This window comes from Piliocolobus tephrosceles, chromosome 9 (genome assembly GCF_002776525.5).
Source record: "Piliocolobus tephrosceles isolate RC106 chromosome 9, ASM277652v3, whole genome shotgun sequence".
Lineage (NCBI taxonomy): Eukaryota > Metazoa > Chordata > Mammalia > Primates > Cercopithecidae > Piliocolobus > Piliocolobus tephrosceles.
Window position 1 is genome coordinate 117,774,397 of NC_045442.1, and position 72,089 is coordinate 117,846,485.

Sequence of the window (72,089 nt, forward strand, 5' to 3'; positions counted from 1 at the left end):
CCTCTGTTTCTTTCTACGTGTCAATTATCTTTGGCCTCAGCTTTACTTTCCTAATTGTCCCCCAAAGACTGAAATCACAGCCACAGCCTCCAGATTGCTGCAGGCTCTGTGTTGCAACACCGAAAAATACTGCTCTGTCTTTGCAGTTGGCAATGACACTCCTAGGAAATGCACTATTTACTTCTGAGGGGAACTCAGTGTTTTATTAAATTTGAATTCAGAGACCTAACCCTTAATGGATAGGAGTTTGGGGAGGAAGAATGGGAGAAATTTATCTAAGGACTGTGATTGATTTTAAAAGGCATGTCTTTATTGTTTTACAAACAACTACAAACAGAAATATGTAGTATCTGCTGAGCCAAATTTTCACGATTTGGAAACTGCGGAAGGGCATTTTTCTACATATCCTCATGTTATTTGCAGTCATCTGAAGATCTTTAATTTCAGGGAAATGGAAAACTTCTCTGAGGGCATCTACATCTTTGAATGTGCTTCCCTCCATGGCAGCCCAAAATGGTCAGTCACAGCCCTGTGGAACACGTTCCTTTTTTCTCTAAACCATCTAACCACACTGACCAATTTTAGGAGGTACTGGTGTCACATGACAGTTTCTTCTTTATGTGGAACATTAACTAACTGCAAAACGGAAAACCACAAGAAATTAATGAACTACTCTACTATGTGACCTGATGGTGAATACAGAAAAAGTAACTTGGGGAGTACTTATTCAACAATATTTATAAATAGGTCCTATATAAGACCACAAGACGAAAATCTAGATTGCTGTCATATCTTATGAAAGTCTGTCTCTCACTTGTACTGGTAAGTTACACTAACTGATCTTTTTTTTGGCGGGGAGCGGGGACGCAGTCTCGCTCTGTTGCCCAGGCTGGAGTGCACTGGCGCAATCTCGGCTCACTGCCAGCTCTGCCTCCTGGGTCCACACCATTCTCCTGCCTCCTGAGTAGCTGGGACTACAGGTGCCCGCCACCACGCCTGGCTCATTTTTGGCATTTTTAGTAGAGACAGCGTTTCACAGTGTTAGCCAGGATGGTCTCAATCTCCTCACCTTGTGATCCGCCCGCTTCAGCCTCCCCAAGTGCTGGGATTACAGGCGTGAGCCACCACGTACGGCCAGCTCTAACTGATTTAACAACAAGAAAAGGTTTCCGAATGAGGGAGTGGGAGGCAGGGAACCCCAATTCAATTCCAGACAGTGGACCTCAGCCACCACCATGCATGTAACCAGCAGAAACGACCCTGTCTAGGCACAGCAGACCACAAGTGGCCAAACTGGCTTTTGAACCTTCCCAAGAGGGGCCAGAATAGACCGCTGTGAATCTACACCCACCTACTTGGCAGCATCTAGCCCCAGCACATCCCCGGCCCTTCTCAATGCAGAACTGGCTGAAAGCAGGAACAGCCACAGGGTTCAGACACAGTAAATGCTTAATCAACGTTTCCATGATTACTGCTGTTGCTGCTAACACTATCATTATTACTGTTACTGTTTTGTGAGTACACACTGCCCCTAAACACAAGGCTCCCGAAAGGGACTCTGGCTCCCCTCTAGTGACAACAGTGACACAACTAATATTTATGAACTCTTATTATTTGCCAGTGTGCTGAGCATTCTGCTTGAACAAAACAGTGATGCTACGAAGCATGAACCTATTATTACCAACTACCATCTAAGACGAGGAAGCTGACGCCTTAGAAAGATCTAGTTGCTTGCTAACGTCATAGAGCGAGCAGGTGCTGAGCTGAGACCTGAAACTGGAAGTTCTGACTTTGGAGCCCCCGCTGTTACTGCTATCCAGCACCACCACTCCACCTGCTCCGGGAGCATCCACTCACCCATGCTGTCACGTGAATGGAGGCCTCTCAGGTTCTAAAGCATAGTAACAGGTCACAGTGATATCTGAGTATGACATTGTACAACATTAGAACGAGCCCTTACTGTGGAAAGCCAAGGCCAGCACAGACTCTGGGGTGGGGACATCAGTACCAGCACCTTCCTCCTCTGACGGCGGGTGTGACTGGAAACATAGTCCACCCAGGTCTACCAGCATCATCACAATTTCCCCACTCTCCCTGGCATCACAAACCACTGTCCCACCTTAACCTTGATGCACTGGGGTTATTTCGTTTTGAACTTAGTTTGCTATGATACGCCATCTCTGTTTCTTCAAACTTCTACTTCCTATTAATTGCATCTGTCCTGAGAGATGACAAATACTAAAATTTATACTCTTAGAAGATAAAAGCAAGCTTTGAAATGTAGGAAAAATAACATTCGGATTTTACAGAATCCCAGATGGCCGAATAGGAACAGCTCCAGCCTCCAGCTCCCAGCGTGAGTGACACAGAAGACGGGTGATTTCTGCATTTTCAACTGAGGTACTGGGTTCATCTCACTGGGGTGTGTCGGACAGTTGGCGCTGGTCCGCGGGTGCAGTCCGACCACTGAGAGCTGAAGCAGGGCGAAGCACTGCCTCACCTGGGAAGCGCAAGGGGGAAGGGAATTCCTTTTCCTAGCCAAAGGAAATTGAGACACACAACACCTGGAAAATCGGGTAACTCCCACCCTAATACTGCTCTTTACCAAGGGTCTTAGCAAAGGGCACACCAGGAGATTATATCCCACACCTGGCCCAGAGGGTCCCACGCCCACGGAGCCTAACTCATTGCTAGCACAGCAGTCTGAGCTCTAACTGCAAGGCAGCAGCGAGGCTGGGGGAGGAGCGCCCGCCATTGCTGAGGCTTAAGTAGGTAAACAAAGCCACCCCGGAAGCTCGAATTGGGTGCAGCCCACCACAGCTCAAGGAGGCCGGCCTGCCTCTGTAGACTCCTCCTCTGGAGACAGGGCATAGCTAAACAGAAAGCAGCAGAAACCTTGGCAGAGGTAAATGCCCCAGTCTGACAGCTTTGAAGAGAGCAGTGGATCTTCCGGCACGGGGGCTGAGATCTGAGAACGGACAGACTGCCTGCTCAAGTGGGTCCCTGACCCCTGAGTAGCCTAACTGGGAGACATCCCCCACTAGGTGCAGACCAACACCTCACACCTCACACGGCAGGGCACATCCCTGAGACAAAGCTTCCGGAGCAAGAATCAGACAGCAACACTCACTGTTCAGCAATATTCTATCTTCTGCAGCCTCCGCTGCTGATACCCAGGCAAACAGGGTCTGGAGGGGACCTTAAGCAAACTCCAACAGACCTACAGCTGAGGGTCCTGACTGTTAGAAGGAAAACTAACAAACAGAAAGCACACCCACACCAAAACCCCATCAGTACGTCACCATCATCGAAGACCAAAGGCAGATAAAACCACAAAGATGAGGATAAAGCAGTGCAGAAAAGCTGGAAATTTAAAAAATCAGAGCACATCTCCCCCTCCAAAGGAACGCAGCTCATCGCCAGCAACGGAACAAAGTTGGACGGAGAATGACTTTGACCAGTTGAGAGAAGAAGGCTTCAGTCGATCAAACTTCTCAGAGCTAAAGGAGGAACTACATAACCAGCGCAAAGAAACTAAAAACTTTGACAAAAGAATGGATGAATGGATAACTAGAAAAATCAATGCAGAGAAAACCTTAAAAGAACTGATAGAGATGAAAACCATGACATGAGAACTACGTGACAAATGCACAAGCTTCAGGAACTGACTCAATCAACTGGAAGAAAGAGCATCAGTGACTGAAGATCAAATGAATGAAATGAAGCGAGAAGAGAAGTGTAGAGAAAAAAGAGTAAAAAGAAATGAACAAAGCCTCCAAGAAATGGGATTATGTGAAAAGACCAAAGCTACATCTGATTGGGGTGCCTGAAAGTGATGGGGAGAATGGAACCGAGTTGGAAAACACTCTGCACGATATCATCCAGGAGAACTTCCCCAACCTAGTAAGGCAGGCCAACATTCAAATTCAGGAAATACCAAGAATGCCACAAAGATACTCCTCCAGAAGAGCAACTCCAAGACACATAATTGTCAGATTCACCAAAGTTAAAATGAAGGAAAAACTGTTAAGGGCAGCCAGAGAGAAAGGTCGGGTTACCCACAAAGGGAAGCCCATCAGACTAACAGCAGATCTCTCAGCAGACACTCTCCAAGCCAGAAGAGAGTAGGGGCCAATATTCAACATTCTTAAAGAAAAGAATTTTCAACCCAGAATTTCATATCCAGCCAAACTAAGTTTCATAAGTGAAGGAGAAATAAAATCCTTTACAAACAAGCAAATGCTTAGAGATTTTGTCACCACCAGGCCTGCCCTACAAGAGATCCTGAAGGAAGCACTAAACATGGAAAGGAACAACAGGTACCAGCCATTGCAAAAACATGTCAAAATGTAAAGTCCATCGATGCTAGGAAGAAATTGCATCAACTAGTGAGCAAAATAACCAGCTAATATCATAATGACAGGATCAAGTTCACACATAACAATATTAACCTTAAATGTAAATGGACTAAATGGTCCAATTAAAAGACACAGACTGGCAAATTGGATAAAGAGTCAAGACCCATCAGTTTGCTATATTCAGAGACCCATCTCACATGCAGATACACACATAGGCTCAAAATAAAGGGATTGAGGAAGATCTACCAAGCAAATGGAAAACAAAAAAAAAGCAGGGGTTGCAATCCTAGTCTCTGATAAAACAGACTTTAAACCATCAAAGATCAAAAGAGACAAAGAAGGCCATTACATAATGGTAAAGGGATCAATTCATCAGGAAGAGCTAACTATCCTAACTATATATGCACCCAATACAGGAGCACCCAGATTCATAAAGCAAGTCCTTAGAGACTTACAAAGAGACTTAGACTCCCATACAATAATAATGGGAGACTTTAACACCCCTCTGTCAACATTAGACAGATCAATGAGACAGAAAGTTAACAAGGATATTCAGGAATTGAACTCAACTCTGCACCAAGCAGACCTAATAGACATCTACAAAACTCTCCACCCCAAATCAACAGAATATACATTCTTCTCAGCACCACATCACACTTATTCCAAAATTGACCACATAGTTGGGAGTAAAGCACTCCTCAGCAAATGTAAAAGAAGAGAAATTATAACAAACTGTCTCTCAGACTACAGTGCAATCAAACTAGAACTCAGGACTAAGAAACTCAATCAAAACCGCTCAACTACATGGAAACTGAACAACCTGCTCCTGAATGAATGACTACTGGGTACATAACAAAATGAAGGCAGAAATAAAGATGTTCTTTGAAACCAATGAGAACAAAGATACAACATACCAGAATCTCTGGGACACATTTAAAGCAGTGTGTAGAGGGAAATTTATAGCACTAAATGCCCACAAGAGAAAGCAGGAAAGATTTAAAATTGACACTCTAACATCACAATTAAAAGAACTAGAGAGGCAAGAGCAAACACATTCAAAAGCTAGCAGAAGGCAAGAAATAACTAAGATCAGAACAGAACTGAAGGAGATAGAGACACAAAAATCCCTCCAAAAAAATCAATGAATCCAGGAGCTGGTTATTTGAAAAGATCAACAAAATTGATAGACCGCTAGCAAGACCAATAAAGAAGAAAAGAGAGAAGAATCAAACAGACACAATAAAAAATGATAAAGGGGATATCACCACCGACCCCACAGAAATACAAACTACCATCAGAGAATACTATAAACACCTCTACACAAATAAACTACAAACTTAGAAGAAATGGAGAACTTCCTGGACACTTACACTCTCCCAAGACTAAACCAGGAAGAAGTTGAATCCCTGAATAGACCAATAGCAGGCTCTGAAATTGAGGCAACAATTAATAGCCTACCCACCAAAAAAAGTCCAGGACCAGACGGATTCACAGCCAAATTCTACCGGAGGCACAAGGAGGAGTTGGTACCATTCCTTCTGAAACTATTCCAATCAATAGAAAAAGAAGGAATCCTCCCTAACTCATTTTACAAGGCCAACATCATCCTGATACCAAAGCCTGGCAGAGACACAACAAAAAAAGAATTTTAGACCAATATTCCTGATGAACATTGATGCAAAAATCCTCAATAAAATACTGGCAAACCGAATCCAGCAGCACATCAAAAAGCTTATCCACCATGATCAAGTGGGCTTCATCCCTGGGATGCAAGGCTGGCTCAACATACGCAAATCAATAAACGTAATCCAGCATATAAACAGAACCAAAGACAAAAACCACATGATTATCTCAATAGATGCAGAAAAGGCCTTTGACAAAATTCAACAGCCCTTCATGCTAAAAACTCTCAATAAATTCAGTATTGATGGAAAGTATCTCAAAATAATAAGAGTTATTTATGACAAACCCACAGCCAATATCATACTGAATGGGCAAAAACTGGAAGCATTCCCTTTGAAAACTGGCACAAGACAGGGGTGCCCTCTCTCACCACTCCTATTCAACATAGTGTTGGAAGTTCTGACTAGGGCAATCAGGCAAGAGAAAGAAATAAAGTGTATTCAGTTAGGAAAAGAAGAAGTCAAATTGTCCCTGTTTGCAGATGACATGATTGTGTATTTAGAAAACCCCATCGTCTCAGCCCAAAATCTCCTTAAGCAGATAAGCAACTTTAGCAAAGTCTCAGGATACAAAATCGATGTGCAAAAATCACAAGCATTCTTATACACCAGTAACAGACAGAGAGTGAAATCATGAATGAACTCCCATTCACAATAGCTTCAAAGAGAATAAAATACCTAGGAATCCAACTTACAAGGGATGTGAAGGACCTCTTCAAGGAGAACTACAAACCACTGCTCAGTGAAATAAAATAGGACACAAACAAATGGAAGAACATACCATGCTCGTGGATAGGAAGAATCAATATTGTGAACAATGGCCATACTGTCCAAGGTAATTTATAGATTCAATGCCATCTTCATCAAGCTACCAATGACTTTCTTCACAGAATTGGAAAAAACTGCTTTAAAGTTCATACGGAACCAAAAAAGACCCTGCATTGCCAAGACAGTCCTAAGCCAAAAGAACAAGGCTGGAGGCATCACACTACCTGACTTCAAACTCTACTACAAGGCTACAGTAACCAAAACAGCATGGTACTGGTACCAAAACAGAGATATAGACCAATGGAACAGAACAGAGCCCTCAGAAATAATACCACACATCTACAGCCATCTGATCTTTGACAAACCTGACAAAAACAAGAAATGAGGAAAGGATTCCCTATTTAATAAATGGTGCTGGGAAAATTGGCTAGCCATAAGTAGAAAGCTGAAACTGGATCCTTACCTTACTCCTTATACAAAAATTAATTCAAGAGAGATTAGAGACTTAAATGTTAGACGTAAAACCATAAAAACCCTAGAAGAAAACCTAGGTAATGCCATTCAGGACATAGGCATGGGCAAGGACTTCATGTCTAAAACACCAAAAGCAATGGCAACAAAAGCCAAAATTGACAAATGGGATCTAATTAAACTAAAGAGCTTCTGCACAGCAAAAGAAACTACCATCAGAGTGAACAGGCAACCTACAGAATGGGGGAAAATTTTTTCAATCTACTCATCTGACAAAGGGCTAATATCCAGAACCTATAAAGAACTCAAACAAATTTACAAGAAAAAAACAAACATATCAAAAAGTGGGCAAAGGATATGAATAGACACTTCTCAAAAGAAGACATTCATACAGTCAACAGACACATGAAAAAATGCTCATCACCACTCGCCATCAGAGAAATGCAAATCAAAACCACAATGAGATACCATCTCACACCAGTTAGAATGGCAACCATTAAAAAATCAGGAAACAACAGGTGCTGGAGAGGATGTGGAGAAATAGGAACACTTTTACACTGTTGGTAGGACTGTAAACTCGTTCAATCATTGTGGAAGACAGTGTGGCAATTCCTCAAGGATGTAAAACTAGACATACCATTTGACCCAGCCATCCCACTACTGGGGATATACCCAAAGGATTATAAGTCATGCTCCTATAAAGACACATGCACACCTATGTTTATTGTGGCACTATTCACAATAGCAAAGACTTGGAATCAACCCAAATGTCCATCAGTGACAGACTGGATTAAGAAAATGCGGCACATATACACCATGGAATACTATGCAGCCATAAAAAAGGATGAGTTCTTGTAGGGACGATGGATGCAGGGACATGGATGCAGTCAGAAACCATCATTCTCAGCAAACTACTGCAAGAACAGAAAACCAAATACCACATGTTCTCACTCACAGGTGGGAATTGAACAATGAGATCACTTGGACACAGGAAGGGGATCATCACACACCAGGTCCTATTGTGGGAGGGGGAGGAGGGATAGCATTAGGAGATATACCTAATGTAAATGACGAGTTAATGGGTGCAGCACACCAACATGGCACATGTATACATATGTAACAAACTTGCACGTTGTGCACATGTACCCTAGAACGTAAAGTATTAAAAAAAAAAAAAATTCAAATTATACCAGTAATAATATTTACATTCAAATTCTATTGCAAGACAGCAAAAGTTCAGCAACATTTAAGGACTATAAAGTTTCATTCAATGGTCCCATGTTTTTGAAATATATAAAAATATTTTATATAAATATTACACAAAAGACAATATGCAAATTATTGTATTTTACTGAAATAATTAAGTCCATCCTCAAATGTTTCTTTTTAATCATCTAACCACAACTTTCAGGTCAACTGAAAAAAAGGTCATTTTAAACCCCCTTCTGTTGTCTACAGATTTAAATTGTGAGGAAAAGTCTTTAAAACGTAATTTTGGACTAATTAAAATGAAAGCAAGAAAGAAAAATCAGCTTGCAGTCAGATATGAAACGAAGGCCAACACAGTTCTTAAAACCAATCAAGAGTTACATCAAGTAGAACTCAGAGATTGGAAACTCCAGTTTTCTTCTTTCCTCATTCCTGTTGGTAATTCCAGAAGTCCACAGTCTGCTTCTGTACGTTTCTTACTGTTATTAACATACCATGCACAGATCTCACAGTGCATTGTACTCCACACATTTGGATGGGTCTGTAGGAAAGTGTTTCTGGCAAATGGTCATTAACCTCTTCAATCCCTAAGAAAATAAGGAAAACAAGTTGGTTATGACATGGTTAAATTATTCTTAACTGCCTTCCTCTGAACTCACATCAGTTTGTCAATGTCCCCATTAAAGCACAGCAGACCAAAGCAATTTCACTCAGATGTACGCCTAGAGAAATTTTTCCTGTGCACCTGCAGATCTGCACAAGAATGTTCATCAGAGAACTGTTCATAGTAACAAAACCGAAAAACTGGAAACTCAAATTTCCGTCCATAGAAGGGCATATGAAAAATACTTTAGTATGCTCACAAATGGGCTATCTTACAGCAGTAAAAACGAATTAACTCTAGCTACATGTAACAATTTGGCCAGTCTCAACCAGATTCCAATAGAGAATTAAGCTCTAACTGCCCAGCCTAAGGCATCCATTGTATGTAATGAGATAACTTCTCCCTTATGCATCTAAAATTTGAAAGACTATTTATGTATTATGTTTGGAGGACTCAGAAAATACACTCAAGTTATTTTCTGTGTTCTGTTGTCAAGATGAGGGGCTCTGGTTGGGAAAGGCCGATGCATATGAATCTTAGAAGCAATGTTGAAAGTAAAAAGCAAGGGGCATGAAGTGTTACTACCTTCAGTGACATCCTTTTCATAAAATTCAAAAACAAGTAAAAAATGTATTGCTTAGAAATACACACGTAACATGGTAGAACCGTTTTTCAACAAGAAAGGAAATGACAAACTTAAGTGCAAGGTAGCGGTTACTTCTGGAATATGGAAGGAAAATACTGTTTCAATGGTTTTCAGAATGTTCTAGTTCTTAAAAAGGGAATAAGGCTTTTAGACATTCATTTTATTACTTATTTCATAACTCGTGTTTTACATGTATTCTTTTGTATGCACCAAATATTACACAATAAAACCATTTTAATTATGTCAGTAAAAACTGAGTGCAACATTCCAAGTGTGACCTGGCCATTCTTGCAGGATTCACTAGAAGCAGTGACTGCACTACTTTTGTTGTGTATCTTGGCAACTGTAACCAAGACCCTTGGCTGTTTTTACAGACACACACCTAATTCCCACTGATCTCACAAAATTCAAGTACTTTCTGTCTCTACAGCAGTTTGGCCAGTTCTCCAGTGATTTTTTTAAGCTGATGACAACAACTGTCACTATTCAATTTCATCCTGTCTCTTTCAACTCATGCTTCGGTCTGTGATCTTTTAAAATCCTTGGTCAGTTAGCTTTAGTTATTCTTCTTGGCTTTCTCATCCACCACTCAGTAAACATGTCCTCTAAGTCATTATCCAAATATTCAATACCCTGTACAAACAGGCCAGGGCAAGGGCAGAGACCTGAGACACGCCGCGATCGAGCTCTCTCCAAAATGATCTTGGGAAGAGTCTGTAACCAGCAATGAATCCTATTCACTGTGCCATCCATTAACACACACATTTCCTTGCTTACAAGGAAAGACTTTGCCAAAGGTCTTACTCAATGTAACTTAACACCTGTTAAGCTCAGTAAAATCACCAAAACAAACAACAACACAAAAATCCCTGCAAAATCTCGTTGGTCCCATAGTAAGCAGACAACACAAATATTAATCATAGTCAGTATCCATGTGTTATGTGTCCACGGATTCAACCAACCCTGGCTAAAAAATATTCGGAAAAAAACGGCAACAAAAAAAGAATTAAAAATAATACAAATAAATATCATATAATAATATTTAAATAGCATTTACATTGTGTTAGGTATTGTAAGTAATCTAGAGATGATTTAAAGTATACAGGAGGATGTGCATAGATTATATGCAAATACTACGTCATTTTCTATCAGGGACTTGAGCACCCAGATTTTGGTATCTGCAGGGTCCTGGAACCAATCCCTGGGGATATTAAGGGACAACTGACATACTTCTATGAATGGAGCCATAATCTAACAGATTCCACATCAAAGAAACAGGACTGTGAAGTATTTAAAGTCCTTGGTGGATTCAAGGATTGCCCATATTATGAGATTTAGGAATTAGGGGTGTGGAGGGAGGTTATCTTTTAACTGATTCACAAGAAGGGCTGTTGCACACGTAATTCACTTTGCTCTTTTGTTGTTTGCTGTTGTTATTGTTGTTCCCTGTGTAATCAGGTATCCGCTTTGGGATAAAGACCATTCCGTCACATAGTCCAGCTTCTCCTGCTACGAATTCTAATCATGTGTCTGCAGAACTGTGATTGGTAGCCATGGAAATACAGGTGATAGCACTAATTTGGCATCTTAAGGTTCCTGAAGGCATAGGTGAGAAGAAGGGCAAAGTCAGGCAAGAGAACACCCTGATGAAATACAAATAGCTGCACTCAGCAGCAAAGCATGGCAAGGATTGTTATGAGCAAGCAGAAGGCAAACTGATGGTTTGCCTTGGAGGTGGTTTTCCCCATGTTAGAAGAATTAGAATCTTAGGTGTGTGCTCCTTACAGAAGACATGTGTGATGCCTATTTATACTCACTAAGCAGATTCTATGGTTTAAAAACATATACTAGTGTTCTCCTTGAAATCTTAGCTGCCAAAGGTTGTGAAAATCAATCGTTCTAGTCATAAGTAGTTACCACAGAGCACTATGATAAATTTCTGTAAACAAGTTCGAGAGTGCATGGCAGAGATAGGTGTGTAATCTCAGGACAGCATATGGTTATTTTCCAAATGGAAACAAATCTTTTCAATGAGACCCTCAAGATTTCAGTTTCAAACTGCTTATGGTTGCTTAAGCCAGTAAAACAATGAGCTGCTTAGCTTAGCTTATGGCAAATGGCTTAAAAACTCGTGGTATTTTTAACTGGCTTTTTATTTTTATAAAGGCAATACCCTTATCTAACAAATGTTTATTCAGTGCCTACTATTCTAGGCTGTTCTAGGCTCTGGAAATACAGCAGCGAAGAAGTCAGAAAAAATCCCACCCTCCTGCGATTGAACTGTGGTAAGGGGAGACAGGCGAGAAACAAAATTAATTCATAAAAAAAGAATTTCAACGATGCCAAGTGCTTTGGAGAACATAAAGCAGAGAAGTAGGGTATGTGGACGTGTGGGGCACCCTGAAGGACTTTGGCTTGGACTTGGTGAACTAGGAAGCCACTGCGGGGCTCTGAACAAGAGAGCAACACAATCTGACTATATGTGGACGGGATCAGTCTGGGGACTGCTGCTGAGAAACTGGAGAGGGGCAGTAAGAGAAGCTCAGGGACCAGAGAGAAGACACTAGAATAATCCAGATGAGAAGTGGTGGCTGGACCCAGTCGCAGCAGGGAAGGTGGTGAGAAGGGGTCAGGCTCCAGACATACTTTGAATCTAGAACCAACAAGCTTTGACATGGATCGGATATGGGTTGTGATAGGAAGAAAAAAGTCAAGGATAATTCCAGGTTTTGTGTGTATGTTGTTCGAGAAAAAATAAATAAATCACACAATTCTTGCATCGAATAATAGCAGTCCCCTACCTCACTCTTTCCAAATCCTAATTCCAGCTCTCTAGAGGCAACCCTTTTCAAACCTTTTAAGTGTTTCCTCTGGTATTTATTGCCATATTTCTAAATACTATACTGACAGTGCTTGGTTTTTCCATCTCAAATACTACTGATATCTCCTGACTTCATACTATGAAGCCGAGGATCTCACTATTACACCATTGTCCACTGGCCTCACATATGCACGCACACGCCTAAAAAGCACTTCCTCCCCCATCCTCCCCAAACCACAATTCTTAGTGAAATCAATATTCAGGTTTTTTGTTTTTAATAAAGGCTACACAAATATCGTTCAAAGCAAACCCACATAACATATGACGATGATGACCTCTCCTTCCATGTTTTTTTCCTCTTTTTGTTCTGCTTTTCTAATCCATTCTCCAACCCTCGCATGCCCAAACATCACTCGGTACCTGATCAGACACACCAGGGAATATAAGCTCTTCCATTTCCTCCTGGAGTCCTTCGTCCCTCTACTCTAACCTGGACCCACCTGTACTGCTACCATCCTGGAGCATGACATCCCCGCACCTCCAGCCTGGGGATTCCTCTCGCCTTGCTCTGTGCTTCATCTCAGCTCTTGGATCTTTTCGTTTGGGTGGAGGCCATCCTCAGGTAGAGTCAAGACTGCCCACATTCCAATCCCAATTCTACCACTGACTAGCCGTGTGACCTTGAGAACTCACTTCTCGACGCCTGCTTCCCCATTTACAAAACAGGGAAACGCTAGTGTCCATCTCATATTGTTGCTGTAAAGTGCTGAAGGGAAGCGGAGAGTAAGCACTACATAAGTGTCAGCTGTGACGATAATGACTGCAGAGAATGTGTGCATGGCAGATGTCATTAGCCTGTACTTACCCTTCACTTGATGGTTCAGAAAGGAAGAGAGCCAGGCGCGGTGGCTCACGCCTGTAATCCTAGCACTTTGGGAGGCCAAGGTGGACAGATCACAAGGTCAAGAGATCAAGACCATCCTGGCCAACATGGTGAAACCCCATCTCTACTAAAAATAACAAAAATTAGCTGGGCGTGGTGGTGAGCGCCTGTAATCCCAGCTACTTGGGAGGCTAAGGCAGGAGAATCTCTTGAACTTGGGAAGCAGAGGTTGCAGTGCGCCGAGATCATGCCACTGCACTCCAGCCCGGTGACAGAGTGAGACTCCATCTCAAAAAAAAAAAAAAAAGAGAGAGAGAGAATTCTGAGTTGGACATTATTTCCCTAGCTATTGCAAAGATACTGCTCTACTGTCTTCTAGCTTCCAGTGCTATTAGTGAGAAATATGATAGTATTTTAATTCCTGCACCTTTGTAAGTGACTTTTTCTCTGAAGTCTTTGAAGTCTTCACTTTAGCCTTGGCCTTCCAACACTGCATTCTTTTGTGCCTTGACGTGAACTCTTTCTATTCATTTGCTCTGTGTTAAGTGAATTCTTTTCATTCTACAAACTCATGTCCTTCAGATCTGGGACATTTTCTTGCATTAATTCTTTATTTCCTATCTTCCCATTTCTGTTGGAATGGCTACAAACCTTATAGATTGACTCTCATTTTCTTATCTTTTCTGCTTTTCATATTTCCTCAACTTTGTCTTCTAAGCCACTAATTATTAAATTTTTGCTGATAAAATTTTTTGCTAATTTTTAAGAGTTCGTTTTGATTCTCAGACTTTTTTTTGTAGCCTAAGCAATCCTCCTACCTCAGACTCCCGAATAGCTGAGACTAGAGGCACGCACCACCATGCCCCACTAACTTTTTTATTTTTTGTAGAGAAGTGATCTCACTATTTTGCCCAGGCTGGTCTAGAACTCCTGGTCTCAAGCACTCCTCCCACCTCAGCCTCCCAAAGTGGTGGGATTACAGGCATGAGCCACCACGCTTGGCCTCTAAGGATATTAATTATTCTCACTGAAGTTTTTTTTCTGTTCTCTATAATTCTGTTTCTCTGAAGGTCTTTTCTTCTGTGTGTGTGTTTTGTTCTCTGTTTTCATGTTGGGGAATTTCTCCAAATGTCTGATGGATCTTAGGTGAACATCCATGCTGATGAGTAACGCACTACAGAGCTGAATGGAAAAACTCTCTGAATGGGTGGGGCTTGCCCATAGGACTGCATTTTCAGATGACAGGGCAGCAAGCTGGTTTTTTCATTGAAGGAACACTTAAGTGTTAGTAACTTAGATCCTTTCTCTTGGGTCAGTTTCACAGAGCAGAATCCTCCAACTTACTGAGGGGTAAAAGCCTGGCTGCCCGCATCAGAGGAAACCAGGAATTAAAGGTGTCATTTGTCAATATTACATACTTCCACTTAATTTTCCTGTTTTCAGTATGGCATCTTACCCTTCCTGAGCAGTACCTATCCATCCAAAAGCAACCCAATTTTCTGCTAGAGTAGGAGGAGGGCTGGGAGCTCTACTTGGGCAGGGAACCTCTGGACTACTTATCCTAATTTAAAACCACTCCCTCTTTTCAGCCTTCTCCCATGGCCTGGCCTTTGAGAAGTGCCTAATATCCCCCATGTCCCGAGCTTTTCTAGTTTCTACAGTGGGAACTGATTGGTTCCTTAATGATTGCCTCCCACACAATATTTAGCTATATTCATTTTTCAAATATCATTATATTTATAGGAAAATGTTCTGCATTTAAAAGTCTAATTGGTGAGGCCAGGTGCAGTGGCTCACGCCTGTAATCCCAGCACTCTGGGAGGCCAAGGCAGGCGGATCACTTGAGGTCAGGAGTTCAATATCAGCCTGGCCAACATGGCAAAAACCTGTTCCTACAAAAATATAAAAAAATTAGCCAGGCATGGTGGCACATGCCCAGCTACTCAGGAGGCTGAGGCATGATAAGTGTTTGAACCTAGGGGATGGAAGTTGCAGTGAGCCAAGATCATGCCACTGCATTCCAGCCTGGGTGATAGAATAAGACCCTGTCTCAAATAAATAAATAAATAAATGTCTAATTGGTGAACTGTACATAAAAATGATTAAGCTGGTAAATTTTATGTATGTCACAATTTGTAAGTCTAAATGGAAGTAATATAGAATGTTCCAGATATGATATACAAATATCAGATACAGATACAGTTTGGTTAATCATAGCATGATATAAGATATATCCTGGATAATGAAAGTCCTTTATAGCCAGAGAAATCAATAAACCATTAAAACAATGAACCTGCATCCACTAAAAAGATGAGCAATTTTTGTTATTATTGCAGAAAACAAAAACTATTTAAACCAAACCAAACTAAAAATTACAATTATTTGCCTTGGTTTGCCTCTTTAATATATCATTAGAACTTGAGGAAGATATTTTGTTTACAAGTAATCTTTATATTTAAGTATAAAGACATTCTGTTAAATCAATTATTTCTGTACCTTTCGTTAGTCTGCACTATGAGACAAAGACTTAAAGAGGAAAGCACAGATCCATTTAGTGGTGCATCCTAAGAACGTGAGGAATATAAAAATAAGATGAGTGACATTTTCCACCCAGCTATTTAAAATTCTGTCATAAACTGCAAACGTTCTAATAGAGTAATAAATTAATATGCAATACTTAAGTTAAAAATTAATCCTAACTTCATACTACAGGAATGCTCTTTTGACCTGAAATATGATGTTCAAAAAATGTGTACTAAGTACATTTCTATCATTTCAACTAACATCTGTAGTAATGCATTAAAAGGTCAATACTTCAAATACTGTCTATGGGAACTCTTTTTTTTCTCCTTCTTTTTTTGGGACAGAGTCTTGCTCTGTCGCCCAGGCTGGAGTGCAGTGGCGCGATCTTGGCTCACTGCAACCTCCGCCTTCCAGGTTCACGCCATTCTCCTGCCTCAGCCTCCCAAGTAGCTGGGACTACAGGCGCCGCCACCATGCCCAGCTAATTTTTTTGTATTTTCTTTTTTTAGTAGAGACGAGGTTTCACCGTGTTAGCCAGGATGGTCTTGATCTCCTGATCTCGTGATCCACCCACCTCAGCCTCCCAAAGTGCTGGGATTACAGGTGTGAGCCACCGTACCTGGCCTATGGGAACTCTTTTCACACAAATATATTGTTAAAATTGAATTCATCCAAACAACTCATTCTAGACTTTTAAGTTACTGATCTGGGTCCAGCCACTTGGGATGATAGCAGATAAGGGCAACTGCGTGTTGGTTCTAATAAGAAGCCCACTGTAAGTATTAAATATACAAAAACTTCAGTATCTGGAGGACTTACCAAAAAACTAAAGCAAACAGATAGCTTGGGACTAACTCAAACTGCCCACATAGTTTACGGTAAGAAACAGACTCTGCTGCTCTTGTTTTTTACTTCTCTGTATTTTTGTTTTCTATACGAGAACAAGTTTCCAGTGCAGAGGTTCATTTCACAGAAAGTTAACACCAAATTACAAATAACAACTCAAAAATTAAGTAAAAATGTACTCCAAATGATTAATTTGAGGGAAGATTTCATTTATGTGCGTAACAGGCTTTCACAATAGAGACTGGTCTGGCTTTTCTTCCAACGATGTGGTTGAGAAATTTAAGATTTAATACCCTACAGTAACATGCCTCTTTACCATCAACTAAGCTGCTAGCTAGAAAGCAGCATGGCCCAGGTTAGATCAGCATTTCCCCAAATCTGTTTCCAAAACACACTAGTGTTCTGTAACATTAAAAGGTATTACTATGTAAAACATAAATACTAGCAGTATTCTTCTCGAAAAATGTACCCTTTTAACATGCCAGGAAGATTAAGGAGGTAGACGGCTGTCAACATGCAACAACTCGCCTTTAGGAAACAGCTTATCATAGCCCAGAATGCCAGGCTGTGGCATGAAGCCACTTGACCCACAAGTCTGTGGCATATATTAGAGCACTAAGGCATGGGAGCGTTTACCAACAGCTATGATACTGAGTGCAACATACAGATCAAGCTGTGATCGCTTATTGCAGTAATGAATGTTTCTGTTGTACCAGTTTTGGTAATACGTGAACACATTACAAACTCACAAACGTTCCATGGACAAATACATTTGGCAAATGCTAGTATAGATGAAATATGCCAAAACCTGAAATATGGATTGAAATAACTGACATAAAATATTGGAATGATGTCTTTACTAGGAACTGTATAAACTTAAGCTTACTGAAAACAACTTGCCAGGGAATAATATTATAGGATATTTACCTTTTGTAATAGCAAAAGCTTAACAGAAATTATTTAGAAGATTATTATTCCTTAATCTTCTAACCTCCAAAGGAACCTGTCACACAATGCACAGATCAATTCATCTACGCATGTTGAGGAGGATGCCAGCAGTAGACCTGGATAATGTGATGATAGTAGTTTCGAGGATGTTACAAAGGAGTGGGCTGGACTTAGGACCAACAAGACACAGTACAGCGTCCTAGAGCTGGCAATCCTGGGACGCTGTGGCTAGCCCGAGTTCTGAAAGCAAACGAGGAGAGTGGCCACTGGAACCTAGGGAGGGTAGCTGTATGGAGACAGCCACCCAAGAGAAGCGACAGCCTCGGGCAGAGGGATGCAGTCACCCTAGGGGCCCCTCCAGGGAGGATGTCGGGAAAATCAATACCCTAAACTCATTCTTCTCCAACCAACAAAATGCCTTCTAGTCCCTCTCATCGTCTGCTCCAGTCAGAAGCCCTAGGGCAAGGGTGCCTATCAGTGTCACTGGTAAAAGTCACGTTTGGTGGGAACACAGTGAGCAATGATAAGAGTGGCTCTGGTAGGGCAACAGCTCTTTGACATGCATTTCACCTCATCTTTTTCTCCTGTCTACCTTCCTTCCCTTATTTTTGACAAATAAAGAATGCCCAAGATGTGAACTTCTTCAAGAGCTATCTGGGAATGACTGAATTTTAAAGTCTCTAAATAATCAAGAGCTTCCGATAATCTATATAAAAGAAGCTTTACCCAAAGTCTGGGCCGGCGGTTACATCTCTATTTGGAAGAATGAACAAAGGGCTTAAAGCTACTACCACCAATTTCTATCTAACCCTAGACTTGAAGCAAGCTAATAAGCTATAGAACTTTCCTTTGATCTGCCTAGAGAGAACCCTCCCTGTGGTATATTTAATTTTTGTGACAAATAGAGTACTTTAAATAACTTTCATTGTTTAAGTTCCATAAAGGTTTGCATAACACCAAAAGATGAAATCTATGTTCCAGTGAAACAGCCCCTTGAATTATTTTCTATCATATTTCCTAAAACATATTTTTCACCAGTATTTCTAAATAAAAAAATTATCTCACACATTACAAGTTTCCATTTACATGATGTCCAAAAACAAGCAAAACTAACCAATAATAGTACATGTTAGAATAATGCTTACTTCTGATAAGAGGAGGAGGATTCAGGCTGGCAACAGGCATGAAGGAACCTGCTGGAAAAGCTCTAACTCCAGATCTTGTTTTATAGCTTGACATATATGACATGTTATCAAGAATTATTGGGCTATGCCATTAAGGTTAGTAGACTTCAAGCACTACAATGTTTGTTGAGGCATTTTATACCGCATTTTGAAAAGAAATAATATTAAATGATTTTCCTAATTGCCTCCTCAGCAAATATCTTAATGTAAAAAGGTTTAGGGTTCATACATTTACTAGGCAGCAAACTGTGGTTCTCAGTCCATTTGCCTCTTTTCTACATAGTTTTACTGGAACACAGCCATCGGCTGCTTTTGTGCCTTAGCTGCATGGGTGAGTAGTTAGAGATGGCAAGAAGTACAAAGCCCAAGATATTTACTATCTGATCCTTTAAGAAAAATTTTGCCAACCCTTGACTTAAATTTCACATAATAAATTGTCTTTTTTCTAGGAGAATTCAAATTAATCTCTTTCAGATACCAAAGTAACAAGAGGAAGATTCTTTAGACAGCTTAGTAAATCACTCAGTAAACTGCAACCAAGAATTGTACAAAACTCTAACATAGGGTGGCCACATTTTCTGCTTGAGTTACACTATGGGTTTAAGACACAGATCACAAACTGGCATTCTGTTTAGACTTACACAAAGTTAATTTTTTTTTTAGCTGATGCCAACATTTAAAAATAGGAGAGTGATTTTTTTTTTTCCAAAAACCAAGATTTTGCTTCTCATTAAAAAAATAAATGGAAGATCCAGCAACACTGGGACCATATTCCTACAAGGTAACAATGAGCTCAAGTGACTTCATCAACAGAGAGGCCAAGCATTACTGACACTCATTATCGCTTCGGCATCATTCATTTCTCTTACAGCACAGTTGAGAGGAAAATGAAATGCGGCTTCTAGTTGCACCTACATAAGGAGTAGGAAAGTGGAAGACAGACAGAGGCAGAGATTTCTTTAACTCTCAGCTCACTCATTATCTTAGCCACTCTTGGGCAAATGAGTTGAAACTTGAGGTTTAAGCAATGGCCTCTAGGGAAAATGGCAGAACAGAATGAGAGGAATCTGGCCCGAAGGCCCAAAAAGGGCAATGGTTTACGCCCCCAGACATCAAGAGGTGGGTGTCTTCCTCTATCTCCTACCTTGGGACAATTCTGCCTATTAAAAAGCTTTTTACTATTTTTTGCAACTTCTTGTGAGTCTATAATTATTTCAAAATAAAAATGTTTTCTGAAAAAGCTTTGTCTTACACTGACTAAAAATCTGTCCAGTTTCATAAAACAAGTTTAATCCTCTTCCATCAGAAAGTTCTGCCATTTTCTATAGCCAGAAGTCCCCAATCCCTGGGCCGCAGGCCGGCACTAGTCTGTGGCCAGTCAGGAAATGGGCCACACAGCAGCAGGCAAGAGAATTAGCACCTGAGCTCTGCCTCCTGTCAGATCCATGTGGCATCAGATTCTCACAGGAGCGCAAACCCTACTGTGAACAGCTCATGTGAGAGATCCAGGTTGCATGCTCCTAACTAACGCCTGATGATCTGAGATGGAACAGTTTCATCCTGAAACCATCCCCCTGACCTCCCCGATCCGTGGAAAAACTGTCTTCCATGAAACCAGTCCCTGGTGCCAAAGATGTCAGGGACCGCTTATCTAGAACTCCTGCCCAGATTCTCACCAAGAGTCTCCTTTCCCAAGGACTAGAAAAAGAACAATTATTATCACCACTCTTGCTGTATCATGAATTCATTCAATTAGCAAATATTTATTGAGCACCCACCATGAGTCAGATACTGTTCTAGATTCTAGGGGTACAACACTGAACTATGTTCTTGCCCTGGAGAACCTACACTAAGTTATTAGGTGGCCATATCATACTACCAATTTTATTACACTAAATTTAGTCCACTATATTCTCTCTTTTTTTTCTTTTTTGACAGGGTCTTGCTCTGCCACTGATGCTGAAGAGAAGTGATGCAATCACAACTCACTGCAACCTTGAACTCCCAGGCTGAAGAGATCCTCCTGCCTCAACCTCCCGAGTAGCAAGGACTACAGGCACACACAACCATGCCTGGCTAGTTTTTATTTTTTGTAGAAACGGGGTCTCACTATGTTGCCACGCTGGTCTTAAACTCCTGGCCTCAGGCAGTCTTTCCACCACAGCTTCTCGGAGTGCTGGGATTACAGGTGTGAGCCACCGTGTTCAGGCTCTAACTCTCCTTTATATCCACTGCCCAAATTATAAGCTTAAGCAAATGGGTATATGGATCCAATTTTCTTAATGCTAATCCTTCCTTCCTAAACACTGTATTTTTAGACTCTTCCCTTCTCTCTAGTCTGTCAAGAACTTCTGGAATAGCAGTTTCTTCTCCATCTTAACATATACTCTATCTCTTCTAGTTTCTTGTTGTCTGCAAACCTGATAAACCCATCCTTCGGTACAGTCATCCAAGCCAGTCATTAAAAGTTTCAACAGGACAGCACTGAGGTCCTAAGACCCCTGACATACATCTCTAGCATCTACCCTAAGAGACATGAGTCCATTATTTAATGCTCCTTGGCTTCCCTCTCTCAGTGAGCTATGAGTCCAACCATTTAATGCTCCTTGGCTTCCCTCTCTCAGTGAGCTATTTGCCCTATCCACAAGAATATCACTGGGTCTACATCAAACCCCTTGCTAAATTTCAGATACAGTATGCTCACCAATTTTCTCTAATCACCTAGTGGGCAAAAGAAGAATGTTCTTTTAATGGGAAGAGAACACATAAAAAGCAAGAAAAATGGAGTAAGGACAGGTCATTACATAGCTTCCAAAATAAACCAGAATTCTTGAATAAATGCTAGGTATACTTAAAAAAAAAAATTACTCTTTGGGGAGGTGAAAATCACATCACTGTTTATAAGAAATGTTCTCTTTCAGGCAAATGATTTAATCATATGAACTTTTATACACTATACCTTTGGCCACAGTATAGATGAACACAATTAGCAAATTGAATCTTTGGAACCTGTTTGCTATTGTTCAAGCTAAGCAACTTTTTTTTTTTTTTCAACTAAAAGCTTCTGCCTTTAATACACTCACTAGTGGTTATTAAAAAATGGAAATGTGTTTGAATTTCCAGAAGTATATTTGAACTCTGTAAAGTATACAGTTCTCATGAGGGAGTCTGATTGAAATCATACTTTCAAAAGCTATTATATGTGACTAAGGCATAAAGATGACACAAGTTAACATTCAGCACTTGGAAGTGAAATAAAAACAAAAAGATAATTCATGAATATGGTAATGACTGTTCTCTGGCACAAAATCTGAAAGCACTTTATGCATTTTAAGTGAACTTCAAATTTTAAGTAAACTTCCGGAGTATCATTGTCAAGTTTTAGAACTATCACCCAGCAAGTCATTTTACAGACACAATCTGGGATTTATGACAATTTGGCAAACACTACATTATAGTTGATTTTCTTCCCACTAAGGAGAAAAGTTTGCCCAACAACAGTACCAACAAGTTTATGTGAAGCATGTATAACTTGAAGAAAACAACCCATCAGCACTTCAGACCTATTCACATGACTAGAGAAGTGTCGTTATATGCTACAGGCATTAAAGCCAAGTCTTTACTCTCCATACATTTTGAACCCAGCAGATGTTAGATTTACCTTGAAAGCAACAAAGCAGGATTTACTGTAAAATACTCTAAGTTTGTTGCTCTTCAGTATACTCCCAAATTTCCCTGATGAGCTCAACTTTTACTTGCTAATACATGTCTTTTTTTTTTTTTTTTTTTTTTAAAAAGCAAACTGCAATAGTTTTATTTCAGTGCTAAGGTAATTAAAGCACAATACTTCACCATGTCTTCCAACATATATGAAAGTTGAAAGGTTTTTACTTTTTCAGTGAAGGTGGCTTCAACGTCACTGCTTATCAAGAGGGGACTTCCATCCTATCAAGCTGTGTTCTATTTGCTGTAATTCTCTGCCTGCTTTCTAGACTTAGAGTTTTGAGAATCAGAGAATATTCACTTCCAGGGCAATTCCCGACCCTCCACACTGCTTACCTGAATATATTTCCGCTGAGTTTCATCATTTAAAACATGTGCAACATGCTTGGAAAAAATCTTTTCTCTGCCAGTTCTAGCATGGATACCAACCATAGTGACGCCGATGGGCCAAGGCGCATTTCCAATGGCCATCTGAAGATAAGCATCATTTGCCTGAAAGGAAAGTGTAAGAAGGAATCAGAAAGGCAGAAATGCATTGGCTCAAATTCTTATTGAAAGTATTTCACAGCCCTTTATGATGTAATTTTCATCCACCTTTTGGGCACATCGAAAATATTACCATTACTGTTATTCTAACAAAACAGATTAAAATATAGGGTAACAGACTGCCCTGCCCCAGACCACCAATGTCCATGGAAAAACAGAAACCAAAGCTAGGTTGCGAGTAAAAAAAAAAGGCAAGCATTCCTTTGCAGCCTTTGTGTGCTGGAAATTAATACATCTCAGATCTGGAATTACCAAGTAGACACTTCGATGCACTGATGAAAATTCTAGTTTCGGTCTCCTTTAGACCCAGTCTTCTCCATAGGGGGTCACGTAGAAGACAGGGGCTAAGTAGTTTTTCATCATCCAACCCTATACAATATCCACTCCCTACACAGCATCGTGGCTCCCCGAAGGCAGTGGGGGCTCGGTATGTGGGGACCACCACACAGGGTCTATAACAGATGTGTAAACAGAGAGGAAACAGTGGCGCTCCAGTCGAATAGCTGAAGGATGAGATCGCTCCACTTTGCCCCCCACCTGCCAAGAACCTTTAAAGAAAAGCCCCAAAAAATGAAGATAGAAACCAATGAAGACAAATGGCTCTTTTTCCTAACCAAGCTGGCTAGCTGTGAGGAAGAACGAGAAAAACAGAAAGCAAATAAATTCTAAAAGACCTCCAGGTTTAAGAGAAGCTTATAAAGCCAGGCCTCAAGGAGATTTTAATTTAAAAAAATCAGACACCTATGAGATTGATAGGCAGAGTTGATATTTTTTTTAATCAGATACTACAGACAGGGTAGCTGGAAGATCATTTTCTACCCTAAAGATAAATTTGAACTTGCTCTGCTCAACAGATTTTATAAAGCTTAATTTTAAAAGGGCATATGTACATTTTAATCACTAATTTTCATGTGTATAAATTTTAACATTGGATCTTAACTGATAAAAATTTCAATATTTAGTTTCCCCCAAATTCCAAAGAAACTGTCTAAACAGGTTATTAAAGCTTCTTGGTTCTTTCTGTAGTTTGTATGAAATAAGCTTGCACTTGCACTCAGTTCTGATATGTGATCACAAGGAAAGGCAGTAAGAGGAGAGGCATCCATTCTAGCAGGCAGTGATGTGCATTCTTCCTGCAGTGACAGTGACCTTATCCATCCACGCCAGTGCAACCATCCTTAGTAAGAATCATGCAACTGACAGAAACTAAGAAGAAATTTATAACTGTAAGGCAAATATATTTTAAGAAAACTGGCTGTCTCTTAAAAAGAGTAAAATCACTGCAGGAACCTCAATAGACTAAGGCTCTAATCAAGTAAATCATCCGGTCACTCGGGAATGCCAGAAGTCCCTTGTTACGTGAGTATACAGATACAGCACTGAATAAGCAATGTCATTCCGAGTTCCCTACCGCTCCTGTCAGTGGGGTTGCTGCACTGAAATGCTCTACTCCTAGTGTCTTGGGAGGCACAGCCACAAGAAGCCTCCCTCAAACTCTGTCCTTTCCTCATCTCCACTACTGGTGCATTGGGCCCTTCTCTTCTTGTTCCCCTGTAGCAACTGATAGTCCTCCTCTCACCCCTTTCTAAACTCTACCTCAGGGAGCCCTGGACAACAGCACGCTTCCTCTCACCGCCACCTCCCAGAGCCCATTCTGGAGAATAGACACTGGGGCGAGGGAGGAGAGTCTTCCCCTGCACGGGTCTGCAGCACTGAAATGGGAGAGATGAGTCCTGGAAGCCTTGCTTGAACCATTTCCCCATAGAAACAATTACAAAGAGGGGTTAAATTCCACTGTACCATCAGTACAACACTTCAGCTATATTACAGATTCAAGGGGCTTTTATAACCATCCTGGGAAACTCATCTATACAACGTTGTTTTTACGGGAAAATCTGTTTCAAGACATAATCAGCCATTTACAAAACTTTGAAATTCAATCCCATTCATAAAATGAACACTGCCTATATACAGTTCATGCTCCGAAGAACCTTTAAGCCTACTTTAAAAATGACTAAGAGCATACAGATGAGGTCTGTATTTTCTTAGTCAGGTTTGTTATTCAATGCCTAACAGTAAAGCTGGCAAATACAATAGAAAATAAAATGCTTTTTACTACTAACTCATCACATATTTATTCTTAAATCTACTATGTAAAATCCTCCTGTCTCAAATGAACATTATATTATGTACATAACCTAGATATACTCTTAACAATTTCAAAGAACAGCATGGGAATGTACCTTCACATATTCTCTCTGCAACATGAATTTAATAATATCCGTTATTGATTCTTTAATATCAGCAGGAAGATTCTGAAACAAAAAATAAGAAGAAGAAATTTTGGAAGCTACTATGTATAGTGAAAAAACAGACTGCATTTATTCTAAATTTACACTGTATTTTTTAAGTCAGTTAAAGTATTTTCCAAGAAACCTCACCCTTTTCCGTAGCTTTCTGAAAAGTGGTCTGAGGTAGGACTCGGTCTGTTTCTGGGTCGCACTGTTCAGTTTACCCTGCACACTGCGTTTCACATAATCTTCTCTGCCATTCAATTCTTTAGCCCAAACGCCAAGAAGAAACTGTTGAAAGGACGGGTAAATTTAGACTACAATGCCACCCAGTGGTTCAGTAAATTTAAATGCTCTCTAGCACACAAAGACAGAATACAATCATCCTTAAAGTAAATGTCTTGACTAAAACGCCACCAAATAATATAGAATTAATAAGCTAGTTCTGCTTATTCGTCATGATAATGCTTTGAAGTAGTACCTTTGGCAAGTCACTAATTTCCCTAGTCTACATCTATTCCCAGCTCAAGGTAATATGCTTCCCTCAAAAAAGAACTATCAAGTTTCATAGTTAACTATTTGACAGGAAATAAACTTGTATTTGTATTTGTATTACATACATAAAATTCAACAAGTTACAAGTTACAAAAAAACTGGACTTTCTACATATGCTGTACAGACCACGATTAAGTTTAAAAACCACTCAAGCACCTGACTAAAGGAGAGGAAGGAGAAAGAGAAACAGAAATAAAGAAGCCAAGACCCAGCATTCCCACCCCTAGAGAACTACCTCATGCCCCTCGGGTTTAACTGTATAAAGGGCACCCTTTCTGGAAGTAGCAAGCAGAGAAGCCTGATGAGGATGTTTTCCTCTAGGCACATCATCTATGCATATCCTATAAAAGAAGAGGCCATCATTCAAAGAGGAAATTCTAGTTCATACTAGTTCCTACACCCTATCTAGTTCCATGCCATATCCTCAATATATTCAGAATCTTGATGACTAATATGTTGTATCTAAACTGTACATACAAGAAAAAGCATTCCTTGCATGCAAATCTCTTGGTCTGAACACAGTTTGTGAATAAACATTAAAATATCTGGGATTTGTTCACACTCTACCTAGACCACTGAAGAGAGAAATGTTGAGAAGAAAGTTGGAATCAGCAAGTCATAGCAAAAACAGGCAGTTATCTGTAGAAATGAACAAATGAACACTCTCTGAAAGGTTACAAAAAAAACTAAACAATTAGCTGGGCGTGGTGGTACATGCCCTACTACTCGGGAGGCTGATGAGCCCAGGATTTCAAGGTTACAGCGAGTTATGATGACACCACTGCACCCCAGCCTGGGCACCAGAGAAAGACCCTTTCGCAAAAAAAAAAAAAAAAAAAAAAAAAAGATAGAACCCTCTTCTTCCTTGGGTTATCTAAAAAAAATAAGAAAGTCAGCTGGACACTGTGGTTCACACCTGTAATCCCAGGACTTTGGGAGGCCAAGGCAGGGAGATCATTTGTGGTCAGGAGTTCAAGACCAGTCTGGCCAATAGGGTGAAACCCTGTCTCTACTGAAAAATTTATATATATATACATACAAAAATTAGTCAGGTGTGGTGGCATGCTATTCGGGAGGCTGAGGCAGGAGAATTGCTTGAATCCGGGAAGCAGTGGTTGCAGCAAGCCGAGATTGTGCCACTGCATTCCAGCCTGGGCAACACAGCAAGATTCTGTCTCAAGAAAAAAATAAGAAACTCTACCAACTTCTTATTAATTCTGCTGTTGTGATTCTTTTCTATGTATTTACATTAATGAGCCAGCTTTAAAAAACATGCCACAAGAAAAGTAGGCCAGGCACAGTGGCTCACACCTGTAATCCCAGCACTTTGGGAGGCTGAGGTAGGTGGATCTCCTGAGGTCAGGAGTTCAAGACCAGCCTGGCCAACATGGTGAAACCCCGTCTCTACTAGAAATACAAAAATTAGCCGAGCGTGGTGGTGCGCGCCTGTAATCCCAGCTACTCAGGCGAATGAGGCAGGAGAATCACTTGAACCTGGGAAGTGGAGGTTGCAGTGAGCTGAGATTACGCCATTGCACTCCAGCTTGGGAGACAAGAGCGAGACTCTGTTTTTTAAAAAAAAAAAAAAAAAAAAAAGCGCCACAAGTAAATATGCATTTTCTCTAACTGCTATATCTAGTGCATAGCGATATCATAAACATCATGTATGTGCGAGAAATGTGTATTGAGGTTTTCCCCTTCCAGCCTTTAACCCCTGGTAATCCAAAAATATAAGAATAGTTCATAAGGATCCAAGGCATCCTCCTCCCCTGGCCTAAGACACGCACCTTGAGGAATTTGGTGATGATGTCCATGTCTTTATGATCATCGCCTTTCCCTAAGGACTCTCCCAGCGCCTGAAGAAAAACAAACATGCTTCTGTTCATTAATACAGAGCAACAACTACACATATATATTACCAACACCAGTCTAAACATGGCTGTTGGTCACACATGCGGTTCAATTTTTACTTAAAAACCTGATGGAATTTCTAGATAAGAAATCAAAAACAAAAAACATGGATTTGCCACTTAAACTTGGAGAGCATGTTATCTTTTAATGAAAAGTCACAAGGTGGTAATGAATGTGAGATTTCTTTTTGGGTGGGGGAACAAAAATATTCTAAAATTAGATTGTGATGATGGTTGCACCATCATGTGAATACACTAAAAACCACTGATTTGTATATGTTACATTGGTCAATTGTATGGTATGTCAATATCTCAATAAAGCTGTTTTTTAAAAATAAATAAATAAATACACCAATGGGGGGAAAAAAGCACACAACTGGTTGCCCATACCAATTATTTTAGTAAAATTTAGGGACCATAGACAGGTATTGGAGGAAGGAGGAGATTAAAATGACATCTTCCTCAACTATGATCTCATTCAGAGGGACAGCTACACGTGCAAGAGCCAGGAATTAAAGGAAACATAAAAATAACAGTTTATGTTTCCTTAAGCATTAAGAACTTTAACCCATATTTATTTTACATGCTAGATATTTACATGATACAAAATTGCTTTTTAATTAAGATTATACATTAACACTCCACAAGCAGCACTGTGGCAAAAAAAAAATGGGACAGCAAGATATTGCCAAGTGTTGGCAGGGCTGGAAAGACACGAGGCCCTCACACTGCTGCGTGTAGACTAGGACAGCCATTCCAGAGAGCAACTTGGCAGTACTTAGCCAAGTTAAATATACATATATAAATCCCACAATCCCATTTTGTTAGGCCATGGTGGTTATGCACAAGACTGTTCATCAGAAAGCTGTCTGTGGTAGGAGGGAGCTGGGAACAATCTCGCTGTCCATCATTGCTGGAGAACAAAAAGTCAAATGCAGTGAATGGCATAACACATGGAATCCTATGTAGCAATTAAAAGCAAAGGATTCAATGCACATACAGCATCAAGGATGGCTCTTAAAAACATAGCGCTAAATGAAAGAAAGACAAGTAAAAAAAAGAATAAAGAATGTCCCACATAACATCATTTCTGTAAGTCAAAAATACATGCTCACAAAACACTGCAGGTCACAAGAGCACCAACAAACAGAAGGATGTGCATCCAACATATTAGAATGGGTTCCTTTTGAAGGCAGGAAGTAGGGGAATGTGAGTGGAGGATGAGAAAACGGGGAGTAAATAAATAAAAGCGGGGAGTAAATACACAAAGACCAAAGATGACAGTGTGCTATGCACTCTACAATCTGCCTGACTCAGCATCTGCTCCAGAGGAAAGAAGGGTGCCAGGATGTGCTGGGCTTGGTATAGAGATTACCTCTAACTCTTCAATTGTGGTGTTTTCCTCATGAACTTTCAGATCATTCTGTGTGTCTTCCTCTCCAGGCTCCTGACCACCGACGATTTCATTGAGGTACTGCTGATCAATCTTGTCCAAGGCTGCTTTCAAATCATTCCTCAACCCCTAAGAAAAGTAAAAAAGGAAGAACACCTGTTACGAAATTTCACTGTTGTTTCACCTTTGATTTTTCATTAATAACAGCAATTATTTCTCCCCCCACAAGAAGTTAAGAGCTCAGCAAAAGCAGGAACTCAAATTACATCAATTTATCACACAATTATCATTATTGTTCACTTAAAGTTAATTCTTATGGACATATTTACATTAAAACAAGGCATGAACAATGGCCAGTCTGTTGGTCAGAAAAAATATACACGTGAGTGACGAATCCAAATAAGAATCTTCATAAATGCTGTAATTTTCTAACGAGGCTTAGTGAAAGTGGTAGGTCTCCATTAGAGTCCCCAACCCATTTGCCCAGCTCATTTACAATGTCTAACCTCAACTACTGTGAACTCCCAAAACATTCAGAAATGTCAGTGTAATAAAATTAGTGCCTCATCTATATTCCAGGTTCTCAGCTATGTTTCTAGCAAACCAGCAAATGCGCATTTTATGCACGTATGGTTCACGACCATTTAATGAAAAACGGAAGCCTCATCTTCCTAAAAATGAATGAGAATCAGCTGCAAGATTTAAGAGTCAAGGAAACATGACCATGAGGCAGCTATAGGGTAATGGTTGAGAGTGAAGGTTATCTGGGTTCAAATCCTTGCCACATACTATTAAACAGCTCTTCAACAGCTTGCTTAACCCCTGCATGCCTCAGTAGCCTCACCTACAGAATAGGAGTAACGGCACCATCTACTATGTAATGAGGATGCTATTTTTTATTTCAATGAACAGTTACTATGTGATGAGGTTGTTCCAGAACCTCACAAACATCAACTCAAATAAGTAAACTAAGAAATGGACGATGTGCTTTGAACAGTTACTGGAGCACAGTGCACATTCAACCAATGTTAACTCCTAACGTTCTTAAACGGAAAGCATCCGATCATTGTCTACTGTCCCTTCATAAACACAGAAGAGAAACATTCAACTCAAAACACTAATAATTTCTCAAACACTGACTGATCACCTGCTGTGTATAAAGTATGATGCCAGGCGTTCCCAGAGGTCACCTTGTTGAATTCTCAGTGCATCCCGGTGAGCCAAGTATCACTGCCTCTGTTTTACCAATGAGGATTCTAAGGCTCAAGCAGATTAAAAGACTTGCCAATGGTCACATAATTGATTATTATAATCCAGGAATGGAATCCAGACCTTGTGCTCCTGTGCTTTCTCCTCAAAACCTCTAGATGCACGGCACGAGACTTGGCATGCAAAGGTAAAACAGCCTTTGCCCACCAGGAAGAGATAAATATGCACATAACTCTAATAATAGTAAAAAACAGTAAATACACTAACAAAGGTTTACTCATAGGCGCATGGAGAAGGAAGCAATTAATTCTGACTGGGATCAAAAATAGATTCCGAGAAAAGATGTGGGGTCATTGAATTGCATATGAAAGTATAAAAACAAGATTTCACCCAAAGCATACAAGGCAGAAACACAGCAAGCAAAGGAAAAATGATCATTATAGACACAGAGGACTGAAGGCAACTGCTAGTGTTGTGCGGCTGGAATGGCAATGCTGGGAAGTGAAGCAGGAAAGTGGTTTGGCAACAACGAAAGCAGTGAGACAGCCCAGGCTAGCAGACAGGGAGCAGGTCGGGGAGCGGGCCTGGCCAGCCCCAGCTATTCCCGCCATTCCAACTGAGATGCCAGGAAAGGGGCAAGATATCAGCTTAGAAGACCAGTCCAGGGGAGGCCTCAGATGACTTCAGCCACAGCCTTCATCTCACTGCAATCACAAGAAAGACCCCAAGCAAGATACTGCCCAATCCAGCCCAATCAAACCACAGAACTGGTAATTAAGACAATAAAAAATTATCTTAAGCTACCAGGTTTCAGGGTGGCTTGTTAGTCACCAAAAACAGATTCTGTAATAATAAATCCTTTACAATAAACAAACACTAGTAAGTTTTGGAGTAGTCTGTTACATAATCATAGATAACCACACCTGTTTCTCAATAATTCAGAAAGCAAGTAGATAAAGAGTTAGCAAGGCCACAGAAGACCTGAACAACACTATCATCATTGGCATTTGTAGAACTGTATCATGAAAGCAGAACAATACCCTTTTCAAGAGCCTGTGGAATAAACCATATGCTAAGCCATAAAACAAGATCAGAGCCTTAAATGTAAAAGCTAAAACTATAATATTAAGCTTCTAGAAGAAAATAAAGAATATCTATTTGAAACCTTGGGATAGGCAAAGATTTCTTAAGCAGGACACAAAAAGCAACGACCATAAAAGGAAAAATCAATAAATTGGACTTCATCAAAATATAAAACTTCTGGGCCGGGCACTTTGGGAGGCCAAGGCAGGAGGATCCCTTGAGTCCAGGAGTTCAAGATCAGCCTGGGCAACACGAGGAGGCCCCATCTCTACAAAAGTTAAAAAACCAGCTGGGCATGGTGGCGCACACCTGTGGTCTCAGGTCCTTGGAAGGCTGAGGTGGGAGATTGCTTAAGCCCAGGAGCTAGAGGCTGCAATGAGCCATGACCCTGCTGAACTCCAGCCTGGGTGAGAGTGAGACCCTGACTCAAAAAGCATGTGTGTGTGTACACACACACACAAACACACACACCCTTCTGTTCAGCAAAAGATTCAATTAAGAGAACAAGTAAGCCAGAAACTACAAAAAAATAGTCACGAAAAATATTTGTATATCTGACAAAGAACTTCTATCCAGAATATATAAAGAATTCCTATAATCCATTAACAAAAACACAAGTTTATTTTTAAAATGAACAAAAGGCGCTTGTAACCCCAGCTACTTGGGAGGCTGAGGTGGGAAGACTGCTTAAGCCCAGGAGGTTGCGGCTACCATGAGCCATGATTATGCCACTGCATTCCAGTGTAGGTGACAGAGTGAGACCCTGCCTCAAAAATAAATAAATAAGGGGAGACTTCAATAGACACTACACAAATGAAGACAAATCTATGAAAAGATGCTCCTCATCTTTAGTCATCAGGCAATGTGATTAAAGCCACAATGAGCTACTACCAGACACATAAGAGAATGGTTAAAATTAAAAAGACTAACAATACCACATGCTGGGGTTTGGAAATGACTGGCAATTCTTATGAAGTTAAGCATACATCTACTCTTACTATCCAGCAATTCTACTTCTAGGTATCGCCCCAAGAGATGTAACATATTTACCCAAGAAAAATAACAGAGTTCCAAAAAAAAGATTTGCATAAGAATAGTCTAGCAGTTTTATTCCTTTTTTTTTTTTTTTTTTTTTTTTTTGAGACGGCGTCTCACTCTGTCGCCAGGCTGGAGTGCAATGGCGCGATCTCAGCTCACTGCAACCGCCGCCTCATGGGTTCAAGTGATTCTCTGGCCTCAGCCTCCTGAGTAGCTGGGACTACAGGTACACGCCACCTCACCCAGATAATTTTTGTATTTTTAGTAGAGGCGGGGTTTCACCATGTTGGCTAGGATGGTCTCGACCTCTTGACCTTGTCATCCACCCACCTCGGCCTCCCACAGTGCTGGGATCATAGATGTGTGCCACCACGCCCAGTCAGCGGTTTTATTTCTAATAGCCCAAAGCTGGAAACAAAGTTTGATATATTCATACAACTGAGTATCACTGGAAAATGAAAAGGAAACTAGTGGTATCTGCAGTAACATGGATGAACCTAAAAACTGTTACGCTGAGCATAAGGGGCCAGACACACAATCTATGAGTCTATCTGTACGAAATATGAGAACAAGCAAAATTAATCCATGATGACAAAATTCAAATGGTGGCTGCCTAGGAGGGGGCGAGGAGAAATATAGGGATTGGCTGAGAAGGGGTACTGGGGAAATTTCCTTTTTTTTTTTCTCAACTTTTAAGTTCAGGAGTACAGGTGCAAGATGAACAGGTTTGTTACAGGGAAATGTGTGTCATGGTGGTTTACTGCACAGATCGTCCCATCACCCAGGTATTAAGCCCAGCATCCATTCGCTATTGTTCCTGATGCTCTCGGGGAAATTTCTTTGGTGACAAGAATGTTCTATTCCTTTATAAGGGCAGTGGTTATATGCTTGTATGGATTTGTCAAAACGCATTAAATGTTATACTTAAGGAATGTGCTTTTCAAAAAATTAATGAAAACTTCCATTCAGCAGCAATAATCTGCCCACTTTATTTTTCCATTGTTGCCTACAATAATGCAATTAGTCAAATTCTATTCTACTGAATGCAGTACAGTCATATTTTTCTAGCTTTGTTCTGTCCTCTTACCTTGTTAACTTCTGGTGTGAGGATCTCTATTTTCCTTAAACGCTGAAAAGCATCATAATCAGTTTCTCCAAATAGTCTGATTGGTTCTCCTCTTTCTCTCAATCTTCTGATTACCTACAAAGTGAAACAGATACCCAGTAAATTATTTAACTTTATTTATTTATTTATTTATTTATTTATTTATTTATTTATTTTTGAGACAGTCTCACTTTACCGCCCAGACTGGAGTGCAGTGGCGTAATCTTGGCTCACTGCAACCTTCACCTCTCCGGTTCAAGCAATTCTCCTGCCTCAGCCTCCCGAGTAGCTGGGACTACAGGCGCACGCCACCACACCCAGCTTATTTTTGTATTTTTAGTAGAAACGGGGTTTCAACATGTTGGCCAGGATGGTCTCAATCTCCTGCCCTTGTGATCCACCTGCCTCGGGCTCCCAAAGTGCTGGGATTACAGGCGTGTGCTACTGTATCCAGCTATTTAACTGTTGAGAGAGGAAAAAACTAAACATCTCGAAAACAATTTGTATATCACACCTTAAAAGCCAAGCCTGGTGTTTAACAAAGCTAATTATCCAAATACATGCTTCTGTATAAAGTATAAATTCCTTCAAATATTTTAAATCATTTCAATTAAGCTAAACAAAGATGTTTCCAAATCAAACAGAAAATCAAGTACTTTAGTTAAAAATCTATTTTGACTCAAAAGTCACTGTTATTAATTTTATCACCAAATAGCTCCTAAAAAGCAGTCTGACCTCTGACTCTACAGTTCAAGTCTAAAGAAAGCCCCTCATATAAACCACCTGCCCTAATATAAACCACCTCTTCCACTGCGAGATTAAAACAAAATTCTTTTTTGTAAGAAAAGGGGCATGTTTGTAGCCCTCAATTTACATCATTATAACTGTTCTTAGTCTTCTTTTAAAAACAATGGAAAGACAATAGTAATCCCTATGCCAGCATATTCTTGGTGATCAAACACTTGTTTTGAAATGTACATGCAAAAACTAAGCTGTTTATTCTTTAATTTTCCATGAACAGATATACTGTATTATCATCACACCTTAAGTAACCATAAAGTTAAAGTCGTTTAGCTCAGTGCTTCGATAGGACCAATCTGTGCAGCAGGACACACAGGAAAAACACTAAGATAGGACGGAATGGAAGCATTTATAGAGGAAGGAAAATCAAATCTGAAGCCAGGTGATAACTACCATAATGGAGAGTCCACATTGTAATACCACCATCAAACCAAAAACTTCTCCCTCAGAAAAGAGGGAGTTACAATCTGCATATGCAGGGCTTTTAAGATGCTGAAAACCTATTTCCAAACTTGGGTGATGGTTATATGAATATTTATTTTGTAATTATTCATAATTATTCATACATGTGTAATGTATATTGCCCTAATACGTTTCATATACTTTATATACATGCTATATGTCATTTTAAAAAGGAAGAAAGAAATAGAAAATGTAATAAAGATTAGTCCAAATTTTTTTTTAAAAAGCAGTAATAAGAAACACCAAGAGCTTTACCTGGGAGCATAAACAGCATCACACCCAATATCCATTGGGAGGGCTCTCACTGGATTCACAGAAGTTTGATATTAAAACAAATTTAACAGGTCATCTAGCACTATCTCCAATCAATGCAGAAACGACCTCACACTCTTGTCAGGTCCCTGTCTGACAAACGACAGGAATCACATTTCTTCGTGAAACATCCCATCCCACTATTTGGACAGATATGTTTTGCTTCTCAAAACTGATACCTACTTCCCTCAAACTTCTACCCATTTATCCCAGTTCCACTTTATGAAACTACAGAGAATATTCCGATTTTCCAAAATCAGAGCTACTTTCATTGGATTTCTAAAGATATCTCTAGTTATTCTTCTCTCTAGCCTCAGCATTCTAAATTCCTTCATCTCATCTTCACATGATGGTTTCTAGAGTCAGTCATCATTCCCCTGAAAGTTTCCTTTTGTGCAATGTCTGTCATAAGCATGTGGTAATGTAGAATTAAAAAATAATACTGCAAACGTGTCAACCTGTGAGAAGTACAGAATACTTTGATCTAGACACTGTATTTCTATGACTTACATTCAGCCCTATCCACAACTACAGAGGTAGAACAGGAAGAGACTACTGAGGACTCAAAGATGAAAGATGACCCTAAGTCAGTCAAAGACAAAAAGAACCTAAACAGAAAAAAGAAAGGGAATGTGAACTAGTTATTACTGCAAAACACTGCTTAAGATTGGGTGCTATAACTTAGGCCACGTTGTGAGGAGTGCATAATATTTTTCTGGTTATCAGTTTAAATAGTTAACTCTCATCTATCTGGAATTATATAACAGTGGTTCTGTCTAAAGGCAAAGTAATAAACTACCTGACTTCAAAGTTTCTTTTGGTGCAAGAATTCTATTATTCTAATTTTTTAAATAAAGAAGCTGAAATGTACCAGCACCACCACCACCTCCCCTCAAAAATGACACAGAGACTAAAGGGACATCACTGAAAGAACGTAAGCCTCTGAGTCCTCTTTTGCTATTTCAATACATGCTCCCTGAGCAAAGGCAGGAACTTCTTCCCCCCATCATGTCTAGTACTTAACGGATGTACCACTATTAATCAGTAACAATGGTTTAATAATGATGGATCTCACAAAAAGAACAACTTCTTAAAACTATTTCGTCTTTTAACTCAAGCTTTTCAATGTTTAAAGATAAAGTAAATTCTACGCCAGGTGCGGTGGCCCTCGCCAGTAATCCCAGCACTTTGGGAGGTCGAGGTGAGCAGATCACCTGAGTCAGGAGTTCAAGACCAGCCCGGCCAACATGGCAAAACCTCGTCTCTACTAATAATACAAAAATTAGCCATGCCTGGTGGCGCATACCGGTAGTCCCAGCTACTCGGGGGGCTTAGGCTTGAGAATCTCTTGAACCCAGGAGGTGGAGGTTGCAGTGAGCCTAGATCATGCCAGTGCACTCCAGCCTGGGAGACACAGTGAAACTTTGTCTCAAAAAATCAAAAAGTAACAGAATTCTAAAAAATGTAAGTGACATGAAATTTCAAGTATTTTTCTGACTATGAAGTTAATACATGCTCACTTGAGATACAAAATTAAAATATAAAGAAAATTATATTTTTTATATATAAAGAACGAGTTCATAAAGGTAGTGGAAAAAAACACTAACATATCTTTTTTTAACTCTTAGGAATAGAGGAAACCTTTCTAAGCATGATGCCCAAGACAAAAAAAAAAAAAAACAATGAAAAAGGCTGATGTCACAGCATACAAATGTAAAACTTCTGCATGGCAAAAAACAAATGATACACTGATAAATACATATATATACTATGTACATCTGATACATACACACTTATAAACACAGGTTAACACCCTTAACATATAAACATGTTGATCTCCAAAGCAATAAAGACAAATTTCACAATATAAAAACAGCAATTCCACAAACAAAGAGACATTAATGAACACTGAACACGTGACAACATGTTCAATTCTAATCATCACTAACAGAAAGTTTCACGTTAACACAAGGTACCTATTTCACCCATCAGTTTGGCAAAAATTTAAAGTAATAATACTGCTTTCAGATTGGCAAAGGCTGAAACATTTCAAAATAAACAGTTGACAGAAATGCTAGGAAGTCTGATATACTTACAGTTGGAATGTAAATTGGCACAGCTTCTTTGTAGGACAATTCCACACACCATCGAAAATTACATAGACACACTCTCTGACCAGAAATTCTTTTCCTAGGAAATTATCCTATTGATAAACTCATACAAATATCAAGACATATGTATAAGGAAGTTCACCTCAGCACTGTATGTAAAGGCAAACAACTGGAAGTAATTTATCAGTAAAGAGCTAATTGTAACAAACTGCAGAACTACTACTAAAAACAATACCTAAATTTGTTGAGTAACTCACGTTTAAGTACTGTTCTCTTCATGTGTTACCTTATTTTATCATGAAAGTCTCCTGAGGTAGACCCAATTGTTACCCTCATTCAGACATAAGGAAATCCAGAAACAGACCAGGTAACCTGCCAAAACCACGTTTACTGTGAAAAATGTTCATACACACACACACCCCAACATAAAATGGCCTTCAAAATGTATTTTTAAGTGAAAAGACTAAGGTACAAATGCATGTAATCTCATTTGTGTGAAAGGAAAAAAAGGTATACACATACACACTGATGCTTGTACAAGTGAAGAACTGCATAGGAGAAGGACTGATGGGGGCAGAGGGGGAGTGGGGGAAAACGGAAGATAGGAAAAGGGAAGAAATTTTTGTTTTACAGCCTTCTGTATTCATTTGATTTGTTTATATCACATGAATATCTTTAAATTGCATTTTTTTAAGTAAAATAATAGTTGATACTGATCAAGGTATAGACAAACACTATAAACACCACAGCTAGGAGTATAAAGTGGCACAACATGGCTAAAACCTACAGAGCTATCTGGTAATATGTATCAAGTCTTAAAAATATACATAGTCTTAAAAATATATATACACACACACATAGTCTTTGACCTAAAAATCATGCTTCTAGAAATGTTTCCAAAGGAAATAATCACACATTATAATGTATGCAATGATGTCTACATAAGCATGTTCATCTTAGTATTATTTATAATAAGCATTCTAAATGATCATCAATAAATGATTTTTTAAATATTATGGTGTGGCCAGGCGCAGGGGCTCACACCTGTAATCCCAACACTTTGGGAGACCGAGGCAGGTGGATCACTTGAGGTCAGGAGTTTGAGACCAGCCTGGCCAACATGATGAAACCCCATCTCTACTAAAAACACACAAAAAAAATTAGGTTGGTGTGGTGGCGCATGCCTGTAATCCCAGTTACTCAGGAGGCTGAGGCAGGAGAATCGCTTGAACCCGGGAGGCAGAGATTGCAGTGAACCAAGATTGCACCACTGCACTCCAGCCTGGGTGACACAGTGAGAGTCTGCCTCAAAAATAAATAAACAAACAAACATTACGGAGCCAACAAGCAATGGGAAATTATACACTCATTCAAAATTATGTCGATCTCCATATTTTAATCTGGAAAGATGTATTATTAAATAAGGGAAAGGGAAGTATGTTACAAAATACCATAATAATTAAAATAATTTAAGTATAAATATTCAGCATAAGTACATTTAATTACACTTATTTTTGAATATATTCATATTTATTTTTTAAAGTTCAGAAGGGTAAGTTCTAAAAAAGATAATAACGAGAAAAGAAGCAGTGAGTAACTTAGAACTTCATGAAGAAAACTAACTGCACAGCATTTTTAGGTAAGTCATTTTACACAGGAAAGAATGACATTTAACTTATCAGAAAAGCTGGAGATAAATGTAAACACCATGGAGATGTTATTCTCATCAAACAATCACAAATAAACTTACCTCTTGCCTAGAAAGCGTCATAGGTAATTTTTCCTCTGCCAGTTCAAGTTCTAATACTGGATTCGATGAAGTTAATGGTTTCTGGTCCTCCTCTTTTGGCTGTATCTATATTAATAGCCAAAAGAAATGAAATTCAGCTTTAAAAATATAGTTGATATTTATCATTCTATTACCTTAGCTATTCATGGAAATTAAATATGTTTTCAACACTGAAGATTTTCTAATATTCCTCTGAGCAAAGAGCTCATAATAAATGTGCATGCTTGCAAAAGAGAGTCAAACGTATGCACGTCAGGGGCATCACAAGTCCAGAGCATGCACAGAGGAATCAGCATCCTTGCTATAAAAGAGTGACATGACTGACGCCTGTAATCCCAGCACTTTGGGAGGCCGAGGCGGGTGGATCACGAGGTCAGGAGATCGAGACCATCCTGCCTAACACGGTGAAACCCCGTCTCTGCTAAAAATACAAAAAAACTAGCTGGGCCTAGTGGCGGGCGCCTGTAGTCCCAGCTACTCGGGAGGCTGAGACAGAAGAATGGCGTGAACCCAGGAGGCCGAGCTTGCAGTGAGCCGAGATCGCGCCACTGCACTCCAGCCTGGGCAATGAGCAGGACTCCATCTCAAAAAAAAAAAAAAGAGTGACACGACTGTCATGATTTCCAAAATCCAAATTTAACAGGGCTGAAATTTGCACTCTCTTTCTCCCCAGATTCTAAAGACTGTACTTTTTCCTGAAAAAAATCAACTTGCTCTTCTTCTTTAAATTGTCTTGCAGGGTTATTTGATTCTTGGTCAGCTTCAAAATGAAGACAAAAGAAAAGAATTTCTTCCCAACAGCAACCTGTGAAGCTTCAAACTCTAGCTTTTCCTATCCTGCTTTTCAAAACGTATTATTCCAAATGTATGCAAATCACTGTTGGACATACAGAAAAATTCCTAATGCTACACAGAGTTGGTCCACAAACTGAGCTACCAACCTTGCAGAAATATAAGGAAAAAAGCACCTCTCTATTAAAGCCACCCAGGGAAAGAGTGGGCATTTTTGTTCATATGCACCTGTAGGAAAAACAATCTCTTCACATATTTTCTCGTATCTGTTGCTCAAGTCTCAGTTTAGGAAAACTGAATTCAGCAATTTACAAGCCCCTTTGTGGGGTCTGTAAAAAGATACTGAAACGTGGTTTCCCATCTGACCATAAGATAAATCCAAAATGCTGAAAGTGGGAGTAAGATCAAAAGAACACAAAAGAAGATCAACATTAAGGAAGAAGCTCATATTAAGAAAGGCTATATGGTGAAAATTACATAATTCATGATTCTATAGCTTACAGTTCAAGCTTATGTTTACCATAACTAATTGATATTGAGGTAAAATTAAGGTAACAAACTAAGCCTTTCTATTTTCACAGGTCAAATCAGCATCAAGCCTTAAAAAATGCTAACTCATTTCTACAAAAGAATAAAAGTAATGAATACTATATCATTACTACCAAGACGGAAATCTTTAAAAATCTTTAGAGAGAAACACCTGTGCTTTACTTTTCAAGCATGAAAACGTATTTCTCTAAAAATCTCAGGATTAAAAACACATTTAATTATACAATGGCAGTTAACAGCTCTGGGGAAAAGATCTAAGTCATTTCGTCAGCTGGACTCCAAGTTATAAACAATTATCTTTACAGTAATTATTTTGCTTCAGGGCTTTCCTCTATATAAACAAACAAATAAAAAAAGCACACTAAACAAAAGCAAAAACTGCCACTATATTAAGTTACTTTCCTACCTCATAAAATAGCTGAAAAGGTTCAAATTTAGGAATCTGGGAATGCCACAAGCCAGCAGAGTAAACCTATGTAAGTGATTCTTATTCCAGACCAAGTGTGTGTAAGACAACACTGGGCAAGGCAAAAATGAGAGTTTCTTTCTGAATATCTATCTACTCAATGGTTATTAACATAAAACTTATTTTCATTTCCTAATTAAGCAAATAAATATCTTTACGGAAAAAAATCAAAATACAAGTATAAACTTTCCCATATTTTAAAAACATGTCAGAAATAGAATTACATTTTAAAATATTTTTTAAGTCACTTCTTGGTATCTTTTGAAAACTACATTTTTCTTTAATACTTGTCTTCTCACAGCACTACAAAATCAAACCAAATGCATATACATACCATGTGCATTCCTCATGCTTCCTTCTAAAAATGCTATGCAGGATAAATCCATTTCCAGAACTTTCCCCATTACATGCACAAAAGTATTCTCTTATATTGATATTTCACAAGCAAAAGGTTAATTACAAGTTTATGATTTGGCAAAAGTATTTCAATAGAACCTCTGAGCTTTGAGTTAAAAATTAAGCTAGATATAGTCTTCTTTTAAAATAACTTAAACATAATTTCTCCACCTTATACCCTTTAACCCCTCCCAATAAAACCACAATACATTATCAACTAATTTCTTCTAAAATATACAAGCAAAGCCTTCCAGATAACTCATTTGTTTCTAAGAAATATTTCAAGATGACATTTTCTATCCAATAGACTAAACAGTGTTTGAAATGTGATACCTTATTACAACAAAGGCATATATATATATACGGCTTTATACTTGAGGCAGAGGTTCTTAAGACCCGAAAGTAAGTCTTAACAATGCAAACATAAAATCGATGGCTTAAAATATTCCGGAGAAGGCAGGGAAATTACCACCACTAACATTACTGTGGCTAGATGAATAAATGTTTTGAACTCTTTCCAAATAGACTGTTTTATTGGGAGAGGTAGGGGAGAGGAGTGGTGGTGGAGTTGAAAATAAGGCAGTCTCAGATTCAGGACTTAATTTAAAAAAAAAAAAAAAAAATTCAAGCTTTGATCTCAAGCCACTTCATGCCATCCACAAAAAGCCAAACCATTCCAAGCCAAAAGTCATGCATGTATTTTCCTGAATTCAGTATTTTTTTTTAAATGCAAAAACAAAAACTCATACCTCTCCAGATGGCTTCTCATTTATAGGCTAACGTATAACATTGATAAATTGAACAGAGATCAATGATTGTCATTTAACAACAGCTGCATAAATTTAAACTCAGAAATATACAATTTAACATAAAAGCAGACATTCATACCTTGTACCCACATCTTTCAAAATATGCTTCCTCTTCTTTTTTGGCGAGCTCACTGCGCTTGAAATATTTTTTATTTTCCTATTCAAGAAAAAAAATTATGTCAATAACAAATCCTTGGGCAAAAGTTCATGTCCCATAGTAAACAAGTACCTTTCGAAACCTTTTGAAAACACTCTTCAGTTTTTCAAGAATTTGATAAAATGAATATTTTTTGGTTCCAGAGATGAATACATTGATTCCCCAAACACATCACCAACCCTCCACTATGACTAAGGGCACCGATATGTGATAAGTTCAAGTATTTTTCTTGCAGTATCAATCAGTAGGTAGGTTCATCCGCAAAGAGGAGACCAAGAATATTTTCCAAATGTTTTGATTTCTTAATGTTTGAGTTCAATAATTTCTTCAAATGGATTCATTATGAACCACATAAAATGGTATGTCCCAATTATTTTTTCCTAATAGAAACAAAATTATGACATATATAGCCTACATTTGAAATCCCACATAACAAGGGAATGCCAGGAGTATAAGTTCCTTCTTGTTTCCTGGAACCTTATTATATCAGTCAGTTCCTAAAATAATCTAGATATAGGGTGGTCTTGGTGAACCTTTTTATTTAAAAAAATGATTTAAGGATATTTGGGGGTTTTGTGCCTTTTTCTGTTTTTTTGCTTGTTTTGGAGACAGGGTATCTCTCTGTCACGCAGGCTGGAGCGCAGTGGCACAATCAAGGCCACAACTTCGACTCCCTGGGCTCAAATGATCCTCTCACAAGGTATTTGTTTTGATATGATTTGATGTAAAGAGACAAGCTCTAAGTCTTGTCTGTGGCTAAAATGATGTCAGTCTCAGTCCTTTCCACATTATACATAAAATTATCCTCATTGTTACATCTACAGTCCGTAATTTGGAGGCTTGTTGCTATCTCAGCTCTGCCTCTTGGATATTATTCCACTGATGGCTTTGTTCAAATAAAGATACTGCCCCCTACTGTATTAACAGTAATGATATAATAGTACCTCTGTACTACCTCCATACAAGCATTTAGCACCTCATAGTTCCAAAGCTCATTCACTCAGGCCGTGATCAATGGATGCTAAAACCTTATGAAAAAAGCTGCTGGTGACAATGGAAAGATCAGCCTGCCACCATTTGAACCCAACGATCAAGCTTGACATCAGTAAGAGATTATGTACCACCTATGTTATACTATAGGAATTACCCAGCCATCGTCTAGGAAGTATTCTTGTTAAATGTAGGGAACAGAGGAATAACTAAGTGTCAATATGCCAGGAAGCAATCAGACAAGTCAAAGACATTTTACAAAACTAGCCCCAGTTTCTCCAGCAAGTCAATGGCATGGAAAAAATCAGCGAAGTTGAGAAAATGACAATGTTCTTCATTAAAAGAAACTAAGATTCATAATAAGCAAATTCAAGGATCAAACTTCATGTTGACCTGACTTGAAAAACCAACTGTAAAAGCAAATGTACGTATGTATTTTAATTCAATTGGAAAATATATGAATGTGAGGAGAGTATTTGATAAAATTAACAAACTAATTTTAATTTTGTTGGGTGTGATCATATTTTGGTTTTAAAAGAACACGTCATTTTCTAGAGCTGCATGTTTCAGGGAAAGGATATGCAGAGGCTCATCATAAAAATTTATCTATTTTTGTATTATGTTTAAAACTTTCAGGATAAAGTTTTTCTAAAAGTTCATTCATTAACTCAATCAACATTTCCAGACTTATCTACCACACAATAAGCACAGCTTTACAGAAATAAAGATGAAGATATTATCTGGGGTAAGGAACCGATGGTATCATCTGAACATCAAAACTACCCTGAGTACGGTGGGGGCAAATAGTATTAACCCCTTTTTACAGGTGAGAAAGCCGAGAATTAGGTTAGGTGACATTCCCAGAACTCAGCAAGAATGATGAGTAGCAGTTAGAACTCTGGTCCTTAAGCCCTTTGTTCTGATCTAGTCTTCCAAGCTACAGTTCTTCACTCCCAAAATATTATTTCGGCATCTAAAATTGTTTTTGACTAGGTAGTATATAATTGTCATATTTCTTTTTTTTTTTTTTTTTGAGACGGAGTCTTGCTCTGTCGCCCAGGCTGGAGTGCAGTGGCTGGATCTCAGCTCACTGCAACCTCCGCCTCCCGGGTTCACGCCATTCTCCTGCCTCAACCTCCCAAGTAGCTGGGACTACAGGCGCCCGCCATCTCGCCCGGCTAGTTTTTTGTATTTTTTAGTAGAGACGGGGTTTCACCGTGTTAGCCAGGATGGTCTCGATCTCCTGACCTCGTGATCTGCCCGTCTCGGCCTGCCAAACTGCTGGGATTACAGGCTTGAGCCACTGCGCCCAGCCAATTGTCATATTTCAAATAAGTTGGCAAACACACATTGGTATCCTTTCAGAAAAGGCTGATATGTAGAAAGAAAGGAAAAAATCTCCAGGCCAGAGGTCATGGTCCAATCTTTTTGACTATGTTATTTTGATGACCATGTCTCAATTCCACTGAACACACCTAACAAAATCTCAAGCCTAAAACATCTCAAAATGTGGTCCACAGAGGCTCTTTCAGAGGTTTTGCAAGGTCAAATTTATTTTCATGATATACTAAGACATTATGTGCCCCTTTTTCATTGCGCTCAGATTTGCAGTGACCGTCCAAAGGCAACATGAGGGGAGGATTTGGGAAGGGGGACTACTGGCATCAGCATAAATAAAGGCAATGCTTTCAAACTGTACCGGTAGTCACTGTATTCTTCACCAACATGCACTTGCAAGAAAATAAAGTCTAGTTTCTCTTAAGAATGTTCTTGACGAAGTCTAATTTTCCTAAATCTCAACCTTTGAGTACACAGCCTTTTAATAATCAGCATGAAAAAATAAAATGTATAAAGCTCTTCTGTTACTTACTAAAGTAGAATGGTTTTCTCAAAGAAAAGCACTTGTGCAATCGTTTGATTAGTCAGATTTGGGTGTTTGGTAGACATTTTCTCAGAATTGAACAAAACAAGCTTAAAGTTAAAAGAAAACAATGATGGTATTTACCACCAATGATAAAATTCCAGCTGTCAACTGAGAACTGGAAAAGTAGAAAACTTGTACCCAGCTCCATGAGCTTAATAGCTTCCCAATACTTGAAGCCTTTTCCAATGAAATCAGTGGTGATATTACTAAATGTGATTTTTAAATATTATCTAATGAAAATGTCAACATTAAGAAGATCCACATAACTCACTGAACCACGACATTACAAAATCAAGATGTTACAAAATCACATGTAGGTAAAAAGATCCAACCAAAGAGCAAAATAGATCAACAGGCTTTAATGGATGAAAAATTCAATGAAATTATTTCAGAATCCACATTGTAACTGATCTTTAAGAAATCACTTGTGTAGTTTTGGTGTAGTATCAAGAAGAATATCCACAAACCTGAAAAGGCTATTAAAATACTCCTTTTTCCAACTACTTATCTGTGGATGAATTTTCTTCATGTACTTGAACAAAAACAACATACAGCAACAGATTGGAGGGAGAAATAGAATCCAACTGTCTAATATGCCAGAGATTTCTAAAACAATGTCACTTTTCTCACTAAAGTGTTTGTTTTTGCAAATATCATCTTGCCATAAAAATATTTGTTGGCATACTATGGGTTTATTATTGCATTTCTACATGGAACATACATTTTTTAATTTCCCAGCTTTAATTTCTAATATAGTAATGATATATCAATAAATGTGTCCTATGTAAATAACAGCTCTCTGGGGCTATCAATAATTGAGAATGAGACCTGAGACCAGTAAGTTTAAGTCCACTTGGCATTCTCCACGCCTACAGCATGCTCAAAACAACGCTGGCAAAAACCACCTAGGCCTCAACCTTGCCTATTGGTCCTGGAGTATTCTTCCATTTCATTTTCTTTCCTATTGTCTACACTGACCATTCCACTGTCTCCATTCTCATGAACTTCCCATCCTTTCATTCTCCCCTCATTTTCAGCAGATGACTAAACCATCTCACTTTACGGAAGCGACCAGTCAGGAACTCCTCCAAATTCCTCCCAACTCCAGTCCTGACCTGGATCAGCTTTGGTCCTTTCATTTCACAAAGGAACAGAAAACCCTCCTCTGTCTAGGGCAAATCCCTTCCTAAATACTTCAGACCTCAGTTCCTCAGGGACTTCTCATCATCAATGCTGTTTTCTCCTTCACATATTCATCCTTCCCCCTCTACTGGCTTTTGACAATTATCATTTAAGTATGCTCAAGACTCTGCCCTGGGTATCATTTACAGCAGAACCACATTAAACTGTTTAATCCGCGTCCACTTCCTTACCTCCATTTCTCTTTGCAGCCCCACAGCATTGGACATCCATTCTGTTTCACTGAAAAAACCTCCCTGGGATCATAAATAATGTCTAAGGTACAAATCCAAAGGGACTTCTCTGACTGATCTCATTCAGTCTTCAATTTAACTGCTCATTCCTTCCTTCTTCAGTAACTTTCTTCTCTTAGCTGACAGATTCTTCTTATGTCTTCCTCACTTACTGGTTTGCTTAGATTTTCTATTTCTTGCATTTTTTTGTACTTTTTAGCCCTTTACTTCACTTAGATTTTCCAATGTATTAGAACTAGTATACGGTTCTCCTTACTAATTTTACTTTCCAATGTCTCCCATATTGGTTCCTGCCATTCCTTCTGTTGGTCCTTCATTTCAGAATATTTTGTATAATGTGGGTTAGGGGTTATTGCTTATTCTTTCCGTATGGATATCCAGTTGTTCAGCATCATTTACTGAAAATATCTTTCCTTCCATTTGGTTTTGGTGTCTTTGTCAAAACTCAAACAATTGTGTAAGGGTGGCTCCATTCTGGGTGCTCTGTTATATTCTAGTGATGTAATTGTTGCTCTTTATGCCAGCACTAGGCTGTTTTGATTACTGTAGCATTATTATTGCAGCACACTGTAGTAGCTTTCATACAGGAAAGATGCAGTAAATACTGGAAGGAAAAAAAAGCTAAAATTCTACACATAGCTCGTCCTAATAACTACAACTAGTAAAACTACTAATTACTCCCCACTGAGTTTCTAGAGCAGCCTGGTTTTCCACATGAGGTTTTTGCATTAAATGAAGACTCACCAATTCTAGGCTCCAAAACACTGGTGTTCTAGCAATGCAGATACCACATTTACCTCAGGGTGGTTATATCAGGCAGGGCATTTTAGGACAGGTGGTAAGAGGATATCTTAGTCACTTCTCTGCATTTTGACAAAGAGGCACTCACAAGCTAAGTACTGATTGTTTCAACTATCAAGGATTAACCACAAAAAGCTGGGCACCACTTGAAATGACCAAAGATGAAGTGGCTCTTCTTTCTGGAAGAACAATACCACATAGACAACTGTTTTCCAGCTACAGATGCGGTAATGACAACAATCTACCGATTCCCCACCAGTGTTTTCTAAAAAATTAAAACAAAGGGACTTGTTCTTTCCCATCTTGCAAGATGGTGGGTGAAAAAGTTGAGAAGCCAGATTCTAAAGAGAAGAAACCCGAAGCCAAGAGGGCTGAGGCTGGTGGTAAGGTGAAAAAGAGTCACCTCAAAGCTAAGAAGCCCAAGAAGGGGAAACCCCATTGCAGCGCAATCCTGTCCTTGTCAGAGGAATTGGCAGGTATTCCCCATCTGCTATGTATTCCGGAAATGCGGGGAATAAGAAGAAGTACTCAGCCGCTAAGAGTAAGGTTGAAAAGAAAAAGGAGAAGGTTCTTGCAACTGTTACAAAACTAGTTGGTGGTGACAAGAACGGTAGTACCCAGGTGGTTAAACTTCATAAAATGCCTAGATATTTTCCTACTGAAAATGTGTCTCAAAAGCTGTTGAGCCACGGCAGAAAAAAAAAAAAACCCTCAGCTGACACGTGAGAAAACTGCGAGCCAGCATTACCACCAGGACCATTCTGATCATCCTCACTGGATTCCACAGAGGCAAGAGGGTGATTTTCCTGAAGCAGCTGGCTAGTGGCTTGTTACTAGTGACTGGACCTCTGGTCCTCAATCGAGTTCCTCTACCAAGAAAACACCAGAAATTTGTCATTGCCACCTCAACCAAAATTGTTATCAGCAATGTAAAAATTCCAAAACATCCCACTGATGCTTATTCAAGCAGCAGCAGCTGCAGAAGCCCAGACACAAGGAAGCTGAGATCTTCAGTACAGAAAAAGAGAAATATGAGATTGATCAGAAAGCTGTGGACTCACAAATTTTACCAAAAATCAAAGCTATTCCTCAGCTCCAGGGCCACCTGTGATCTGTGTTTGCCCTGACTCATGGAATTTATCCCCACAAATTGGTGTTTTACATTTCTTAAGAAGAACCTAATTAAATAACTGATAACAAAAAAGGAGGACTGAATAAAACATGATAAAATCATTTGCAATTGTGGTAAGAATTATTTCATAAAACTTTTTTCACATCAGATCGATATATAAAAATGTATTACTATGAACGCGGCAGTGAAAAAGTCTGAAAGTTACTGACAGACACTATGATGCAGAAAGATAAAAGATATAAAGCAACTATTCTGGATGAAATGATAGAGCTGCAGATTTAAAGACTGTCTTCCCACGGACACAACAGAAAAGATGCCTAGTTGTGTGTGTTACATCTTACATCATGCAAGAGTACTCACCCTCAAGTTGGTCTAAGACTTGAGATCTATCCTGGCAGGCCAAAGGAATATGAGAACATCATGTAACCCTCTAAGTCTCAATTTCATCATCCATGAAAACAGCATTGCCTTGTGCACTAACAGTTGTGAAGCTCAAATCAGATAGCACACAGCACTTTGAAAAATATAAATCACATGTTAATCTAATAATTTTCCACTGCTTTCTTACATTAGCCCTATCAAAACTAGTTCTGTGTTTGTAAGGTGAATAAATATCCATTCTATCTGTACAGGTTAACAGAGCAGGCTTTGAAGTAGGAACAGACCAGCGTTCAAATCCAGGCCCTATCTCTTGCTAGCTGCGTAATCTTAGAGTCATGCAACTTCTCTTAGCTTCCAGTTTCCTCGTCTGTAAATGTGAATAACAGTAACTTGTTGTACAAGTTAAATTGGAAAACATTTGTTGCATGATGCCTAACCTTACTGTTAACAGAAACTACCAATGTCAGTTTTTGTTTCGTTTTGTTTTGTTTTTGAGACACAGTCTCGCTCTGTCGTCCAGGCTGCAGTGCAGTGGCACAATATCGGCTCACTGCAAGCTCCGCCTCCCAGGTTCACGCCATTCTCCTGCCTCGGCTTTTTTTTTTTTTTTTTTTTTTGTATTTTTGGCAGAGACGGGGTTTCACTGTGTTAACCAGGATGGTCTCGATCTCGTGATCCACCCAGCTCAGCCTCCCCAAAGTGCTGGGATTACAGGCGTGAGCCACCGCTCCTGGTCGAATGTCAGTATTTTAATTCCCATTTCATGTATGCCCTTTGTTGGTCTGAACTGCTCTGTGACTGGAAAAATCAATCTTATCTTCTGGCTGGAATTATGTGATAATTCAATCAACTACCAAATTAAAAAATGAAAGACACCCAGGAAAAGTTTATATAAATTATAAATGACCCTAAAGAATATAAAGTTTTTCAAATGATTATTTTTACAGATTGGTCCACTTCAATGACGAAGAACATGATTATGCAAATATTCATGTTGTGAACCCTGAGGGTGGGCTGAACATTTTGTGATTCACTTTTCCCTTTAAAGCACTTAGATTTCAATACCCTGGCCCTTCCTATCAGCTGTGCATTCCAATGCCTAAATTTAAAATACTCCCAACCACTCAGCAAAAAGGTTCCTGTAGTAGACATAAAAACATTAATTTACAAATATGAACAAGCTTTTCCCCATACCTACCAAACAGTATTCTATTACCTCCACCTTTCTGTTTTTAAAGTTTCAATGATCATGAAATTTGCCATCTACCAAGCTAAGAACTCTAACTTACTTACACTACATCATATACATCAATCGTACACAACATCCAAATATCTAAGTCAGATGTTCTGTGATGCACAGATTTCTATGGGTCCTGAAGACCCTCAGAGAGGACTCATGAAGTCAAAACTGTTTTCTATACTAAGGCATCATCTGCCTGCTCGCTCTGATGACATCTGCACTGTAGGTGAAAAGCAATGGTAAATTTGCTAAAGCCTTAGCAAGAATCAAGGCAGTGGCTTTAAACTGCCACTGCTACACCATAAAGTAAGGGAGATATCATCTTCAGGAAGTTCCTAAATCATGTAATTCTTTCTCTCCCTTTTTAGTACCTTTCCAAGAGTCTTAGCCTTCCCATCAGTGAAGAGCAGGCCTACAGACTTTTCATGTGTTGAAGAAGAGGGAAGAAGAAGGAATAGAACTAAAAAATTGGGATTTACTATTACAAAGGAACTTCTATTACTTACTTTTTTTTTTTTTTTTTTTTTTTTTTTTTTTAGGGACAGGGACTGGCTCTCTCACCCAGGCTGGAGTGCAGTGGCACGATGATAGCTTACTGCAGCCTGAACCCCTGGGCTCAAGGGATCCTCCCGACTTGGTCTCCCAAGCAGCTGGGACTAGACGCGCACACCACCCACCACACCTGGCTAGAAGGAATTTTTTTTTTTTTTTGTAGAAGGTGTCTCACTCTGTCACCCAGGGAGGAGTGCTGTGATGCGATGTCGGCTCACTGCAACCTCCGCCTCCCAGGTTCAAGTGATTCTCCTGTCTCAGTCTCCTGAGTAGCTGGGATTACAGGCGCGCACCACCACGCCCAGCTAATTTTTGCTTTTTTAGTAGAGACGGGGTTTCACTACGTTTGCCAGGCTGGTCTCGAACTCCTGACCTCAGGTGATCCGCCCACCTTGGCCTCCCAAAGTGCTGGGATTTCAGCGTTCCATGTTTCAATTGGGCACAAACCCTACGTAAGGCGACAGAAGGGAACTCTCAGGAGAACTGAGACACGTCCGAAGAATGCCGAAGGATGGGAGTGGGGATAGGGGGCAATTAGGTAAACTGGAGGAGCACAGGGTCAGTCGGGGGAAAATAGCCAAAGCCTCGGGTTTTCCTGCAGTTCCCACACTTGCATCCCTAAAGGCTCCGGAGTAGTTACCGGAAGGAAGGCTGTGAGTGTATGTTGTCCTGGTCCTTGGCGTTTTGAACAAAGAACTGGACAAAACGCACAAAGAAAGTAACAAAATACAAGAATGAAACAGCAAAAGCAGGGACTTATTAACGCGAGATAGCACTCCATAGGGTGCGAGTGGGCCCGAGCAAGCGGCTCGAGGCCCCGGTTACAAAGTTTTCTGGGTTTTAGGTACCCCTTCTGAGGTCCCTACCAGTTACCCCTTATCCGGATGAAGGATTTGGGCCCGTGGCTAAAGACAGGTGAATTGGCGTCCTATGCTGATGAAGGGATGGCCCGTGTTTGGCCCGCGGCCAATGCAGGGCACGTTCCGTTCCCATCTGAGAGGCGGTGGGAAGGGAAGGATGCGGGGAGAGCAGCAGCCTGAGCTTCTGCTACTCGGTGATGGGAAGATGAGGATTTTCCTCTTGGTTTGGCTTTTGCACGTGACGTGGGCGTTAACTGGCCGCAGGTTCCCGCCCCCAGACCCAGGTGTTTTCCTTTTGATCCAGCTTTAGGAAGTCAGAACGAATGGGACTCAAGTTCCCTGCCCCCAGACTATTCTCCAGCCTCAGAGACGCCAAGGGTTGGATCTAAAGGGGGCCTCCCAGGGATAGTGGCAGGACACTCGCTAAGCCCCTTCCCCGCCCCGAATCCTCTGAGTATCTTCACCCTCACCCCAAAACCCCGACACACACACACACTCACTCTCCCATCCCGACCCCCACGACCACAGGGTCCTCACCACCAGCAGGTTCCTGTCCTCCACCAGCTGCCGCTTCCGAAGGATCTCTGATTTCAGAATGTCCATCTCACCGCCAGAATTCAAGCTCCAGTTTCCCGCTCCAGCTCCTCGAACCCAGCCTCACTCTGCCGGCTGCCGCGAACCCACTGAGTATACAGTGCAACTAGCCCAAACACCTGAAGACAACAACTGACAGAGCCGCTTCCGGCGGAAGTTGGGATGAGCCAGAGGGGGGAAGAGAGCGCCCCGGGGCGCCTGTAGTGGCCAAAGCAGCTGTGCGTCAGTGCCCCCTGGCGGCGCCCTCCGGCAGCGCGCCTGTAGTTCCCCTTGTAGAGAGGTTTACGTGAACGTGGACTGAAACCCGGGTCTTCATAGTACCCTCTGCACCCGCTAGTTCCGTTCCAAAAGCCTTCTCGAAGAACACCTCAAAAATGCCAGTTAAATCAAGATCTTTATTAACTGGAAATTTACATTAGGGTTTCTGAAGTTACTTGCTTGCAAAATTAGTGTACTAAAGGATGAGAAAAATCTAAATAATAATACTAACTTGTAACAATAGAGTCAAAGAGCAGTATTCATTACTACCCTGTTAAATTTCCTGTGAATTTAAACGACTACATCCATTTAAGGCCGTTTGGAAGTCAATTAATCTCCACTCCCTCTGTTTTAGATTGCTTACCCAATCTTGGTGATAATTGAGCATTTACCTCAAGCTGACTAATCACTTTTTTGGTCACGTGTTCAGCAATCAAGATTTTTTTCAGTGACATGATTGGAGAGGTAATCAGAAATTCCTTTTTTTTTTTTAAGTCCAACCCAAGGGAAAAAAGTTAAATTGAAGAGGAAAATTATGTCAGAGAATTTTTAAGTCCCTAAAATTTGTTTACAGTGGACTTATTTTTTGTTTCATGTCACTGAAGCACGTTTAAAAATTGTTTTTGTTAAATCATAATTGAACAATATTTGACGTTTTGTTTTTCTTACTCAAAAGAGGTAAGAAATATTCTGTTCAGTCAACTGATAAGGGGTGAAATGCTTTACAAAACACAAAAAATGAACAACTGAATTGTTTCTTTCAATTTAGAAAGTCTTGCGGGGCGGCGGGGGTAGGGGGGTGTCGGTGATACTTCATCTAAAAGATATCTGAGGCCGGATGTGGTGGCTCACCCCTGTAATCCCAGCACTTTGGGAGGCCGAGGTGGGTGGATCACCCGAGGTCAGGAGTTCGAGACCAGCCTGGCAAACATGGTGAAACCCCCGTCTCAATTGAAAATACAAAAATTACTCAGGTGTGGTGGCAGGTGCCTGCAGTCCCAGCTACTCAGGAGGCTGGGGCAAGAGAATTGCTTGAACCCGGGAAGTGGAGGTTGCAGTGCATGGGGATCGTGCCACTGCAGTCCAGCCTGGGTGACAGAGCAAGACTCTGTCTCAAAAACAAAACAAAATAAAATAAAATATACCTGACTTTTGCCAGAAATAAGCCAACATAGGAAAATGTCCTTGAACTAAATATGGCAACACTCCCGTATGAATATGGGTTTCCCAAGTCACTAATTCAATGAGCAAATAATAATTTATTAGCATTTTCCTGATTTAGGGATTAGGGATTCTTAGACACAAAAAAACCTAAAGGGTTAAGACAGATGACAGTAACAGCAATGGAGGTTTACAGAGAACATGACGGCTGGCCAGCTGGGAAACTATCAGTGTAAACCAGAGAAGGTATCAGCTACAGTTAACAGCCTCCTCTTACATTTTAGACTTTCGTTGATTTCTATGTTTACGTAAACATGTGCACTCAATCCTGATTAAGGCCTGACATCAATGAGTGGTAGAGAGAAATACTTGAACAAGCAACTGACAAGCAAGCTTTTCAATTCAAAAGGGAGGGGAAAAAATATTCAGGAGCGTTTAGAAATACTTAAAAGAGGCCAGGCGCAGTGGCTCACGCCTGCAATCCAAGCACTTTGGGAGGCCAAGTCGGGTGGATCACGAGATAAGCAGATCCAAACCATCCTGGCCAACATGGTGAAACCCTGTCTCTACCACAAAAATTAGCCGGACGTGTTGGCATGCGCCTGTAGTCCCAGCTATTCAGGAGGCTAAGGCAGGAGAATCGCTTGAACCTGGGAGGCAGAGGTTGCAGTGAGCCAAGACCATGCCACTGCACTCCAGCCTGGGCTACAGGGTGTGACTCTGTCTCAAAAAAAACAAAAGAAAGAAAGAAAAGAAAAGAAACACTTAAAAGAACAAATCACCCTGACCCTAAGAGAGACCATATTCATTAAAAAAAAAAAAAATGCATCCCATTTCATCACAATCGTCATTTAAAAAGTGAAATATTGGGACTGGGTACAGAGGCTCACACTTGTAATCCCAGCACTTTGGGAAGCCGAGGCAGGAAGATCACTTGAGCCCAGGAGTTCAAGGCTACAGTGAGCATTGATCGCACGGCTGCACTCCAGCCTGAGTGACAGAGTGAGACACTATCTCTAAAACAAAAATAAATAAATAAGAAATAAAAATGAAAAATTGGAAACAATCCAAGTGTTCTAAATGTAGGAACAGTTAAATAAAATATGGTTTATACATATAATCAAATAAGATGGCATCATTAAAAACCATGTTTTTAAAAATTCAGTGGGAATGCCCATGATACGATGTTCAGTTCAAAAGTAGAATAATGAAACTTTATAGCATATAGTCTCTGCTTTTTAACAAAAACATAGACATATGCTTTTTAACAAAAACATATAGACATAATAAAACATTGATTGGAAGGAAACGTACCAAAATATCAGGTTTTTATCTGGACAGTAGAACAATTGGAGATTCTTATTTTCTGCTTTATACCACAATTTGGTACAAATCTCATAATACGGGGCGGGGGGGTGGAATTCAGGTATCAGTCTTTTTCTGTTTATTATTTAGACTATTTATAAATTTTCTAGCATGTCTACTTTAGACATTGTATATGATAAATTTTGAAGAATACCTATAAAAGAAAGCAAAGGATCAAAGAATTTTTTAAATTTCCATAGTTATTCCATCCAATATTTAAATATCTTATATATGAGCTCTGTACTACATTAGCTTCTGTGACCTAAACCAAAACATAGACCCTGCCTGAAAAGAGATAGCCAGCTAGTTGGGGAATCAAGAAATAGATCTTGAAAAGTTAAAGAGTTAAATTATGTAAGATTTAATAGTGTATATGTGGTTATAATTGCAGAAATTAAAAATCAGTCATCTTCTAAAAGAAAAAAGTAAAAATCAGTATAGAATTGATGAGCTATTCCTCTGTAGAGGTAACTCATCCTAGGAAATTGTGTGTCATTTCTGGAGACTGGAGGGAAATGCCAGATTGAATCAGGATCACCTGGATTTGTTTTGTTGCTGCCCTAAAATATGGAATGTAACTTAAACAGCAAAGAAAAGCTCTGTGATTCAATACAGTGGCTCTCAATCCTTAATGTGCTTCAAGATAACCTGGAGGACTTTTTGAAACACAGACGGCTGGTCCCCAACCCCAGAAACTGTCTTTCCCTAGGCTTGGGGTAGGACCCAAGAATTTACTTTTTGAACAAACTCCCAAGGGAGATGGATGCTGTTGATCCAGGTACCTCATTTTGAGAACTGCTGACCTAATACATTATTTTGTCATCTCCTGGGGGGAAAAAGTGCATTTGCAGTCTGAAATGCAGTGTGCACGAGTCTTGAGAATCAGAGCAGAGCGGGAAGGCTGGGTGGGTGGTATCTATAGCGCCGTCATAGGCACCTCGTAGGGCACCCGTCCACTCCCAGTAATGCTGCTTCTGGGAATTTCCTAATGGCAAGGGGTCAGGCTCCCTCCGGATCCAGCCACCTTTACAAAACTGCTTTGTAGGGTTAGACCACAGAGAATGACTGATCCAATCTGGGACAATCAGAGTCCCTTCCCTAGAAAACCAAAATTGCAATGGAGTGGATTCTTCCAAGACTCAGGATATTTAAAATGTTAATTCCAGAGTGATAGCCACTTCACTTCAACTGGGCTTGTGCCTACTGTCCCACAAGAGCCAATTGTTACATTTTTGAGAATTTTGTGTCAGTTGTCAAACATAGCCATTATTAAATATCAAATGAGTTTACCTGTAATCAAATAAATGATAATATAAATGAAGGTAATAAATACACAGAACCTAATTCTTATTTTACTACATTTTTACTATTATGCTCTTGGAGTTATTTATGACTGTTGTATCTTTGTGGTGGAAATACTTACTATAAAATGGTGGCTCCTGCAGACCTCCTCCCAGTTCCAGGCTTGAGGACCCCACCTTGGTAACTGGAAATCAGCCATAGTGACTGTATTACTCAGGGTTCTCCAGAGAAACAGCCACTAGGATATATAGGGATTTATCAGAAGAGATTTATTATGGGAATTGGCGCATGCAATTATGCAAGCTGTGAAGTCCCACAATCTGCCATCCGCAAGGTGAAGAACCGGGAAGGCCAGGGGTATAATTCAACCGGAGTCTGAGGGCCTGAGAACAGGAAGGTGGGAGGTTGAGCTGACTGGGCTAGCATAAGTCCCAGAGTCTGAAGGCCCAAGAACCAGGAATTCTGATGTCCAAGGGGAGTAAAAGGCTATGTCCAGCTCAAGAAGAGAGAGAGAGGTCAGGCATGGTGGCTCATGCCTGTAATCCCAACACTTTCAGAGGCCAAGGCAGGAGGCTTCATTGAGGCCAGGTGTTCAAGACCAGCCTGGGCAACATAGCAAGACCCCATCTCTACAAAAAATAAAATTAATAAATAAATAAAAGAGAGACAGAATTCCCCCTTCTTCTTCTCTCCTGGCCCGCAACAAATTGGATGATGCCCACTCATTACTCAGTCCACCAACTCAAATGCTAATCTCTTCCGGAAACATGTTCGCAAACACACCCAGAAATAATGTTTTACTGGGGATCTGGGTGGACATCCCTTAGGCCCGTCAAGTTGACACAGAAAGTTAACCATCACACTGGCCGTATTTACACCACAGAAATTGGCAAACTGTTGATCTATTTTTTGCTGGCTGTCTAAACTTTAAAGTTTATAGAAAAAATGTTCACAATACAGATCAGGGTTTTTCAGCCTTGGGCCCCATAATGCCTTACTGAGGGATGCCCCGGCCTCATGTCATTAGACACCAGTCACATCCTTTCCCTAGTTGTGACAACCAAAAAAAAAAAAAAAAAAAAAAAAACTCTAGATCATCAAATGTCCTTTGAGAAACCAAATCTCTCTCTAGTGGAGAACCACTGATAAAAATTAAATTGATTGATTGATTGATTGATTGAGACAGAATTTCCCTCTGTCACCCAGGCTACAGTGCAGTGGCACAATCTCGGCTCACTGCAACCTCCACCTCCTGGGCTCAAGTGATTCTTGTGCCTCAGCCTCCCAAGTAGATGGGACTGCAAGCATGCGCCACCATACCCAGCTAATTTTTATATTTTTAGTAGAGATGGGATTTCACCACGTTGGCCAGGCTGGTCTTGAATTCCTGGCCTCAAGTGATCTGTCAGCCTCGGCCTCCCAAAGAAAAATTAAATGTAAAAGTGTTGTGTCTGTAGCCATTACTTAGTAAATAGGACCCAAAAAATGAGGAAATAGTCTTCTAGTATTTGAAAACTATCATCTGATTCAACTGAGTCACTCCTGTCATTGACAAGCAAGTGAAGTTCTGACATACATCTTCGTTGTTTCACTTTTGTCTTATTCATTGATTGAAGCCAAAATATCGCCAGCATTCATGTCAGACAGAACTGGACGTGTTCATCAGTTATAACCATACATTGGCTAGGGATGCAGGAGAGTTGTGAAAATCAATGAAAGCATTCTGGGAGAATCAATGCGCTATACGCAATTTACAATAAAGAGTATTGTGCAGTTTATTATTATTTATAAACTGTGTCCTCTGCATGCTTTATGTCAGTAAAAATTATATGAATATATGTGCACACCTTTTTTTCCCCCCCCAAGAGGCCATATTTTAAATATTTCCAGCACAGCACTGGCCATGATCCACTTCCCATATTGGTTGGTTACCAGAAAATTGTTTAGCAAAGAAACTTGGAATATCAAGAAAAAAGAGTGAAATAGATTTACAAGAAGACACATGAAGAGTAAACATGAAGAGTAAACCATGAAGAATAATCCCTGGGCCCTTCCCTGCGGATCTCCAATTCTCTAATCTGGTTCTTCCTAGAGTCTGGCTTGTATCTTGGTTCCAAAAATTGCCACTGAATCCTTCTACCATATTTTGGCATTTTTAAGGTGCTCCTTTTTTTTTTTTTTTTTTTTTTACATTTTAGTGTTTCTGAATTCAGGATGCATCTTACAACCAATATGTTACAACCACCATAGTGGTTCAGATACTCTGTGAAGAGAATATCTCCAGATATTCTCTTCAGGCCAATGCACCTGTCCCCCATCTGCTGGGAACAAGGGTTGCTGAGGGCACACAGCTACACGCTGCACTGGCAATGACCCCAGGCGGCAGGGACCAGTCTCAGCTGCAGGGACCCACCTCAGCCAAGGTTACCACAGCTCCAAGGGGCATCCACAACCAATGACTGATGTGGAGATTCAAAAGCCTGACTCCATTGCCTCACCTCTACTCTAAAGGGTCATTCTATCTAGCTCCAGCACACACCCCTGGAGCATGACAGAAGGTCTCAGTTGCAACTTCTTTGCAGTCCAGCTTCTCCCTCTGCCAAACCCAGCCTTCCTCATTTCCTTACAGATGCATCTTCAAGAGGATTTCCAAAGAAGCACAACCATTCGCTCGCAAAGTAAAGAAATGCTTTGTTCTGGACTCATGGATATGACGGACCATTTGGTAGGGAATTATTAAATTGGCATTCTAGTTTTTACATCAGTTATTTTTGTGGATATGGCTAATGAGAGTTACTCCCTGGCCTGGTCCAAGTCTGGTAGCGCCAACAGAATTGAAATTAAGAGTGTTAAAATTTGAACCGGGCACAGTAGCTCATGCCCGTAATCCCAATACTTTGGGAGGCCTAGTTGGGTGGATCAGCTGAGGTCAGGAGTTCAAGACCAGACTGGCCAACATGGTGAAGCCCCGCCTCTACTAAAAATACAAAAATTAGCCAGGTGTGGTGATGGGCACCTGTAATGCCAGCTACTCGGGAGGCTGAGGCAGGATAATGGCTTGAACCCAGGAGGTGGAGGTTGCAGTGAGCTGAGATTACGCTGCTGCACTCCAGCCTGGGTGACAAGAGTGAAACTCCATCTCAAAAAAAAAAAAAACAAAAAAGAATGTTAAAAGGTAAGAAGATCTTGGATCCTGGTAGATCTGCAAATATCAGTCAGCCCTATGATGCCCAGGCTGAGACTGACACCAGCTGACAACCCCCATTGCCGTTGTTTTTTCTTGAACATTCACAGTGATTGGATGGGGGGTAGCCCATATACCATAGCCAGTGCCCTTTTCTTGTTCTGTGCCATTTCTTGTCTGCTGTTATCTGTCCTTCTATTCTCTTTCTCCCAAATCTTTTATACCATTTTATTAGTGGTATATTTGAAATAAAACAAAGTAAAGAGGGAGGTCAAGAGAAAAAGAGAACAAATTCAAGATTAGATTAAGAAAGGAGGCTGGGCGCCATGGCTCACACCTGTAATCTCATCACTTTGGGAGGCCAAGATGGGCAGATCACTTGAGGTCAGAAGATCGAGACCATCCTGGCCAATGTCTCTACTAAAAATACAAAAATTAGCTGGTGTGGTGGTACGCACCTGTAATCCCAGCTACTCGGGAGGCTGAGGCAGAAGAATCACTTGAACCCAGGAGGCGGAGGTTGCAGTGAGCTGAGATGGCGCCACTACACTCCAGCCTGGATGATAGAATGAGACTCTGTTTCAAAAAAAAAAGAAAGAAAGGAAGGAAGGAAGGAAGAAGAAATAACCAAGAATGCAAAAGTACTTGAAGGAAATGTGTGAAATACTGCCTGCAACTCAATGGCAATAAACTTGAAACCCTAGAAGAAATGGATGATTTCTTAGCAAAAATCTAAGTTACCACAATTAACCAAGAAAGAGTAGAAAACTTAAATAAGCAAATAGAACAGAGGGAAAGCAATGAGATTGTAGACCCCCATTTATAAAGGAGCCAGATCCAGATGTTTTCCTGTTGAGATCTATGCAGCCTTTGAAGAACAACTACTTCTAGCATGATTTGAGCAAGTTGTTCTCAAACTTTTTGGTCTCAGAACCCCTTTCCATTCTTAAAAACTCTGGAGAACCCCAAAAAGACTTTTCCTGGGTTGTAGCTCTTGATATTTGTCATACTAGAAATAAAACCAGAAATTTTAAAAAACGAATTCATTTAAAATCATATAATGAACACATTATGTATTAATACAAACAACATGATTTTGTGAAAAGCATAGTTAGTTGCAAAAATTTTAACGAGAAAAGTGGCATTATTTTACATTATTGCAAACTTCCTTAATGTCTCGCTCAGTGGAAGAATACAGGATTCTCCTACCTACTTCTCCATTCGATCTGTTGCAGTATATTATTTTGGTTGAAGTATATAAAGAAAATCTAGCCTCACAGAGATATGTAGTTAGAATAGAGAAAAGTATCTTAATTAGATTATCATGGAAATTCTTCTTTGATATTACATCCAAGCTTGACTAGCAGTCATTTTTAAGAGTTAGTTGCGGCCGGGCGCGGTGGCTCAAGCCTGTAATCTCAGCACTTTGGGAGGCCGAGACGGGCGGATCACAAGGTCAGGAGATCGAGACCATCCTGGCTAACCTGGCAAAACCCCGTCTCTACTAAAAAATACAAAAAACTAGCTGGGCGAGGTGGCGGGCGCCTGTAGTCCCAGCTACTTGGGAGCCTGAGGCAGGAGAATGGCGTGAACCCAAAAGGCAGAACTTGCAGTGAGCTGAGATCCGGCCACTGCACTCCAGTTTGGGCGACAGAGTGAGACTCCGTCTCAAAAAAAAAAAAAAAAAAAGAGTTAGTTGTAATGTGGAATCTGAAACATTAAAATCCACCAGTCTATCTTGAATTTTGGATAGATCTTTTACTCACACATGATTTTGTGACAGAATCCATTGGTCATTTGGAAAATATGAGTTCAGTGCTGTATGCAGATCTTTCAAATGTTGACACATTTTATTACACAGTATTTTAAAAATCACATTCATTAATACCACCTCCTTTTTCTCATCCAAAAAAAAAGCCTTTTTTTGTTGTTTTGTTTTGAGACAAAGTCTTGCCCTGTCATCAGGCTGAAGTAATCCTGGCTCACTGCAACCTTCACCCTTCGGGATCAAGCAATTCTCCTGCCTCAGCCTCCCAAATAGCTGGCATTACAGGTGCGTGTCACCACACCCGGCTAATTTTTGTATTTTTAATAGAGACCAAGTTTCACCATGTTGGCCAGACTGGTTTCAAATTCCTGACCTCAAGTGATCCGCCTGCCTCGGCCTCCCAAAGTGCTAGGATTACAGGCATGAGCTACCATGCCTGGCCAGAAAAGCCTTTTAATCCCTGGGAAGACATCAAGTTCATGGTGACAGATGCAACTTTTCAAAATGCTGATTTTTACTGAAAGCTCACTTTTATCACTAGCAACAAATAGTGTCTGGTGTTTTCCTCAAATGACAGACTCACTTTGTTCATTTGCAAAAAAAATGTCCACCAGAGAGTATAAAGTAGTTCAACTATTGTGGAAAACAGTGTGGCAGTTCTTCAAGTATCTAGAACTAGGAATACCATGTGACTCAGCAATCCCATAACTGGGCATATACCCAAAGGATTATAAATCATTCTACAATAAAGACACATGCACATGTATGTTCACAATAGCAAAGACTTGGAACCAACCCAAATGTCCATCAATGTTAGACTGGAATAAGAAAATGTGGCACATATACACCACGGAATACTATGCAGTCATAAAAAAGGATGAGTTCACGTCCTTTGCAGGGACATGGATGAAGCTGGAAACCCTCATTCTCAGCAAGCTATCACAAGGTCAGAAAACTAAACACCACATGTTCGCACTCACAAGTGGGAGTTGAACAATGAGAACACATGGATACAGGGAGGGGAACATCACACACCAGAGCTTACAGGGGGTAGGGGCCTGGGGGAGGGATAACATTAGGAGAAATACCTAATGTAGGTGATGGATTGATGGGTGCAGCAAACCACCATGGCACGTGTATACCTATGTAACAAACCTGCACGTTCTGCACATGTATCCCAGAACTTAAAGTATAAAAAAAAAAAAAAAGAAAAGAAAACACATACACACACAAGTGAGATGTCACACACACAAAAAAAACGTCCACCAGATACCCAACTCTAAATAACCATAGTTTGCTGCTTATTCTTTCTAGTAAAAGCAATATTCCTTGGGAAACAAAGCTAGTTCGGTTTGCAATCCAATTGCACAACGCTTTTTCTAAAGCCAACCATCGTACTTCTGTATGCAGCAGGGGTGCTTTCTGTGTACTTTCTGTTTCATCACATAGAATATTAAAAAGATGCTTATTCAAGTGTCAAGATTTAATAAAATTAATAATTTCTACTGCTTTATTGAAAACATCTTTAAGTGAAACTGGACTTTTTTTTTTTTTTTCGTGGTCATATGGCAGTGAAGACTATGATGGTTGGTAAGGTTTTCTGCTGGTATTTTGGTCCATGCTAATGTTACCAGCACACTGGCTGTTGTTTTTCTATCTACAGTGCAAATGTCAACATAGAGAAAAGGGCGAATAATGTTAGCGTTATTGTAAAAATAGCTTTGACCTCACCAATCCCCTCAATGGACCACACTTGTGAGAACTGCCGCTCTAAAATTATTCTAGACTACAGAAAAATTTGGAAAGCTCTCCAGGGCATTTTATGAAGCCATGATAAACTTCACACTGAAGCCTGATAGAGGACCAATGAAAAAAAATATATACACCCTCATTGCATTTATGAACATAGATTGAAAACTTGTGCCTACAATATTAGCAAGTAGAATTTAGCAGTGCATTGGAAAACACACTATGGGCCAGGCATGGTGGCTCACGCCTATAATCCCAACACTTTGGAAGGCTGAGATGGGCGGATCACGAGGTCAGGAGATCAAGACCCTCCTGGCTAACACAGTGAAACCTCGTCTCTACTAAAAATACAAAAAATTACCTGGGCCTGGTAGCGTGCACCTGTAGTCCCAGTTACTCGGGAGGCAGAGGCAGGAGAATCACTTGAACCTGGGAGGCAGAGGTTGCAGTGAGCCAAGATCGTGCCACTGCACTCCAGCCTGAGCAACAGAATGAGACTCCATCTTGAAACACATACACACACATACACCACTATCACTAAGTAGGGTTTATTCCAAGGAAATCTACCTAAATAATTAACTATATCAACAAATTACTAGAGAAAAAATAAAGAATTATATTTTTAAAAACTCCTGAGAAGGCATTTAATACAATTTAAGTCATTAATAATAATAATAATAAAACTCTGAGTAAAATAAATATAGGGAAATTATTTAAATATGATAAGATTACTTAATAATATTCAATAGTAGACACCATTCTAAATGGTGAAATACTAAAACAATGAGATGTGGATCATCACTGTCACCATAATAATTCAATCTTGTTTTAGATGTTCTATGAGAGAAATAAGAAAAAAATAAAAGTAAGTATAAATATTGGAAAAACGGAGATAACGTTATTGCATTCTGCCAATGATTCAATCATTTTCCAAGAAAACCCTACAAGCAATTGACATTTTAAAAATTAGAATTAACAAGGAAATGTAATATAACTGTATTCAAAATAAGTTTAAAATTGATGTTTTTTCTGTGTATGCAATAATGAGATAGAGGTGGAAATAGGAAAATGTTACGTTTTAAAAGTATAAAATCTTAGAAATAAAGAACAAAAAAGTCCAGATTACATGGGGAAAGATTTATAAAACGTTACTGAAGGATATAAAGCAACACCCAGAAAAAGGAACGGCAAAATATGTTACTGGCTAAGGAGGCAAAATAACATAAAGTCAAATTTCCAAAAAGTGATACAGACAGTCCATGTTTCAGTTATAATTCCTTTTTTTTTTTTTTTGAGATGGACTCTCACTCTGTCACCCAGGCTGGAGTGCAGTGGCGTAATCTCGGCCCACTGCAAACTTCGCCTCCCAGGTTCAAACGATTCTCCTCCCTCAGCCTCCCGAGTAGATGGAATTACAGGTGCCTGTCAGCACGCCCAGCTAATTTTTGTATTTTTAGTAGAGACAGGGCTTCACTATGTTGGCCAGGCTGGTCTCGAACTCCTGACCTCAAGTGATCCACCCGCCTCGGCCTCCCAAAGTGCTGGGATTTGGGCATGAGCTGCTGCACACAGCCTACATGGGGAAAGATTTATAAAGTGTTATTGAAGGATATAAAGCAACACCCAAGTAAAGGAATAGCAAAATATATTATTGGCTAAGGAGACAAAATAACATAAAGTCAAATTTCCAAAAAGTAATATAGAGAGTCCATGTTTCACTTATAATTCTTATGGTACAGGGTTTTGTAATAGAAGAAACTGGTCTTCAAGATCATATAGAAGTATACATTTCCAATGACAGTCATAAAAATTATGGAAAAGCACAGTGAGTTTTTGCTTCTGAGCTAGAAGGCTAACTGCTATAAGAACTGCTCTCCTACCATAAACAACTACAAAAAACAAAACAGACAAAATATGTAAAGCAACTATTTTTCAGATATTTGATAACCAGCAGAAAAGGGCTTCTCTTCTCTTCACAGAGAGAAGAGAAAACACATAAGGTGAGCCCTACCTCATGGATTTCTGGATTCTTGGAATTCTGTTTCCAGAATACAGCACAGGGAGGAGAAACCCCAACAGAACCCACTTGTCTCACTGAGTAAAGGAAAAAGAAATTGCAGTTCTGGGAGACTGAAGAGGTGAAATCCACAGGGCAGAATACTGGAAAGGAGAGAGAGGCACAGAGGAAGATCTCCAGGGATCTCCAGTGGGGTCCCTTCAAATCAGTCAATAAATCCTGAGATACACATGTTTGGGTGAAACTCCAAAGACCAGATCAAGGACTATAAATCAGCAGTGGGACATACCGTGCCCAGAGCTCACCTAGGAATGGGCATATACGAGGTATAGGACAGAGTCCTCCAAAGGGAATTACCCAAGTAATGGGACTAAATTATCCTTAGACTAAATTGCTGCTCTAACTCATCCTAACAAAGCTGAAAGGCAAGCTTCAAAAGAATCAAACTAATTCCCAGTGACTTAACTACATGTCAGACCAAAGGCAAATATTTTTAAAAGAACACAGCAGAATGTAGCACCCAACAATGTAAAAATTCATAGTATCCTGAGACCCAAACAAAATCACCAGGCCTGTAGGAAAATATAATCTATACCCAACAGAAAAGCCAATCAAAAGAAATAAACCTAGAAATGACAGAGACGATGAAATAGTAAAAACCTTTAAAGCAGCTATTGTGCTCCAGATGCTCAAGAATGCAGAGAACACTTGAGCCCAGGAGTTGGAGACCAGTCTAGGCAACATAGCAAAACCCTGTCTCTACAAAAAGTACAAAGAAATTAGCCAGGCATGGTGATACATGCTACTCTGGAGGTTGAAGTGGGAGGATTGCTTAACCCTGGGAGGTCGAGGCTGCAGTGAGCCATGATCATGCCACTGCACTCCAGCCTGGGTGACAAAGCAAGACACTGTCTCAAAAAGGAAAGAGAGAAAGAGAGGAAGAGAGGAAGGAGGGAAAGAAGGAAGGAGGGAGGGAGGGAGGGAAGGAAGGTAGGAAGGAAGGGAGGGAGGGAGGGATGGAAGAAGGAAGGAAGGAAGGAAGGAAGGAAGGAAGGAAGGAAGGAAGGAAGGAAGGAAGGAAGGAAGGAAGGAAGGAAAGAAGGGAGAAAGGAAGGGAGGGAGAAAGAGAGGGAAGGAAGGGGAAGGAAGGAAGGAGGGAGGGAGGGAAAGAAAAGAATGCAGAGAATACAGTCTCTAGACAATAAATGATAAACATAGTGTTTTATGTTTAACGTGAATACACATAAACATAATTAAGAGAGAGATGGAAGAAAACGAAACCCTAATGGAACCTCTAGAGATGAAAAACACAATATCTGAAATAAAGAATACTCTGGACAGCATTAACAGCAGATAAGGCACAGCAGAAGAAAATATTGGTGAACTTGGGGACTTAGTAAAAATGATTTGAAGAAAGAGAGAGACAGATTTTTTAACGTGAAGCCAGCATCAGTGACCCATGGAATAGTATCAAGCAGTCTAACGTGTCTGTAATGGGGCCCAGAAAGGTCACAGGTGAGGAGATACGTCAATAATTAAAGGCTAAATATTTCTCAAGTTTGACGAAAACTAGAAGACACTCAGATCCCAAAAGTTCCTGGACCCCGGCAGAAAACTGCACCAAGATAGATCATAATCAAATTTCTGAGAAGCAATGACTAAAGAACATATGTTAAATGTTAAAAGCTGCTCCCAAAAATTATTATGTAAAGAAAAACAAAGAAAAGAATGACTACACATTTCCTGTCAGAAACCACACAGGCCAGAGGACAAAGAAGTAACATTTTTTAAGTACTAGGGGACAAAAACTGTCAACCTAGGATTCTATACTCTGCAAAAATATCAAAAATGAAAGTAAACTGAAGGGTTTTTTCAGACAAAGGTTGAGAGAATTCATCACCAGTAAACCTGTACTATAAAGAGTACCAGAGAAAGTTCTTTAGTCTGAAGAAAAATCATGCAAAATAAAAGGAAAGAAAAATGTAGAATTGCTAAATATGTGGATAAATATGAAAGGCTTCTCATTTTTAATATCTTTTTTAAAAAAAGTAATAGACTATTTAAATCAATAATTGCATTAAGTGGCTGGGCACAGTGGCTCACGCCTGTAATCCCAGCACTTTGGGAGGCCAAGGTGGGGAGATCACCTGAGGTCAGGAATTCAAGATCAGCCTGGTCAACATGGTAAAACTATGTGTCTATTAAAAATACAAAAATTAGCTGGGCGTGGTGGCACATGCCTGTAATCTCAGCTACTCGGGAGGCTGAGGCAGGAGAATTGCTTGAGCCTGGGAGGTGGAGATTGTAGTGAGCTGAGATTGTGCCACTGCACTCCAGCCTGAGTGACAGAGTGAGACTCCATCTCAAAAAAATAAATACATAAAATAATAATAATAATAATTGCATTAAGTGTAAATTGACTAAACAATACAATTGAAAGGCAGAAATTATTAGACTGGATTTTAAAAAACAAACCAACTATATGTTGTCTCGCTGGTGTTTTGAAACAGAGTCTTGCTCTTCACCCAGGCTGGAGTGCAGTGGCACGATCTCGGCTCACTGCAGGAATCTCACTTTAAGTATAAAGTTAAAGGATGGGAAATGATATTCCCGTGCAACCATTAATAAAAACAAATGAGACTACCTGTCTTAGTCTGGTTGAGTTACCATAAGAAAGATCTTAGGATGGGTGACTTATAAACAACAGTTTATAGTTCTGAGGCTGGGAAGTCCAAGATCAAGATGCCAGCAGATTTGGTGCCTGGTGAGAGCCGGTTCCTCATAGATGACACCTTTGTGCTGTGTCCTCACATGGCAAAAAGCATAAGCCTGGCCTCTTTTATAAGGATCAAGGCTTTTATAAAGGCACTGATTCTATTCATGAGGGTAGAGTTCTTTCAAAAAGAAAATATATCATCTCCCAAAGGCCCCCCTTATTAATACCATCACTTTGGGAGTTAAGTTTCAACGTATGAATTTGGAGAGACTACCAACATTCAGACCATAGCAGTGGCTATGTTAGTTAGACAAAGCAGAATTCAGAATAAGGCATATTAATAGGGAGAAAGAAGAACATTTCAAAAAGATAAAAATGTCACTGCACCAAGAGGACATAACAATCTCAAATGACTATGCACCTAATAACATAGCGTCAAATGCATGAAGCAAAAAAGTTAGATCTCAAAGGACAAGTAAACAAGTCTACAGTTATAGGTGGAGGTTTCCACACATCACTGTCAGTAATTGAGAGAACAAGTGGACAGAAAATCAGCAAGGATATATAAGACTTGTACATTATCAATTAGCATGACCCAATTAAAATTTATATAACGTTCTGCCCCAAACATCAGAATACATACTCTTTTTAAAGTCCATTTGGAACAAGCACTAAGATCATATTCTGAAGCATTAAACGATTCTCAATAAATTTCAAATAATTAAAAGTACTCAGGGTATGTTCTTTGACAATGAATTAAACTAGAAATAACAAAAAAAAATCTAGAAAACTCCCATATTTGGAAATTAAACAATATGGTTATAAATAATCCATAAGGTCAAAAAAGTAATTACAAGGGAAATTAGTAAGTTTCGTTTTTTTTAGACAGGGTCTTGCTGTCACCCAGGCTGGAGTGCAGTGGCATGATCATGGCTTGCTGCAGCCTCCACCTCCTGAGATCAAGTGATCCTCACACCTTAGTCCCCAAAATAGCTGGTGCCACGGGCATGTGCCACCACACTCGGCTAATTTTGTTTTTATTTTTTGTAGAGATAGGGTTTTGTCACATTGCCCAGGCTGGAAGTTAATAAGTATTTTGAAATAAGCTAAGCACAGTAGTACATACTTGTCCCAGCTACTCGGGAGACTGAGGTGGAAGAATCACTTGAACCTGGGAGGCGGAGGTTTCAGTGAGCTGAGATTGCATCACTGTACTCCAGCCTGGGTACCAGAGAGAGATCCCGTCTCAAACAAACAAACAAAACCCTGTAGGGTAGAAATAGAAATCTCCAGGTCTTGAGAGTTTCACTGGAGACTTACTATATATTTAAAGTAGTAACACCAATTTTGTAGTTCTTCCAGAAAATATAAGAGGGAGTACTTCCCAACTAATTTTCACGAGGCCAGTTTCCCAGAAACCAAAACCAAACAAATACATTACAGAAAAATAAAACAATAGACCAATACCACTTATGAACTTAGACACAAAATTCCTCAACCAAATGTTAGCAAATTGAATCCAACAATGTATACAAATCATTATACACCATGAAAACGTAGGATTTTTTTCTTTCCATAGCTTTTGGAGTACAAGTGGTTTTTGGTTACACAGATGAATTGTAGAGTGGTGAAGTCTAAGGTTTTAGTGTACCTGTCACCCAAGTCCTGTACATTGTACTCAATATGTAGTTTTTTATCTCTCACCGCCCTCCCACCCTCCTTCCTTCTGAATCTCTAAAGTCTATTATACCACTGTGCATGCCTTTGCATGCTTATAGCTTAGCTCCCACTTACAAGTGAGAATATACTGTATTTGATTCTCCATTCCTGAGTTACTTCCCTTGGAACAATGGCCTTCAGCTTCATCCAAGTTGCTGCAAAAGACATTACTTCATTTTTTTTACAGTTGAGTAGATTCTATGCTGTATATGTACCACATTTTCTTTACCCACTCATTGGTTGATGGGTACTTTGGTTGATCCCATAGCTTTGCTATTGTGAATTGTGCTGTTATAAATTATACACGCAGGTGTCTTCTTGAGAGAATGACTTCTTTTCCTTTGGGTAGATACCCAGTAGCGGGATTGCTGGATCACATGGTAGATCTACTTTTGTTCCTTAAGAAATCTCCATACCATTTTCGATTGAGGTTGCACTAACTTACATTCCTACCTTCCTTTTTCAGCATATCTGTGCCAACATCTATTGTTTTCTGACTTTGGTTTTTTTTTTTTTTTTTTTTTGAGACAGAGTTTCGCTCTTGTCGCCCAGGCTGGAGAGTGTGGTGGCGCAATCTCAGCTCATTGCAATTTCTGCCTCCTGGGTTCAAGTGACTCTCTTGCCTCAACCTCCCAAGTAGCTGGGATTACAGGTGCCCGCCAACACACCCGGCTAATTTTTTGTATTTTTAGTAGAGACAGGGTTTCCCCATGTTGGGCAGGCTGGTCTCCAACTCCTGACATCAGGTGATCCGCCTGCTTCAGCCTCCCAAAGTGCTGAGATTACAGGCATGAGCCACTGCACCCAGCCTGTTTTCTGACTTTTTAATAATGGCAGTCTGGCTGGAGTAAGATGGTATCTCTTTGTGATTTTAATTTGCTTTTCCCTAATGATTAGCAATGTTGAGCATTTCTTCATATATTTGTTGGCCATTTGTATATCTTCTTTTGAGAAATGTCTGTTCATGTCATTTACCTACTTTTTGATGGGATTATTTATTTTTCTGGCTGGTTTGTTTGAGTTCCTTGTAGATTCTGGATACTAGTCCTCTGTTGGATGCATCATTTGCAAATATTTTCTCCCATTCTGTAGGTTGTCTGCTTACTCTGATGATTATTTTGCTGTGCAGAAGCTTTTTCAATTCGGTCCTATTCATTTATTTATTTATTTATTGCATTTGCTTTTGGGGTCTTAGTCACAAATTCTTTTCCTAGGCCAATGTCCAGAGGGGTTTTCCTAGGTTTTCTTCTAGCATTTTTATGGTTTCACGTCTTAAAGTCTTTGATCCATCTTGAGTTGATTTTTTTATATGGTGAGAGACAGGGATCCACTTTTATTCTTCTGTATGTGGCTATCCAGTTTTCCCAGCACCATTTATTGAATAGGTTGTCCTTTCCCCAATTTATGTTTTTGTATACTTTGTTAAAGACCAGTTGGTTGTAAGAATTTGGCTTTGCTTCTGATTTCTCTACTCTGTTCCACTGGTCTATGTATCTACTTTCATACCAGTACCATGCCATTTTGTTTAGCATAGCCTTGTAGTATAATTTGAAATCAGGTAATGTGATGCTTTCAGATTTGTTCTTTTTGCTTAGAATTGCTTTGGTTATTCAGGGATGTAAAGTAGAACTTGTTTCAGATATGCAAGAGTGGTTCAACAAACAAAAATTGATTAATTAAAAAATAATCAATGTAATCCACTGTATCAACTGGCTAACACAGAAAAATCATATGACCATCTTAATTGACACACACACACAAAGCATTTGACAAAATCCTACACTTATTCATGATAAAAACTTGCAGCAAAGTAGGAAAGAGCATTTACCAAAAACCTACAGTCACCATCATATGTGATGGTGAAAGACTGAATGTTTCCTTGTTGCGTTGGAGAAACAACCCAAACACATATATCAACTAATGAATGGATAAATGCATTGTAGCATCATTCATTCAAGGGATTGTATTCTGAAATAAAGGAGGAATGAACAGCTGATATACTCAACAACATGGAAAAGTCCCAAAACAGTATGTTAAGTGAAGTATTCCAGACACAGAATACTATATATTGCATGATTCCATTCATATGAAATTTTAGAAGCATTAAAAATATAGTGATAGAAAGATTAGTGACTGCCAGGAGCTGGGGCTTGGGCTGGGAATTGACTGCAGAGGGTCATGAAGGAGCATTTTTTGGAGGAGGAGGGAAATGGAAATATTTCTATATCATAGTGGTTAAAGAGACACAGGCACCCCCTCCCTAAACATCATATCCTCTGATATATTCCATACTCTTCCTGTTGTATCCACTCTTTAGCATCCTCTGCCACTGCACCCTTCTGTGTTAGCCATCACATCCAAAATATACAATCTTCACAGGTTTGCATCAAAAAGAGCACTGTTGGCCGGGTGCGATGGCTCAAGCCTGTAATCCCAGCACTTTGGGAGGCCGAGGTGGGTGGATCACCTGAGGTCAGGAGTTCGAGACCAGCCTGACCAATAT

General features: G+C 39.8%; 1 protein-coding gene across 1 annotated transcript; it reads right to left on the minus strand.

Annotated features, from left to right (window-relative positions):
- Nucleotides 1–8,475: 8,475 nt before the first annotated feature.
- On the minus strand, nt 8,476–52,633 carry PRPF18 (pre-mRNA processing factor 18). Its single transcript, XM_023223107.1, has 10 exons — nt 52,291–52,633; nt 42,363–42,440; nt 39,233–39,337; nt 33,779–33,892; nt 29,344–29,490; nt 27,846–27,914; nt 25,654–25,794; nt 25,456–25,527; nt 23,003–23,158; nt 8,476–9,075 (listed from the first exon to the last, which is right to left on the minus strand). Exons 1-10 carry the CDS (start codon nt 52,354–52,356, stop codon nt 8,995–8,997), a joined length of 1,029 nt encoding a protein of 342 aa, XP_023078875.1. The 5' UTR covers nt 52,357–52,633; the 3' UTR covers nt 8,476–8,994.
- Nucleotides 52,634–72,089: the final 19,456 nt, after the last annotated feature.

What these genes read in the sequence shown, in the direction of transcription:
- PRPF18 (XM_023223107.1), bottom strand. Translation starts at nt 52,356, where the DNA reads ATGGACATTCTGAAATCAGAGATCCTTCGGAAGCGGCAGCTGGTGGAG. An exon ending in TCACACCAGAAGTTAACAAG is followed by an intron (nt 29,491 to 33,778) that starts GTAAGAGGACAG and finishes TACTTTTCTTAG; the next exon opens with GGGTTGAGGAATGATTTGAA. An exon ending in TGCAGAGAGAATATGTGAAG is followed by an intron (nt 23,159 to 25,455) that starts GTACATTCCCAT and finishes CTTTCCTTTCAG; the next exon opens with GCAAATGATGCTTATCTTCA.